We start from the raw sequence: 56,716 nt of genomic DNA, 5'->3' as shown, positions 1-56,716 counted from the left end.
CCACAGTGCTGGCCCCAATAAATAAATAATGAAAAGCAAATGCTTAAAAAAAAAAATAAAACTCCATATCACCGTTATCACACTTGGATGTTCTAAAGCCTATACCTGTATTGCCAATTTGGTTTTTGTCATCCACTTTGCACCCTTTGGAATGTAGATCCACAGCCCAGTGTAGAGGTCAGTAGTGAGTGAATGAAGAAATGGCTGTGGGACACCACAGCCAGCAAGCCAGCCTTTTACCGTCTGCCTGTCCATCCTATTCTCAGCCAATGTGCCTGAACTTGCTCCAGGCAGCCCTGTTCTGCTCTGTTCTGTCACTGACTGACCTCATGTCACTGGCCCTGATCCCCACCTGGGAGGCTGTGGCAGTGGAACTGCCCAGGTCTACATTGGCAGGCATTCCTGTTGAAGGACACTGCCCTTCTGGGAGGCTGCGGTGTGGCTGGGTGGTAGAACTGCCAGTGACCCCCATTGACAGGCACTCCTGTTTGAGGATGTCACCGCCCTGGGTGAAGAGGGGCTGCACTGCGGAGCACAGGTGACATGGCTCCTTTGCAGCTGGAGAGCTGTGGCAGCAGGTGGTGCGGCGCCCCAGCAGTGTGGTACAACAGCAGCTCCTGGAGGGCACACGCTTCCCTTGTCTGCTTCAACGGGCCTTGGGAGTGGAGGCCGTCATCTCCATGTGTCAACTCAGGTCCAAGCCCCCTGGAGGCGTGGAGAAGCTCAGCACAAAACCCTGCCTGTTAACCTTGCAGCATGGAGCTTTGCTTTGCTTTTTTTTTTAAAGATTTATTTTATTTTTATTACAAAGTCAGATATACTGAGAGGAGGAGAGATAGAGAGGAAGTGGAGCTCCAGGGATTAGAACCAGCGGCCATATGGGAACAAGGCGAGGACCTTAGCCACTAGGCCACACTGCCAAGCCCACAGCATGGAGCTTTTCAAACAGAAGAATGTGTCAGCGCAATGAAACCTGTGCACCCATCACCACCATTACCAACAAATGGCCTATCTATTTTCATGTTCTTGTACCACTTCTTCTGGGCACTTTTTAAAGGCTTATTTCTTTGAAAGGCAGAGTTACAGAGAGAAGGGGAAACAATCTTTCATCTGTTGGTTCACTCCTCCAATGACTAACAGCTGGAATTGTACCAGGTTTTAGCTAGAAGTCAGGAATTCCTTCCAGGTCTCCCACGTGGGTGCAGGAGCCTAAGGACTTGAGCCATCCTCTACTGCTTTCCCAGGTCCTTAATGGAGCTGGATCAGAAGTAGAGCAGCCAGAAGTTGAACCAACACCTATATGAATGCTGGTGCTGCAGACGGAGGATTAGCATGTTATGCCATCGTTCTGCCGCTTATAAATTACTTTTGCCTTTGGATTTTCTGTGTTTGCACATTGCAGGATTGCATCTTGTTGAAATGTTCCTTATTCTGAAATGATTTCACCTCCCACATTCCCCCATCTCCCCCGGTACCATGTAGTTTTTGTTTGGTTTTGATCCCCTTCCCACTGCCATTTACTTTTTGAAGAGAACCAGCCACTTGTCGCATAGAGTTCTAGTGAATTTCATATGAACAGCCGTATGCAAACGTGCTGTTGCTGCTGGTTTGACTGAATGGATATGCTACATTTTACCCATAAAGAACACTCCGCGAGTAAAGCTCCGATGCTGGAGGGCCACACAGCTGGCCGAAGTCCACTTCCCTCCGCGTCAGAGAGTCCCACCCCCGGCTGCTTTAAGCCAGGGGTCCCCACAGTCCACAGCTCCTGGCTAAGCTGTTGCTAACAGCTTTGACAGCCAAGAACCAAGCGATCCATGCTCTCCAGACTCTGAGCTGGCTTCGCCCCTTTCACGAAGTTCTTGAAAACAAACCGAACAAGTGCCCAGCGGGGGGGGGGGGGGTCCAGGAGAACTGGGCAATTCCTTCAGCATTAGCTCTAGGTATAATCATATAGGAAAGCTCCTTTGACGCCCAAGATGACGCATTGCCTTCGCGTTATTTAGATTGTCCCTTTCAGCACGCCGTCCCTTTCACGGCACGCCCAGCACTCCTCCTCCAATCAAAGGGATTTCCGGCAGACCTAGGAAGTGGCCTGTGTCGGGCGGGAGGCGGAGCGGTGTCCGCTGGCCGGGGCTCCTTCGCCCGGGAGGGACTTGGTGTGCGGCGGCTGCGGGTCCCACACAGGCACCCCGCGCTGCAGGTCCGGGCGCAGCCACCCGCGTCTCGCCGGGGCCGCCGCCATGGCCTTCCCGCATCGACCGGACGCCCCTGAGCTGCCGGACTTCTCCATGCTAAAGAGGCTTGCCCGCGACCAGCTCATCTACCTCCTGGAGCAGGTGTGTGTGCCCCCGGCCCGGGACGCACGCCCTCCGAGGCTGCTCTGGGCTCCTGATGGCATGCCCGGGGCCGATGGGGCGCTGGGCAGGGAAGCCAGAGTCCCGTATTGGAGAATGGCGAGAGGGGACGCCACATCTCCACTTCCCGTCCCTTGGGGGGAGCTACGTGCAGAACCCCCCTCAGAAGGTAGGGAGTGGGCACTAGGCAGCCGCTGCAGAAACACCCTGGTCCGTCTTGCTGAAGCTAGGAGCCAGGATCTCCACCCAGGTGGGCAGGGGTCCAAGGACTGTTGTCTTCAGCCACTGCCTTCCCGGGTACCCTAGCAGGAAGCCGGATCTGAAGTGTGGTAGCCGGGAGTTGGACCGTGGTGTGGAAGGATGGTGCTGCCAGCCGCAGTTTGCCCTGTTGTGCCCCCAAGCCGCCCCCTCGATGATGATTTTAATAGGGATGTGTGAGGTGGGGCAAGAGGGCAGCAAGGAGGCTAGTGAGGGCTGTAATTCTGGCTGCAGTTAATGTCCTGCATGAAATTGGTGGCAGAGGGAATGCAGCGAAGTGGTGGATTTTGAGTTTTAGTAAAAGATTTGTTGGTTGGTGATAAAAGTTGAAACAGGACGTAACCTAAGGACCTGGAGTGATGGCTCAATTGGTTAAATCTTCACCTTGCAAGCACCAGGATCCCATATGGGTGCTGATTTGCGTCCTGGCTGCTCCACTTCCCATCCAGTTCCCTGCTTGTGGCCTGGGAGTGCAGTGGAGGACGACTCAAAGCTTTGGAACCCTGCACCCACAGGAAACTCAGAAAAAGCTCCTGGCTCCTGGCTTCAGATCAGCTCAGCTCTGGCTGTTGCGGCTACTTTTGGAGTGAACCGGTGGATGGAGGGTGTTTCTGTCTCTCCCTTTCTCTGTAAATCTACCTTTCCATTAAAAATAAATATATTTTTAAAAGCCAACTCAAATGTAAGATTTTTTTTCTAAAAGATTTATTTATTTGGAAGTTAAGAGGGAAATAGAAATCTTCCATCTGCTAGGTCACTCCCTAACTGGCCGCAATGTCCAATGCTGAACCAGGCTGAAGCCAGGAGCTGAGAGCTTCTTCTAGGTCTCTTGCGTGGGTGCAGCTGCTGAAGCGATTGGCCTGTCTTCCGCTGCTTTCCCAGGTGTGGTAGCAGGGAGCTAGATTGGTCAGTAGAGAGGCTGGGACTTGAACTGACAACCTTATGGGAGTCTGGCATTGTGGGTGGTTAGCTTTACCCGCTATGCCACAACACTACCCTTAAAACCTTCAACATCAGTTGTTAGGGAAACAATGCTATTACTGTGATTGTTAATATATAGATTACATGTTTAATTATTTAGATCTTTGCTTCATTTCGTGTCTCCCATTAGACAGGTAAGTCCTCAAAGACAGGGATCTTTTTTTATTTTAAAGATTTATTTAATTTTTATTGCAAAGGCAGATATATAGAGAGGAGAGACAGAATAACTTCTGCCCAATGAACCACTCCCTAAGTGACCACAACGGCCGGAGCCAGGAGCCAGGAACTTGTTCCAGGTCTCCCACATGGGTGCAAGGTCCCAAGGCTTTGGTCTGTCCTCAACTGCTTTCCCAAGCCACAAGCAAGGAGCTGGATGGGAAGCGGAGCCGCCAGGATTAGAACTGGCGCCCATATGGGATCCCGGTGCATTCAAGGTGAGGACTTTACCTCTAGGCCACCGCGCCGGGCCCAAAGACAGGGATCTTTCTTTTGTTCAGCACTGTAAGCCCAGGGAGCCCCTCATGGTGCATTTGTGGGTGAACATTGAATGACATGACAAGAAGAACAGGTTTGGTGGCAGAAGCTGATTCACTTGGGTTTGGCTGCAGTGAAGGTCAGATGCTAGTGGCAAGTGGAGCTCATGACACCTAGCAGGTGGAAGCACAGGGTGACCGTTCCCTCTCGGGGCTGCGGTGGAGGTGGAGATATGGGAGGACATCACAGAACCTCAGAGGATCTGGCACCATGCTTTATCTTTCTTTGATATGCTGTATATCTGTTCTCTTACGCATGTGCTCCCCCTACCCCATGTGTATGGTGCCAGCACAATGGGTTGCACATTAAGGACTCTTAGCAGAGCTCTGAGGAGTTGAAAAGAGATCTGATTTCATTAAGCCCCCCCACCTGGGGTGAGAGCTATATGAACAGGAGTGGAGAAGCCAGAGAACAGGCTGGCGAGTTGGAGTGCAGGTGATGGGTCACCTTCTTGGGGGTGCCTCAGCATGGCCAGGGGTTTCTGTGCAATGACGCCCCCTGCACACTCGTCCTGCCATGATTCTTGTTGGTCAGTCCTGCTGTGCCAGCTGGAAACACCAGCAAAGTGTGGGCAGTTAGCCTGGCAGTGGGGACGCTGGCTTACACCCTGCATCACCCTGGGAGGCAGCAGGTGGCAATCAAGTACTTGGGTCTCTGGTACCCTTGCAGGAGACTCCAGTTGATTTTCTAGTTGCTGTCTGCAACCTGTCCCAGCCCTGCCTATTGTGGTCATTTCTCAGCAGAGGGAAAAAACTGACTCTTTTTGTCTTTGAAAAAAAAAAAAAAAGAAAAAAAGAAAAGGGGGTGGGAGTGAGAGGAGACGTGATGTCCCAATTGGAGTTTATTCGTCAAATTTTTTTTTAGATGCTATTTTTAAAGATTTTATTTTTTATTGGAAAGATTTTTTTTTTTTTTAACGGAGAGGAGAGAGAGAGAGAGAGAGAGAGAGAGAGAGAGAGAGAAAGGTATGAAAGTATTCCACACCCCAGTTCACTCCCCAAATGGCTGCAACAGTTGTAGCTGATCTGAAGCCAGGATCCCAGGAGCTTCTTCTGGGTTTCCCACATGGGTGCAGGGTCCCAAGGCTTTGGGCCATCCTCTACTGCTTTCCCAGTCCACAAGCAGGGAGCTGGATGGGAAGCAGAGCAGCCAAGATATGAGCTGGTGTCCATATGGGAAGCCAGTAGTGGAGGGTGGAGGAGTAGCTTGCTGTGCCCACTGCTCTGCCTCCCACGTCAGTTTCTGACCCCAGTACCTACTCCAGTCCCCACCCCAGTTCTGGCTTCCCCAGGAGGCTGCAGTGAGGGCTTTAATCACTGAGTTCCTGCCACGCAAATAGGAAACCAGAGTCCTGGCTAGCTGCTGTCAACGGTTGGGAATGAAGCATTGGAAGGGGGCTCTCTCTCCTGTCTCTGAATTAAACAGTAGTATCTCTTGTGTTTCATTTCCACCCACCTGGTTGCTGAGCTTTATAGACACTTGTATGTGCTAGAAAATATAGATGGAAATTTATAATATGTGTAGAAATAAATGTAGAAACTCTAAGGAAAAAAAAATCCCAGTACTCTTACTGTCAGTTACAAGTCCTGTGAACACTTTGGATTTCTCTCAAGTGTTTAAAAACATTTAGTTCCATAGGTATTCCATATTTTACTTACCTCTTCTCCTGTTTCCAGTCATACCACCACACCTAAATTGGGTCCTCATTCATTGTCACCTGATAGGGTTGCCTGGACTGTCGCCCCAATCCCCAAATTCCTGACAGATTGTTTCAGCCTAAGTCAGGGTTTCTCAGCCTTGGCACTGTTGACATTTTGGTCGGATAATTCTTTCTTTGGGGACCCTGCCCTGTACCCTGCAGGGTGTCAGCAGTATTCCTGGGCTGTACCCTCGAGAGGCCACAACACCCCAAAATGTACCTAGATGGTGTCCAAATGTTCCTTGGGAGCAGAATCATTCGAATTGCAAACCAGTGCCCTCATGTGTCTTGGGCTACAGTCCAGCTGCCACACTGGGTCCACCCTGGCTGCTCGGCTTGCGTTCTGTCCCAGCTGCTGTTGTGTGGCTCTTAGAGTGAAAGGTTTTTGACAAATCCTGGCAACTTAGTGTTATGAAAAACCTGTGCAAGACTTTCAAGCAAACCTTTTGTGCCAAAATTGATGTGTCTTTGGTTTCCATGTCCTGTGAGCTTGTTGAAGCTCCCTGTATGTCTCCATCAACACTGTCCATTTGTCAAGACCTGCTTGGGAGGAAACTTCCAGCAGCATCCCTCCTCCTGCTACCAGCTGTGGCATCTCCTGTCCCTGAGCACTGGAGAGGAGGGTGCCATCAGAAGGGATGATACAGGAAACAGAACATAGAGATGGATCAGGTTAGTCCTATCTGGGTTTTCTCCAAGTTTTCTGCAGTGAACATATCATTTTTATAATGAGAAAAATCTTGCTGTTTGGAAAGTTGTTTGGCAGATAGGTGAGAGGGTTACAGAATGCCAGGGGGCTTTGTTATTTGCCCTTGTTCAGCAGGAGACGGGGATTTTCTGGAAGCCTAGATGAGAAGGAGGCTGTGGGGAAGAGGAACCAAGATGCAGATCAAGGTCAGCAGCAGGAGGAGGGTCCAATGACAAGAAGTTAATCTGACACAGTGGAATGTCTTCCCTCTGGTGCAGGAAACAAGAAGGTAGACCCAGCACAATGGACTAATTTGTCAGTCCTCCCCGTTCAAGTGCTGAGATCCCTTATGGGCTCTGGTTTGTGTCTTGGCTGCTCCATTTTCCATCCAGCTCCCTGCTTGTGGCCTGGGAAAGCAGTCGAGGATGGCTCAAAGCCTTGGAATCCTGCACACACGGGAGACCTGGAAGAAGCTCTTGGCTCCTGGCTTCGGATTGGCTTAGCTCTGGCCATTATGGCCACTTGGGGAGTGAACCAGTGGATGGAAGATCTTTTTGTTTCTCCTCTGCAAATCTGATTTTCCAATAAAAATAAATAAATCTAAAAAGTAAGAAAATGAGTAGGCAAAACACAGAAACATGTTGTTTGTTAATACAGGTGACATCTGAGGCTCTGGTCCCTGTGAAGGTGGGCACCCTTCCAGTCAAGGGAGGCTGGGTGACCTATGACCTGTGAGTGACCCAGCTCTCTTGTCTTTCCAGCTTCCTGGGAAAAAAGATTTGTTCATCGAGGCAGATCTCATGAGCCCTCTGGATCGGATCGCCAACGTCTCCATCCTGAAGGTATCAATTCCTTCCCCGGCGGAGGGGCAGGGTGCAGGGCTCTGACCCCTGTCCCTCCTGATCTAACAGCACACATTTCTAATGAGGGCTCAGCCTATGGGGCAGATAAGGGGGAGCGCAGCTGGGTAGGAGATGGGAGAGAGGGTCAGTAGGAGAGAGGTTTGTGGGTGTTGTTGGTTTGGGGGTGGCTTGGCTGCTGAGCTGGCCTACCTGGGACGTTCCAGGCTCCTGGCTTCATATTACACTCTTGTGCATTGCAAGCACTTATGTGCATTGTCCTATTGGGTACCCTGCAGCAACATGAAGTGGACAAACTGTACAAGGTGGAGAACAAGCCGGTTGTCAGTTCCAGCGAGCAGTGAGTATGGAGTGTATGTGTGTGTCTGTTAATGTGAGTTTCTGTGCTCTGTCTTGGTGCTGCTGCGCACGTGATGTGGCACACATCTCGGGCCCTCTTTCAGTGTCATGCCTGGAATGTTGCTTCAGCCTCCTAAAGGGGCCGCCTGCCTGTAGTTTTCTCCCTTCACTGATTCTTGTCCATGAAACTAGATGGGAGCTAGATGGGAAGTGGAACAGTCAGGACATGAACCTGCACCCATATGGGATGCTGACACTGCAAGGTAGAGGACTAGCCTATTGAGCTAGTTTGTTATACTATATTTATATTTCTTCAGAAACTTGAGTGTTTATGTACTGCATGCATAGAGGCATCTTCTTTTGCCCACTGGATTGCAAATTATTTGAGAACAGGAATTCCTGGCTGCACCGTAGAACCAGTGTGCCCAGCATGGCGTGGTGCACCTGTGGTTGTGAGACAAGTCTTTGTGCTCGATGAGTGGCAGGCCATGGTAAGAGGCTGACTCTGGCTGGGTGAGCGCTGCAGGCCCCGTCAGTGACGCAAACGGGAAGTCAGCTGATAGTGTCTCAGTTTCTTCTGAGCTGCCGTTATCCCTTTGTGACTTTTCCTCACTGTTTTTTTTTCTTTCCTGTAGATTGTGCTTCCTGGTCCGACCTCGCATCAAGAATATGCGTTACATTGCTAGTGAGTGTGACAGACCTGGGTGAAGAAGGGCAGGATCTGAGGGCCTTGGCCATCACGCCCTTTCATTAGAAAAGGGTTTGAAAGGGGTCACTAGTGTTGGCTATTTAGCCATAGCACTTTCAGAGGAGGGTGCTGGTTCACACCCCGAGTGCCTTGCTTGACATCTAACACGTGGCCTGTGGGACCCTTTCCCTGCTCTCTGCAGATCTTGTCAACGCTGACAAACTGGCTGGCCGAACTCGAAAATACAAAGTTATCTTTAGTCCTCAGAAGGTGAGTTTAGGGCCTGGCGCCATAGCCTAGTGGCTAAAGTCCTCACCTTGCACGCACCAGGATCCCATATGGGCACTGATTCTAATCCTGGCGGCCCCGCTTCACATTCAGCTTCCTGCTTGTGGCCTGGGAAAGCAGTCGAGGACGGCCCAAAGCCTTGGGACCCTGCACCCATGTGGGAGGGCTGGAAGAGGCTCTGGGCCCCTAGCTTCAGATTAGCTCAGCTCCGGCCATTGGGGCCACATGTCTGTCTCTCCTCCTCTCTGTGTATCTACCTTTGCAATAAAAATTAAATAAATCTTAAAAAAATAAAAAGGTGAGTTTAGAGCCCAGTGAGACTGGCGCATCAGGGAGGACAGGCCTGGCTGCTGGGCACAGGGGAGAGGCCAGCAGCGCCAACTTCCTCAAAGCAGATTATGAACCAAGAGCCTGCCTTTGGCTGCACGTTTTTCCCCCAAAGATAGATTGATTTTAAATGTAGAGTTATAGAGATTGCCTATCTGCTGTTTTCTTTTCAAATGTTTGGAGCAGCCAGATCTGGGCCAGATTAAATCTAGGAGTCCAAAGCTTCAACCAGGTCTCCCTTGTGGATGGCGAGAACTGAAGTGCTTGGGCCATCCTTGGCGACCTCACAGGTGATTTAGCAGGTTGCTGGGTAGGAAACAGTCTGAGACTCAAATTAGTACTCTGATGTGGGATGCCAGTGTATGGGATAGAAGTATTGAAGGGAGTAGTTGAACCTTCTGGGCCAGAGCACCTACGCCTATCTTTTCATTACATTATCTGTGATTGTTTAGCAGGAAATATGTCATCAAACTGCCCCAAATTACAAGCAGTGGAAGTGTCCCAGGTTGCCTTTATGTAGATTTCTGTGAATGCAAAGCTTCCCACTTGGGGAATGGAGCCTGCTGTGCATCCCTGTTAATGCAAGTCCCAGTCAGGTTGGTGGCCAGTGGAACAGCTGGTCTGTGACTTCTGTCTGTACTCCCTCAATAATAAATGCAACCAGTTAACTCACCCTCACTCCCATGTGATCCTCCAGAGGAGCGGCTGGACTGGGAGAGGGCTCCTAGTGCCAAGCCACCACACACTGGACAAGCCCTTTTTGTTTTTAAAAACTGTAGATTGGTATGTAATGATTATGCTTATTTATGGAGAGAGGCCTTGAGAGCAGAAGTTTGTACCCCACCACCAAGCACCTGACGGGACTGACACTCATGCTCGCACAGAGATTTGGCTCGGACAGGCCAGACTTCCTCTATCCCAGGATGCAGTTAGTGTTTGGAGATCTTCAATTTAATTTAAAGGTTAACCTGTACCGTATCACCGACTCCTTACTTTATGATTGCTTAACAAAAACAGTTTGTTTATTTATTTGAAAGGCAGAGTTGCAGAGAGACACAGAAAGATCCCCTCTTTGTTGATTCCCTCACCAAATGTCTGCAAAGGCTGGGGCGGGCCAGGCTGAAGCCAGAAGCCTAGAACTGCCTCCAGGTGCATTAGCAGGAAGCTGGCTAAGAAGCAGCTTAGGCTTCTGGGCACTCTGGTGACTCAACCAGCTGTGCCTACAGCAGCCTCTATTTTATGTATTTGAAAGGCAGAGAGGAAGCTTTCTTATCTGCTTGTTTACTCACTAAATGTCCTCAATAGCTGGGGCTCAGCCAGGCTTGAAAGCAGGCGCCTGGAAGTCAAGCTGGGTCTTTTGTAGATGGCTCGGTTCCAGTTTCAGGAGTCATCAATTACCACAGGGGTAGGGAAACTTTTATTTCTGCTAAGAACCATTTGGATGTTTATAACTGAAGGAAATAAATCCTCCTGAAATCCACCAAACAATGGACTCAGAAACATGAAGGAAGCAGAAAGTGAGGCATTTATTGTCTCCAGAGCAGTGACTAGCAGGTGGAAGCAGACACTGCCCTGGGTAGTTCCACGCCTCTTATCCCTGGCACACACCCCCACCCCCATCTTTCACTGGTTGAAAAACTTGGGAGGGGTGATCTCTCCCAGGGCAAGGTGAGGGCAGGGTCGGGGTGGATGTTTCTGGGTAGATCTATGGCAGCATAAGGGGAGAGCGTCCAGGCTTCCGGCACTGAGTCCGGAGAGCATTGTGTAACAGGCGCCTAGTGAGTTCAGGTTAGAGTTGCTGAAGCGTACAGAGATAACCATGGTGCACAACTTGCAAAGCAAGCTCAGGACTTGATCTACTTTGGGAGTTTTTGCAACTCTTTCCTGTGTGCTCCTGAGGCCAACTTACCATGGCTGCACTAAGGCTAAGTCTTATGAAAACAGCACCGTAGTGTTTCTCACAAGTCATCTTTCACAAGCCATACAAAATTGTCAACGTAAAAATTAGCCCCCTGACCTGGCACGGTAGCCTAGTGGCTAAATTCCTCACTTTGCATGTTCCGTTTCCCATTCAGCTCCCTGCTTGTGTCCTGGGAAAGCAGTCAAGGACAGTCCAACGCCTTGGAACCCTGCACCCGCAGGGAGACCGGAAGAGGCTCCAGGCTCCTGGCTTTGGATTGGCTCAGCTCTGGCCATTGCGGCCACTTGGGGAGTGAATCATCTGATGGAAGTGAACCAACCTGTCTCTCCTCCTCTCTGTGTATCTGACTTTCCAGTAAAAATTAAAATTATCCCCCTGTAGGTTTGTTGAATTTCAAGTCCCACCTGCAGTTGCCTTGACAGAACTAGATCACATGACACCATGAGCCGTACCTGCCCTGAGGTGCAGACATTCCCAGCTTCTAACTGCTTCCCAGGGTGCATGTTAGCAGGAAGCTGGTATGGAGAGTAGAACTCGGTTTGAGTCCAGGAACCCTGATGTGAATTGTTTGTAGGTCAAAAATCTGTCCCATCTCCATTCCTGGACTCCATTAAGCTCCCTGCACCTCCACAGTAGCCAGGTGCACCATGGGGGGCCCTCAGAGAATTGATGGTCCAATCCTTTTTGTCCCAGCTGTGGGCCTGTACGTGTATGCCACACTTAGAGCAGCTGTTTATTCCTTTTCAACTTTTCTAAACAAATTCTTGAGAAAGGAACTGAGGGTGAATAGGGTGAAGACTCTTAAGCCGGGCTACTAGGGTGTAACTCTGCTTGAATCCTTTTTTTTTTTTCTTTTTTTTTTTGGAAAGTCAGATATACAGAGAGGAGGAAAGAAAGAGAGGAAGATCTTCCATCTGATGATTCACTCCCCAAGTGACCACAACAGTTCGAGCTGCACCAATTCGAAGCCAAAAGCCAGGAACTCTTTCATGTCTCTCACACTCCCCAAGGCTTTGGGCCGTCCTCAACTGCTTTCCCAGACCATAAGTAGGGAGCTGGTTGGGAAGCGGGACTGCCAGGATTTGAACGAGCACCCATATGGGATCCCGGCTCGTTCAAGGCAAGGACTTCAGTCACTAGGCCACCACGCCGGGCTCTGGAGGGTCTTTCTTTCTCTGTCTATCCTTTCTGTAACTCTACTTTCCAAGTCAAAATGAATAAATATTAAAATGACCTTCTGCAGCAGTAGCTGTGGGGAACTGCAGGGAAACCAGAAGGGTGAAGAAGCCAGGAGCCGCTCATCAGCATCCTTTTCTCTTTCAGTTTTATGCGTGTGAGATGGTGTTGGAAGAAGAGGGCATCTATGGAGGTGAGAGCAGAGACGTGAGTGGGAAGGAAGGGAGCGGGTGCCTTGCAGGAACAGAAACCTCCGTGTCCGCCTCAACTTCCTTTTCTGATGGGAGGAGGAGCCCATGGAGAGGAGCAGTGGGAGGAACTGAAAAAGAGGCTCAGCCTCTGGACCCGCCAGCTGTGCCTTTCTTACCCCCTGGGGCTCCCACTGAAAATGGTTACACCTAACTTGCATTTTGTTTTATTATTTATCAAAACACTGAGAGAGAGTCTGCTGGTTTGCTCCTCAAATGCATGTAGCAGTTAGGGGATAAACCTGGCTGAAGTCAGAAGCCTGCGACTCAACCCAGATTGTCCTCGTTAGGGGCAGGACCCACCTGCTGCCTGCTCGGGTGGGTGTTCACAGGACGCTGAGGTTGGGAGCAGAGCTGGGTCTCAAACCCTGGCATGCTCGTATGGGAGGCAGCATCCCAAGTGGGCTCATACTTCCTGTGCCAGGTGCAGCCTCCATCCTAGTGTTTTCTGTGTATGTTTCCCTGCTCTGCTCTCCAGGCCACACCAACCCATCAGGACATTTACTGACAGGACCCTGCAATGGCACAGTGGTCCAACAGAGAGCCCAGCCTCCTGTAACCAGTACACTTGGGCCCCTCCTGTCATGTCCATAGCCTCCCTGGGGCAGCGCCTTTCCCCTGGCACTCTGGCCTCTAATCATTGGCACTTTGCACATGGTTTAATGGCTGCCTGGAACGCCCTCCACCGACAGCTTTTTTTTTTTTAAAGATTTATTTGTTTTTATTGGAAAGTCAGATTTACAGAGAGAGAGAGAGATCTTGCATTCACTGGTTAATTCCCCAGTTGGCCACTATAACCAGAGCTGAGCTGATTCAGAGCCAGGAGCTTCTTCCAGGTCTCCCACACATGGGTGCAGGGTCCCAATGCTTTGGGCCATCCTTGACTGCCTTCTCAGGCCATAAAGGAGGGAGCTTAATGGAAAGTGGAGACACAAATGCCCACATGGGATCCTGATGCTTGAAAGGAGAGGATCAGCCAGTTGAGCCACAGTGCTGGGCCTTCCACCCACAGCTTTTTGCCTCACCCAAATGTGCCTCAGATTCTAAGCTTATTGTCGTTTCTTGGCGAGCTCTTTCCTGTACGCCTAAATGTGGATAGGTTCCTCTCATACATGGGTCCTGTTTTACTTTCTTGGGTCACATTTGTGATCACGTAGTTTCGTCATTTGTCCAGTGCCTTTGTCCTTCACCTGTAAGCTCTACAAGACCGGGATCATGTGCACTTGGCCTAACTCCTGGGTTCCCAGCATGCGTGGCCCTTCATGTAGGTGGGCTCTCAGGAAGCACTCGCTGAGTAGCAAGTGATTCACCGTGGGTTGGCGTGGTAGTAGAATGCCCACAGACCGCCGGCTGCTGTGTGCATGTCTGGCTTCACTACAGGCAGTGTGCAGGGACAGTGCTTTGCCTGCCTTTGGTCTCCCGAGCTCAGTGCACCAGCTGGTGGTGGCGGGCTCCCAAGTGCTGGTCACCTGCTGACTCCAGAGGCCTTGCCCGTCCGTGGACAGGGAGCACAGAACCTTCCTCAGGTTGGCTAAGGCTCCCTGTCCCCCCAGATGTGAGCTGTGATGAATGGGCCTTCTCTCTGCTGCCTCTTGATGTGGACCTGTTAAGCATGGAGCTGCCTGAGTTCTTTAGGGACTACTTCCTGGTGAGTTGGGGGCCCTCATTTCGGTGTCAGCAGTTCAGGAAAAACCTGGGGTCGGCCAGGCTAGAAGTACCAATTTATCTTCGTGCACATGATCCCTGTACAGTATCGTGCAATTTATCATGTGCACATGATCCCTGTACAGTATCAAAGATGGTAGTGATTTGGGGCTTGAAGGGTACAGGTTCATTTACAGGGAGCTGCTTCGGGGCCAGAGTGGACTGGGTTGGGTATCCTCATTTTCTGTAGTGCTCCCCCGGGGTCTTGAGGGCTGGCCCCACCCCAGCACAGGCCCCTGCACTGATCCCTGTCTCTGTGGCCTGCCTGGCCCCTGCAGGAGGGAGATCAGCGCTGGATCAACACTGTGGCTCAGGCGCTGCACCTTCTCAGCACCCTCTACGGGCCCTTTTCCAATTGCTATGGCATTGGCAGGTGTGCCAAGGTGAGTGCTTGCAGCACCGATGCCCAAGAACCCGTTCCTCTGCTTCACACCACCCTTGGATTTCCAGGGGTACCTGTGGTACTATACTCATTCTTCAGCTCCCTTTTGTTGTTCCAGAAGTGTTGCTCAGGGAAGAGCACTTGGTGGCTCCCAAGAGGGCAAGAGCCAGGGACTGCTGGGCCACATTCCCTGGTCCCTTTGAGTCTTGGTGTCGAGGGATGGAGACAGGTGTGGGGCCCAGTAGACTGGGAATGATGGTACTTGACCTTCAAACACGGTCATATCATTCACAGTTGGCCCCCTCCCAGGGGTGAAAGATGTCAACTTGGGAACAATTGGCTTCTATAGGGCTGGGGCCACAGCGGGGACCTGCACACAAGCCTTAGGATGTCTTGGGCCTTGACAGATGTCCTATGAACTGTGGAGGAAACTGGAAGAGGAGGAAGATAGTGAGACCAAGGGCCGAAGGCCGGAGATTGGGCATATATTCCTCCTGGACAGAGGTAAAGCAGGCTGGCCTTCCCCTCACCTGTTCCCCAGCAGGCTCCGGAATGTGGATGGGGTGGTAGCCAAGTTAGTCTCCTCAGCTCTGGGATGTGAGTTAGTGTGAGTGCGTGCTGGTTAGGAGTAAGACTGGGCCATTTGGAGCTCATCTTGAGCAGACGGGCTTGATGGCCAGTAGGGGCTGCCTTCACAGTCTGCGATGTTGGCTTCAGATGTGGACTTCGTGACAGCACTTTGCTCCCAAGTGGTTTATGAGGGCTTGGTGGACGACACCTTCCGAATCAAATGTGGTAAGTGCCATGGGCAAGGTGCAAGGGGTCAGTAGAGTGTAGCGCTTGCTCTGGTGGGGCTGGGCTTGTGGGGGTGCTCAGGTGCTTGCAAGTGCTTGGGGAGATATATGCTGGCAGTTCAGGACAGGGTAGGAAAAGGCCTCTTTGGGAACCCTAATGCCCTCCCCCGATTCTCAAAGGGAGTGTGGACTTTGGCCCCGAAGTCACATCCTCTGACAAGAGCCTGAAGGTGCTGCTGAATGCTGAGGACAAGGTGTGGAGTGGGCACCAGCAGCGGGCTGTGGGATGAGGTGTGGAGTGGGCATGGGCAGCAGGCTGCAGGCCTGACTCTGGGAGGGTGGGGAGACTCCACTGGTCACAGAGTGGGTCCTTGGCACTGACCAGTTCATCCCTGGCTGTCCTCCTCAGTAGGCCTGCTTGCTAAGCTGAGCCGTGGGCCTGTGCCTTGGCCACATGGGTGAGATCATTGCAGTTCTGATCTAGGGAGGGGGCCTGTCTGCTTCCCTCCCAGGTGTTCAGCGAGATCCGTAATGAGCACTTCTCTAATGTCTTTGGCTTCCTGAGCCAGAAGGCCCGGAACCTGCAGGCCCAGTATGACGTGAGCCCACAAGCCCCGGTCCCTGCTTCGTCTCCTCCATGGCTCCCCTTCCAACCCCTGCTGCTGAGGGAGGTGTGGAGTGGCTGTTCGGGCTCAAGGCCCCAGGGTTGACCAGGAGTCCGTTCCCCACAGCGCCGGCGTGGCATGGACATTAAGCAGATGAAGAACTTCGTGTCCCGGGAGCTCAAGGGGCTGAAGCAGGAGCACCGCCTATTGAGTCTCCGTAGGTTCCTGCTCAGGCAGGGGACTGGAGGGGAACTCGCTGACCCCGCAGCCTCTTCCTGCCATTCGGCTCCAGGGGAGGGAATGGTGGCCTGGAGTCTGCCCGTCAGGATGCTGAGTCAGTGCCCTTGTGGTCTTACCCACAGACATCGGGGCGTGTGAATCGATCATGAAGAAGAAGACCAAGCAGGACTTCCAGGAGCTAATCAAGACTGAGCACGGTACCCACACCTGCCTCCTGGCCGCCTGGAGGTCACAGGCTGGCACTCCTACAGACACTGTCTGTATGCAGTGCTGCATGCTGTGGGCAGTCCCAGAGCAGCTACCCCACCCCAAGGCGGGAATGTGGGGAGATGGGGGCCTGGGAGTCCAAATGGCAACAGACTCTGCTGTGCCGACTTACAGCACTGCTCGAGGGCTTCAACATCCGGGAGGGCACCAGCTACATCGAGGAGCACATAGACCGGCAGGTGAACAACGGGGCCGGGCCAGGCCACACGGGGATGGTGCGTGGCCTGGGCGGAAGCTCAGTGCTCGACCCTTCCTTCCTCTGCAGGTGTCACCCATAGAAAGTCTGCGCCTCATGTGCCTCTTGTCCATCACTGAGAATGGTGAGCCCCAAAGAGCACAGCCATGATGACAGCTTGAGGGCAGGCAGAAATTCTGAAGGATGAATGTTAGCGAACAGGAGTGTCATTTAGAAACTTCCTGCTGCTTATCAAACGTGACTGTACTCTATGCTGCCATTTTGCTGGGAAATCAGAAACTTCCTCCTGTCAAGTCAAACAGCTTTTCTTGAATCCCCACCAAGCTACAGGTCCTCACCTGCAACAGTAGAGGACAACCCAGTGTGCCAGCTGTGCTAGGCCCCTGGTAGCCAGTCACCTTCAGCAGGACCATGTTGAGGCCACGCCAGCATGCCTGTCCCATCTTCAGGCTGTAAAGGCATGCAACTGAGTGGCATTTCCCACTCACCCCATCTCAACACATGTCTTCAACAAGGTTTCACAATGAGGATATGTTCTAGGAGAGAGGGCTGGCTAACTCATCTCATACTCGTTTCCAAAAGCCCAGATGTGGCAGTGCGTTAGAACAGTTTGCTTGCTGTTAAGGTCTTCCAGGTGGCTTTTTTCTTTTTCCTTTTCTGGGGGAAAGATTTAAAAAATTTTTTTTATTTTAGATTGTGAATTTTATGGTACAGTTCTGTATAGTCTGGGATTCCCCTCCCCTCAATTTGGGAAAAGATTTGTTTACTTATTTGAAAGGCAGAGTTACATAGATCTTCCATCTACTGGTTCACCCCCCTAGTGGCTGCAGCAGGTGGAGCTGGGCTGATCTGAAGCCAAGATGTTCATCCAGGTTTCCCATGTCAGTGTAGGCGCCCAAACTCCACTTGCACCGTCCTCTGCTGCTTTTGCAGGCACATTAGCAGGGAGCTGGATCAGAAGTGGAGGAGCCAGGAATTGAACTCTCACACATATGGGATGCTGGTATCATAGCTGGAGGTTTTACCTACTTTACCATGGCACCGCCACAGTGAATATTCTTTAAGGCTGTGTTTGTCCCTGAGAAATACACAGTGTAGGTTTTCTTTGTTATTGTTGGAAATTCAGTTCTTATCGCCTGTGGAAGAAAACACTGGGAGCTCAGCCTAATGCTCTCTGCTCCGCTGTGGCTGTGAAGTGTCCAGGAGAATTGCCCCTTGGCCACATGGAAACGCATAGGAAGTCCACACAGCTAGCACATGACCCCTTTGCCCAGTTCAGTTCATAGTTCTTCCTCAGAGCTGTATCTCATGCATGGTTCACTATGTCTACTGATTGAGGGGCTGGATTTTTTTTTTCCTGTGTCACATTTTCCAGGTCCTCATTCAGCGGGACTCTTCCTCACACACTTGTCTTGTTGTCCTCACCCTCAGGTTTGATTCCCAAGGATTACCGGTCTCTGAAAACTCAGTATCTGCAGGTAAGATCCAGAACTTGATTCCTGAGGGTGGTGAGTGAAGGGTGGTCACTGGGTGGTTTTGAAAAAGGTCAAAGAAGTGATATCCCTCTCGCTGTCCAGCTGTGTTCCAGCCGCCCTCTTAGCGGTGCCCATGTGCCATGGCCCTTGCCCCAGCTCCACTCTTGGTGGGCAGCCAGTGTAGGGAGAACCCCAACAGATTGCTGTTGAGCCCAGGAATGAGTGTTTCCTCCGAGGTCCCCTCCTAGTGCTGTCCAAGGAAGCATTCATTCGCGTTCCTTCTGGGTCCCTCTCGCGTCTGCCTTCCTCCACTCATGCAGCCATGACATCACGAATTCTCTCCATTTCTGGCTGCTTTTCAGCCTTCCGTGCCTCGTTACCTACAGGTTATCTCTGATCTGAAACTCCCCCATTCCCCAGTTCATGTGTCTGTCCTCACCTCCGTGCCAGGCATGCTAGACCCCTGGTGGCCAGTCAGTAAATGGTTGAACCACATTTCCTTTAGAGTTACGGTCCTGAGCACCTGCTAACCTTCTCCAATCTGCGGCGAGCTGGGCTGCTGACAGAGCAGGCTCCGGGGGACACACTCACAGCTGTGGAGAGTAAAGTGAGCAAGCTTGTGACTGACAAGGCTGCAGGTGAGCGGGGGCACAGGTGACTCTACACCCCACTTGTCCCCTCTGCCAGCAGACACCTGCTCTGGGAAGGAGCTGAATGGGCCAGGGCAGGACCGCTGAGTCCTCTGTACTGCCTCCGCTTCCTGACCACTGGTAGCCAGGACAATTCCCATAACTGGACACCCGGATGTACTTAGCCTGTTCTTTATTTGCAGCTTCACATTGAATTCTAAAAAGGCACTGTGAGGCAAATTTTCTTATTCCCATTTTATAGATGAGGAAACCCAGGCAGAGTTGTTGTGTTTTTTGTTTTTTTGGTTTTTTTTTAAGATTTGTTTATTTTTATTGCAAAGTCAGATGTTCAGAGAGGAGGAGAGACAGAAAGGAAGATCTTCCGTCCATTGATTCACTCCCCAAGTGACCACAATGGCCAGTGCTGCGCCGATCTGAAGCCAGGAGCCTGGAGCCTCTTCTAGGTCTCCTGTGCGGGTACAGGATCCCAAGGCTTTGGGCTGTCCTTGACTGCTTTCCCACGTCACAAACAGGGAGCTGAATGGGAAGTGGGATTGCCAGGATTAGAACCACCACCCATATGGGATCCTAGTGCGTTCAAAGTGAGGACTTTAGCCACTAGGCCATGGCACCAGGCCCAAGATTTTTAAAACTGTATTTGAAAGGCAGAATGGTGGGTGTCGGGGGGAGAGAAAATCTTCCATCCACGGGTTACTTTCCAAAGGGCCACAATAGCTGGAGTTGGGCCAAGCTGCAGTCAGGAGCCTGGACCTCCGTCTGGGTCTCCCAAGTGAGTGTCAAGGGCCTGAGGACATTAACAAGGAGCTAGATTGAAAGCACAAGAAGCTGAACTCCAGCCAGCTCCAACCGTCAACCCCATCCTGGGTGCTGGTGTCCAAAGCCACAGCTTATCCTGCTGCACCACAGTGCTTCCCCTAGGCTTAGGGAAATCAAGTGACTTGTTTCTCATTTAGGGGTTTGACTCCAAAGTCCATGCTTGTGCAGTTAACTAGGGTCAGCTTACAGGCTGCATCTAGTAGATTCCTGGGCTCTGGACAGGGAAGACTGGGAATATTTGATCGGCTGCAGCAGTCTTAGGTGATCGGCTTCCGGGGGCGGGGAGGGGGATGTGACTGATGCCGTAAAGGCAGAATGTGGCCATCAATGTGGCCACCTGTGGCAGAGTCCTACCTCCACAGACCCTAGGTGGAAGCTCGCACGGATTTCTTGTCCTAGGGAAGATCACTGATGCCTTCAGTTCCCTGGCCAAGAGGAGCAATTTCCGTGCCATCAGCAAAAAGCTGAATTTGGTAAGTGGAATGGGGCTGGCTAGCTGGGCGTGTTCGTTCCTTTCTACTACACGTTGACTCCAGGAGACCTTTTGTCTTCTCAGGTTTTCTTTTTTCTTTTTTTTAAAGATGTGTTTATTTGAAAGGCAGAATGACAGAGATCTCCCATCTGATGAGTGACTCCATAAATGGGCTAAGTGAAGACAAAGCCAGCAGCCAGAAACACAATTTGAGTCTCCCATGTGGTAGTTCACAAATTGGAGTGATGGTCAGCTGCCTTCCCAGTGCCTACGCAGTGGCCTAGCAGCTAAAACTCCTCGCCTTGAATGCGTCAGGATCCCATATGGATGCCGGTTCTAATCCCGGCAGCTCCACTTCCCATCCAGCTCCCTGCTTGTGGCCTGGGAAAGCAGTCGAGGACGGCCCAAAGCCGTGGGAGATCTGGAATAAGTTCCTGGCTACTGGCTTCAGATCGGCACAGCACCAACTGTTGCGGTCACTTGGGGAATGAATCATCAGATGGGAAGATCTTCCTCTCTGTCCTCCTCTCTGTATATCTAACTTTGCAATATAAATAAATAAATCTTTTTTTTAAAAAAAGCCCATGATGACCAGGACTCTAAGCAGGTGTTCTGATGTGGGATGTGGGCTTCTCAAGCAGCGGCTTAACTTGCTGTGCCACAAGTGCTCCCACCTCATATCATTTTTTAATGAAGGTCTTTTTATTTGGTAACATAAGCTTTAATAATTTAGTAATGAAGCAAGTGCAAAGTTCCATTGATATAACAAACACACAGTAAACACCTGCCAATGCCAGGGGATCCTCCTGGGTACAGCTTCCTGGACAGCCATGTCATGTGTCCCTGCAGGGCCAGCCAGAGGGAGCATGGAGACTCATTCCAGAGACTGGCTGGGTCCTGGCTGGCAGCTGTCATGATTAGTTAGGACCCCTTTTTTATAGGGCTGTTGGTAGTACTCCCTGGAGTTGGAGCAAGAGTGCTCTTTGGGATACACCATTTGTATTGAACTCTTCAGGGTCAGAGGTGAGTCGTGACTTCCTAACATGCCTTGGCCTCCAGATCCCGCGGGTGGATGGCGAGTACGACCTGAAAGTGCCTCGAGACATGGCGTATGTCTTCAGTGGCGCTTATGTGCCCCTGAGCTGCCGGATCATGGAGCTGGTAAGCACAAGCCGCCCGTGGCCATCTGTGGTCACCCTCTGGGACCCCTTGTGGTCCCTGGCCTGTCCCAGCCAACTCGGTGCTGGTCACCCTCGGCCCCCAAGCATAAGGCGGACTGTGCCCGTGACTCCAGTGCTTGGGCCTCCACAGGTGCTGGAGCGACGAAGTTGGCAGGGTCTTGACGAGGTGGTGCGGCTGCTCAACTGCAGTGAGTGTGTGTTTACAGGTGGGTGGCCCTAAGAAGCATGGTGATGCGGGGTGGCCACTGGGACTCCTGATGGGTGCTGGCCCAGGCTGAGTGGGCTGCTTCTTGCAGACACGGCCAAGGAGGACAAGCAATCCAGTGAGTCCCTGCGCCTCATCTTGGTGGTGTTCTTAGGGGGCTGCACGTTCTCCGAGATCTCCGCCCTCCGCTTCCTGGGCAGAGAGAAAGGTAAGGGGGCAGGAATGGGAGAACAAGCCCGCCTAGAGTCTGGGGGATGCGGAGCCCTGGCCGATCGGCTTTGTTGCTGGCCTCAGGGTACTGCTTGTCGTAACCTGCCCGCTGAGGGCTGCTGCAGCAGGGAGCCCTGTCCCATAGGCTGGGCAGAGTGTGGTACTGAGCGGGGTACTGATGTCTGATTGCACTGGCGCCCTTCTCCAGCAAGGACCCTGGCAGCTGAGGGACTCTGGCCAGGGCTGAGATCAGGCCCAAGGCACTTCCACTGCTGCCCTTGACCTCTCAGGCTACAGGTTCATTTTCCTGACTACGGCAGTCACAAACAGTGCACGCCTTATGGAAGCCATGAGTGAGGTGAGAGCCTGAAGTCTCTCCTTGGGCACACACACCAGCCACTGATGGAGTGTCCGGTGACCACCCCGTTCGGAACTGGGGAGCCAGGACTTGGTGAGGACTCAAAAGGAGAGCTGCCTTCCCGCCCCAGGGACCTTCCTCTTTTTTGTTAATGGTGTACAGCGTGTGCTGCTGTGCTCCAGGCCAACTGAGCCTTTGCTGGTTCCTATGTGAGTATCACTGTAAATAAAGCCTCTGCTGTTAAGTGTAGTGCCCCTGTGTTCTGGACACCTTTATCAGTGGAGGTGCAATGGGCTGCTGGCAGGTACCTTTTGTGCATCATAGCGTGGACCCCATGGTCCCGCTGGGCTGGCCGGGCCCCACCCTTGAAGACATACCAAGCTGTGTAGGCTTCCTCAGCTATCAAATGTAGGAAATGGATTAGTTCACTAGCAGGCCTCCTTCCTGTTCCAAATGGCTGTGACATATTAACTTTACAGAAAGCAGTTTGTATTTGTGCTTTTAACTTATGTAAATGCTGTAATAAACTTTTGGCTTCTTCTTTTTTTAAGCATTATTTTTATTGGAAAAGCAGATTTACAGAGAAAAGGAGAGCGAGAAAGATCTTCTATCCACTGGTTTACTCCCCAAGTGGTTCTAATGACCTAAGCTGAGCTGATACAAAACCAGGAAGGAGTCAGGAGCCTCTTCCAGATCTCCCAATGAGTATGGGTCCCAAGGTTTTGGGCCGTTCTCTACTGTTTTCCTAGGCCACAAGCAGAGAACTGGATGGGAAGTAGAACAGCTAGGACATGAACCAATGCCCATATGGAATGCTGGCAATTACAAGGCGAACATTAGACAATTGAGCCATTGTGTTGGGCCCTTGCTTTTAATTTTCCTTTTGTTTGAAAGGCAGACGGTTACAGAGAGAAAGATGGAAATCTTTCATCTGCTGGTTTGCCTGACAGATGTCTGCAACAGTTAGGACTGGACCAGGCTGAAGCCAAGAACCTGGAACTCCACCTGGAACTTCCATCCATTGGTTCACTCCGCAAGCAGTCGCAGCAGCAGAGCTGAGCCAATCTAAAGACAGGAGCCAGGAACTTTCTCCGGCTCTCAAACGCGGTGCGGGGTCCCAAGGCTTTGAGCCATCCTCTACTACTTTCCCAGGCCACAAGCAGGGAGCTGAATGGGAAGTGGAGCAGTTAGGATATGAATAGGCACCTGTATGGGATCCTGGGTATGCAAGGCGAGGGTTTAGCCATTAGGCTATCCCTCCAGGCCCAAATAAAATATTTCTAAATCATGAAATGCTACTGTGAATGTCAGTAATCTCTCTCCTGGCCTCTCTTTCTGTGATCTTATTGAGACCGCTTAGTCGTGGTAGGCTCTTGTGAGATCCTCTCTGTTCCTATAACCTCTCTGGCTGCACTGCTCCACTGCCCTCTTTCTACCCCCCCCCCCATTACCAGGACTCCTCTTTGTCATGCCTTATTGTCATCCACTTATGTTAGTGTTTCCTACCTAAGCCTGCTGGAAAATCTGCCCATCTGTTTGAAAAAAGGAGTTCCAGAGGGAGAAAGAAATCTTCTGTCCTTTGGTTTATTCCCTAATTCCTGTGACAGCAAGGGCTGGACCAGGCTGAAGCCAAGAGCTAAGAATGTCATCCCGGGGTTCCCACATGGGTGCATGAGCTCGAAACTTTGGGCCATTTTACCCTGATTTTCCAGGTACATTATAAGGAGCTGGATTGGAAACAGAACAGCTGAGACGCGAGCTGTTGCACATGTGGGATGCACGTATCATGGGTGGCAGCTTGACACACCACACCTCAGTGCTGGCCCTGAATTTTTCATTTGCCTAGATTTTGTTTTTACAAGAAATTGCATCACTTGCCCTCTGGTATTTTCTTCCTGGTTCTTTTTTTTTTTTAAGATTTGTTTATTTTTATTGGAAAGCTAGAAGTATACCCAGAGGAGAAAAAACAGAGAGGAAGACCTTCCGTCTGCTGATTCACTCCCCAAGCGGCTGCAACTGCTCGAGCTGCGCCAATCTAAAGCCAGGAGCCAGGCGCTTCTTCCAGGTCTCCCTTGCGGGTGCAGTGTCCCAAGGCTTTGGGCTGTCTTCTACTGCTTTCCCAGACCAGAGGCAAGGAGCTGGCTGGGAAGCAGGGCCACTGAGATTAGAACCGACACCAATGTGGAATCGCACATGTTCAAGGCGAGGACTTTAGCTGCTATGCTATCATGCTGGGCCCTCTTCCTGGTTCTTGTTGCCTCTTGCCATTGGCTATTCCTGGCCCACCCCCTCTCTGGCAGAGATCCTCAGTGCTGCTTGCTTGGATTTCACAAGGCCGTCCCTCCACCTACTGTGTTCCAGTCACCCCTGTCCCTGCCTCCTGGTGACATCATCTACCTGAGTTACTGGCTTAGCAATAGTAGTCTGTCTGTCTTTCCCTTTTTTTTTTATTTTTCATGGTATGATTCCATAGGCTCAGGGATTTTTCCTTCCACTCATTCCTACCCTCTCCTCTCCACTGACGTCCCCTATATTATTACAATAGTATAGTCCTTCAGCAACAGTCACAAGCTCATCATTCTGCTACTTAAGTGTACCCTGAGATTGTAGGTAATGACAGTGGTAGAAAGTCCAGCATCCTATTGTCAAGTTTCATTGGGAATTCAGCTTTTATTCAGTAATGGAGATGTCTACTGCAATGTATCTTTACTTGCCTGCCTTATATAATTCAGTAGCAGTCTCTTTGTAGAAGAATGGTGACGCCATGGCAGGGCACATTCCAAGGACAAAGCACCTGTCGGAGACCTCGCTAGGCTTTTGATGACACTGAATCAAGCCAGTGCTTAAGGTCGCTGACACTGCTGCTCTTGGTGTCCCAGAAACCTGTGGCCACATGAATAAGCAGTGGCCAAGCACTTGCTCATGTATTAGAACAGCTTCATCTGGGGTGCAGACACACAGTAGGGCCTCATGTGGTGACCACACGCTCAGCTCAACCTGTAGGTCCTTTCTGTGGCCCTATCCAGGCCTTTGTCAGCTTCAGAACTAGTGTGAAGGGCACGATTGCAAAACAGCCTTATCTCTGAATACTCCATCACACCGGCCCTGGGACTGTGGTGACGATAAGCCTTTGAAGCTGAACGACATCTTCAAGACAGCCATCAGAGTGTGCCAGTAATTGGAAAGAGTGGTGCCCGCAGCCCTGCTGTGCCGTAAGGAATGTTGGGCAGCCACTGGCAAGATGCAGGCCAGTGGCTGCTCTGATGAGATGCAGGGCTCCAAAGCTGAAGCAAACAAGCATCCTTTTACCTTCCAGAAAAGACCAACAAAGAGAATTCATACGGATTACAGTTGGCAGGGGTTTGGCACAGTAGTCTAGTGGCTAAATCCTCCCCTTGCGTGCACTGGGATCCCAAATGGGTACCAGTTTGTATCTCAGCTGCTCCATTTCCCATCCACCTCCTTGCTTGTGGCTGGGAAAGTAGCAGAGGACAGCCCAAAGTCTTGGGACCCTGAACCCATATGGGAGGTTTGGAGGAAGCTCCTGGCTCCTGGCTTCGGATTGGCTCAGCTCTGGCTGTTGCGACCACTTGGGGAGTGAACCAGTGGATGGAAGATCTGTTTCCTTCTTTCTGCAAATCTACATTTCCAATAACTATAAATAAATCTTAAGAGGTTCCAGGTTCCCGGCTTCGGATCGGCGTTGCCGTCACTTGGGGAGTGAATCATCGGACAGAAGATCTTCCTCTCTGTCTCTCCTCCTCCTCTGTATATCTGACTTTGTAATAAAAATAAATAAATCTTTAAAAAAAAATCTAAAAAAAAATTCATTTATTTGAAAGGCAGAGAGAGGAAGAATCTTCTGGTTCACTTCCCAAATGGCTGAAATAGCTGAGGCTGGAACTCTATCTGGGTCTCCTACCTCCATGGCAGAGGCCCAAGTTCTTGGAGCATCTTTGCTGATTTTCCAGGCCATTAACAGCTGGGTCAGGGTGGAGCACTTGGGACCTGGACCAGCGTTCATGTGGGATGACAGTTGCAGGTAGCAACATAACTCCCTGCATCACAGTGCTGGCACTGATAATTTTTGTTATAAAAAACTATTTTTAAAGGCAGAGTTATAGGGAAAAAAGATCTTTGATCTGTTGGTTCACTCCCCAAATACCTGTGACAGCTGGGGCTGGGCAAAGCTGAAGCCAGGAACTGGGAATTCCATCTGGGCCTCTTATACGAGTGGCAGGGATTCAAGTGTTTAAACCATCATTTGCTATCTCCCAGGGTGTACATTAACAGGAAGCTGGATGGGAAGCAGGTGAGACTGGACCAGGCACTCCTGTGTGGGAAGCAGACATCCCAAGTTGCACTTCAGCCTGCTGTGCCACATCACTTGCCCTGAAATGCCTTTTCTGCCCATAGAAGGAGTAAACGACTTTAAAAATATGGTAGGATCTAACAGTGCTGAGAGTGATAGGAAGGTTCTGCTGTGGTAGAGGCTGTAAGGGGAAAAGGAGGCTATTCCATGAATACACACCTAGGAAATGAGTTAGAAAACAAAGCAAGAGACAAAAGATTTATGTATGGAGATATGCATCCTAACATGACCACAGGAATCTGTAATGGTGCCTTACAGCATAGTGTGGTGAGATGCTGCTTGCCACACCCAGTGTCAGAGTGCAGGTTTGTGTCGTGGTTTCTCTGCTTCTGCCTCAGTCTCCCACTGCTGCGCCTGGGAAGGTAGCAGAAGGTGGCCCGTCCTTGGGTTCTTGCTAGGCCTCTCGCCCAGTCCCAGGTGTTGTGGGCATTCAGAAAGTGAGCCAGTGGATGGAATATCCCTCCCTCCCTCTCTACCTCTGCCTTCCAAATACAACTGAAAACTAAGCTGCGGAAATGAATTAGGATCTAAATGTCAGTGGTGCAGTAGTTGGATAATGAAACAGCCGCCGGCCAGGATATTATGCAACCATGAATCTTGCATGGTTTGATGTACAGGCATTAGGAGATGGAGGGTATAGATGTACCATGATGCTGACTTAATTTTTAGTGGAAGCGTCCAAAACTTTGTGGAAAGTGAAGTTAAGTTTATTTCAGTGCAGAATGTTGTCCAACTATGCATGTATTTTTTTTTCATGATACACATCTGCAAAACTTCATTCAAATCTTTTGCACCCAAATAAAATTACCTATCTTGAAAGGCCAAAACAAAAAAGCCTCACATTTCACTGTTTCTCTCCCAAATGCCACAACAGCTAGCGCTGGGCCAGACTAAATCCTGAAAGCTGGAATCCTGTCCAGGGCTCACGGCTGGGTGTGGCAGGAGGCATATTACTGGAGTCCTTGGGCGGGCTGCCTTGCAGGGTGCGCCTTAGCAGCGGCCCTGGGGCTGGAGCTCAGTAACTGCCACTGGTTGGCCTTCTAGCTGCACTTTCCTCAAACTTCACATAGTACCCTCACCAAAATGAATCCGTGACCTGCAGCCACTATAAGGCCGGAAAAAAAGCAAATATATATAATAAGCTAAGAGGGGCGCTGAAATCTGACGTTCCCATACACCCCAGGAATCAGCCAGCAAAATGCTACCACGTTTTTAGGAGCTCTCGTAAGAAAGCAGAAAGGTCAGGCTCGCTGTTATAAACTGGAGAACCTCCAGTAGAACACAGTGGGCATTTTTGAATTGGGAGCGTCAGAAGGCAATCGGGTAACGGGGGCGGTCCGATGCAGGCAGACACGCCCCGGCCTTCTGCAAATGGTGCGCCAGTCGTGGGGCGTGAGCCGGTCACTCAGGCATTGAGTGTCCTCTGTCCAGCAGGGACGTTCGGAGGGGTCACCTGGAGAGAAGGCGACCAGCGCCTTCCCGAGGACGCTGCAAGCTCTCCGCGGACAACAGGTCCCAGGGGCTGGGGGAGCAGCAAGGTCCGGGGCGGCCTCTGATGACGCAGGCGCGTCGCCAGGCGCAGGCGCAGCGACCTCGGCCCGCGCCCGGAGCTCAGCGCGATTGCTCGCTCGCGTCTCCAGGCGGGAGGAGGCGGGGCATCGCGAGGGTCCACCAATCGCCGCGTCGCCCCGCCTCCCGGCTGGGTTTGAAATTCCGCGGGGCCAACGGCTCGCAGAGGCGACCGAGAGCTAGGTGCGGCTGGTTACTGCGGCCGGACTCTGGCGGAGTGGCCCGGGGTTTCGACGACCTGCTGCGGGGAGCGTCCGTCATGAGTGGAAGGTGCGGGCCTCCGGGAGGCGCGGGAGGGAGGGACGGACGCCTTCAGCCTCGGACCGGGTCCCTCGAGTCGGGGCCGAGCGCAGGTGCGGGGCGCCGAGGGCGGGTCTCGGCCCGCGGCCTCTCCCTGCAAACTCCGCCGGGACGTTTGTAAATGCGTCGTTTGCTTTGCCTGTGCCGGGCGGTGGGCGCGTTTGCCAAGTGGAGGAGGGGACACTCTCCTGCTGGGGCCGGCTGGGAGGGTGTGGCCGCTTGGAAATCAGCGGCCGGCTTGTGAGCTTTGGAACCGGGATGGACCCCCGTTAGCTCTCGTACTTCTAAAACAGTAGTTACCAGTGCAAGGGATGTTGTGAGAAGGGGGTCCCGACGTTGGTTGTCGCTTCTGGACATAACGGAAGGTTGAATTCAATATTAGTAATCTGCGGTGATGAGTCAAGCCGAGTGCTTAAGGCTTTGCATGATTCGTCAGTTTATGAAAACTGAGTGATCCGCGTTTTCCAAACCTTTGCTCTGGGGAGAGTGGAACTGAGTGACAATTAGTAGTACTGTTGGAAAAGGAATCGCATTGAAAGCTTGCGGATTACAAATACCGAGGTGTCTAAAGGACAGCTTGTGGAGTGGGCTGTGGTTGGCTTCTGCAGACTGCCAGGGTCTCCAGGGATGTCACAGGAAACGCTGATTCCAAGTCAGTGACAGTTGTTCTGGGCGGTGAATGCAGCGGTAGGGAGAGTCACCCCTTAATTCTGAGATGAGGGATGTACTTAGCCGGAGTTAAAAACCAAGCAGATTTGGGGGTACAGCTGGATCACAGGTATTCGCATATGCACCTCTTTATTTGAAAGGCAGAGAGCAAGTGCCGTGCACCTGCAGTCACATCACAGCCAGGGCTGGGAACCCGGGCCAGGTCCCTCCTGAGGAGCGGGAGATGACACTGTGGGCCATTCAGGGTCTTCATTAGCAGGAGGGGGGTTGGGGGCAGATGTAGCTCTCACCCTCACGTTGCTTGAAAGACAATGAGAGAGGAGAAGACAGAGGTCTTGTGTCCTCTGGCTCACTTGCCCAGTTCCTGCAACAGCTGGCCCAGAAACCTGGGAACCCAGTTGGGGTCTCCCGTGTGGGTGACAGGAACCCAGGACTTGAGCTCTCAGCTGCTGCCTTTGCAGGGTGCACAGCAGCAGGAAGCTGGCCCGGGGACCTTGATGGGGGATGCAGCTGAGCTGCCAGGCCTATGCCTGCCCTAGGTAGTCCCAGCTAGAAAGGACTGGGAGCAGAGTGGTCATGGACTGGTCACTGAGTAAACTGTGGTTTCCCTTCCTGGCCAGCCTGGATGGGATGGAGGGTTGGCCAGGAGAGAGCAGGACCGTGGGGCAGGGTGGGCTGCCTGATAGTGGCACATCGTTGAGGTTATCGGGGGCTTTCCCAGCCCTGTGATTCCTGTTCCGGAGACTGGAGAATGAGCTCCTGGTCAGCTCCTCAGTGGCCTTGGGTGGTATGCTTGCCTGCGTGTTCGAAGAAAAACCTATCAGGTTTGCTCCTTCCAGAGGTCATTGCCTGAAAGCACTCAGCAGGTCTTCATACAACTGAGCCACAAGGACAGCTCACAGTGATTGTTCCGAGGTGTCAGCCTCAGTGAACTTGAAATGGTCAAGTTCATTATTCAGCACTATTTCATAAATGTTATGTGGCACTGAACAAAGCAGACAGCAAGAGAAGGTGCTAGACAGGAAAGGGCATGAACCCTAAACAGTGCTGTGTGCAATGGGCACAAGCCCGCTGAGGTTTGGAAGGGGCCCGAGGTGAGGAGGGCTCAGAAAAGGAAGAGAGGCGGTGAGAAGGTGATCTGAGACACGGGAAATGAGGTCACACAGCAGGTACAGGGCCAGCAGCCCCTAGGGCTCGGGGAACTAGTGCCTGGTGTGGCCCACCGTACCTGGGTAGAATGAGAACCGAAGTCACACATGTCAGATGACATCAGGTGGCTTTTTCTCTTGTGTAATGGAAGTCTCCGACTGAAGGTGTGCAGTAACAGGAAGGAGCAGGGCCCAGGACAGGAGCTTGAGGCTGCCCAAGATGTGGGGAGAGGTACAAAATGGTAGTTCTGATTCTTCGAAAACTCGTATGTCATGCTAACTGTATCTAATATCTGGTGATTTCTGATGCCCACGTCCAACAGCCAAGTGAAATCAGGTGTTGTAAGCTCTGGGGGACACTCAGCTGTGCTTTGTCAGGGCTGGGGCATGCACCGCTGCTGGCTGCCGAACCGCCTGCTGGGGGTGCACAGAGCATTGCCGTCCAGGTGTGTCTTGGTTTTCATTGGGTTTGAAAGCTACAGATTAATGTCCCAAAGTTTTGTCACTTAGAGTAACCTGACTAAACTAGGAAACATTTTCAAGTGCTTCGAGTAACACAGAAATTAAAAATTTCAGATTATGTGTGAGAATTTTTTGTTTTTGTTTTTAAGATTTATTTATTTATATTGCAAAGTCAGATATACAGAGAGGAGGAGAGAGAGAGGAAGATCTTCCATCCGATGATTCACTCCCCAAGCAGCCGCAATGGCTGGAGCTGAGCCAGTCGAAGCCAGGAGTTCTTCCGGGTCTCCCACGCGGGTGCAGGGTCCCAAGGAAAGGCTTTGGCCTGTCCCTGACTGCTTTCCCAGGCCAAAAGCAGGGAGCTTGATGGGAAGTGGGGCTGCCAGGATTAGAACCAGCGCCCATATGGGATCTCGTCGTGTTCAAGGCGAGGACTTTAGCCACTAGGCCGCAAGCCTGCCAACGGTTTTCTAAGTGATTGTTACCAGTTTACACAACATAGCAGCAATGTATGAACCAGTTTAATATTTTTATTGGCAATTGCTGTTTGTGTTTTTTCCCTTTATTTTGCCTTGTTTATTTGAGAGGCACAGCCTCAGCTAGAGAGCGATCTTCCATCTGCTGGCCCACTCCCAAATAGTTTGCAAGGCCAGGGCTGGGCTAGAGCAGAGCTGGAGTCAGGAGCGTCTCTGCTGCTTTCCCAGGTGCATTAGCAGGGAGCTGGATTGGAAGTAGAGCAGATGGGACTCAAACCAGCATTCATATGGGATGCACTGGCATTGCAGCAGGAGCTTTATCTGCTATGTCATAACACTGACCATACCTCCTCTCTCTCTTTTTTTTAATGAATTGGCTTATGGGGTTGTAGGGTAAGGCAAATTTCAGATCTCTAATACAGATTGGGAGGTCAGAAACTCTGGGAGAGGTTGAGTCCTCGGTCTCTCTTTTTTTTTTTCTTTAAAGGTTTATTGATTTTTTATTTATTTATTCATTTAGTTTTTATTGGAAAAGGTAGATTTACAAAGAGGAAAGACAAAAAAGATCCTCCATTCCCAAGTGTCCGCAATGGCCACAGCTGAGTCAATCCAAAGCCAGGAACCAGGAACTTCCTTTGGGTCTCCCATGTGAGTGCAGGATCCCAAGGCTTTGGACTGTTCTTGACTGCTTTCCCAGGCCACAAACAGGGAACTGAATGGGAAATGGAGCAGCCAGAGCATGAACTGGTGCCCATATGGAATGCCATGCTTGGAGGTGGAAGATTAGCCAGTTAGTTGAGTCACTGTGCTGGGCCCAAAGATTTACAGATTTATTGACATTTACTTATTTGGGGTTTTTTTGTATTGTTTGTTTGAAAGAGAGTAAAGCAGAGAGCAATGTCTTCCGTCCACTTGTTTACTCCTCAGATGGCTACAGTGGCCAGGACTGGGCCAGGTGGAAGCCGAGAGCCAGGACATTTTTCCAGCTAACCCATGTGGGTGGCTGGGGCCCAAACACTTAAGTCATCTTGTGCTTTCCCAGGTCATTTGCAGGGAGCTGAATGGGAAGTGGAGCAGCTAGGACTTAAACCAACACCCATCTGGTATGCCAGTGAAAAAAGTAGCAAATTTACTAATTATGCCAGGAAATCAGTCCGACATTTATATGAAAAAGAGAGAGATCTGCCACTTACAAGTTCACTCCCCCAAATGGCTGCCCAGGCTGGGCTGAATCAAAATCAGGAGCCAGAAACTCTATGCAGGTCTCCCACATGGGTAGCAGGCTTGAGCCACCTGCTGCTGCTTTCCCAGGTGCACAAGTAGGGAGCTGTGATACAGATGGTCTGTGTCTCATTGCTGGCCCTTTTCTGTTTGTCAGTGGTGGCCATTCTTTGGGTTACTAGTTGTAATTTAAGAATAAAAACAAACAAAAAGGGCCCAGTGTGATAGCCCAGGTTAAAATCCTAACCTTGTACACTCTGGGATCCCATATGGGTTCCAGTTTGAGTCTCAGCTGTCCCATTTGCCATCCAGCTTCTGGATTGTGGCCTGAGAAAACAGTAAAGGAGGCCCAAAGCCTTGGGACTGTGCACCCACATGGGAGATCTGGAAGAGACTCCTGGCTCCTGGCTTCAGATTGGCTCAGCTCCAGCCATTGCAGCCACTTGGGCAGTGAATCAGCAGACAGAAGATCTTTCTGTCTCTCCTTCTCTCTGCAAATTTGACTTTCCAATAAAAATAAATAAATAGATTTAAAAATAAACAATTGTAAGGAATTGCCAGCTTACTGGTGGAGCATCCTAACTGGCAGGATACTGTTACTCTACTGGCATTTTGGTTAGGTTTTCTTGAGTGCAAGCACTTCATGTAGTCCTGGGTTTTACTGCTGTAAGAAGAACCCTCCAGTGGCAGTCCAGATTCTGGGTGTTATCGGAAGGCCGACTGACCGTGTACTGTGGAAGCACGGGTGCCGTGCTCACGTGGTGATTCTAGGAGGAGAAAGGGCATGGTCAAAGCTGAATGAAGCTGAATGCTTTTTTTCAGATTGTTTTAGCCTTAAGCCCACCAAGAAATGAGTCTTCTAGTTCCATAAACTTTTGCATTCAATCTTAAGGCAGTAAGTAATGTAACAGGTCTCATTTTTTGCTTCTCAGTGAGGTGTTGGTGGAGGAGTCCATAACATGTTTCCAGAAAGCCCTGAATTACCTTTGGGAAATCTGGGAATCAATTGGGATTCCAGAGGATCAGAAACTGCAGAGAACTGAAGTTGTAAAGAAGCATGTCAAGGTGAGTTTTGTTGGGCGTGCTGCATGAAACTGGGTGAACGTATGGCGTCCCGATCCCAGCCAGGGAGCGAGCAGCAGCTGGGCGCCGGAGCAGCACAGCTCTCCTGTTGGTCTCTGTCCTCATGGGATTGTTGGGAGTGATGAGGGTGTGGGTGTCGGTGCCGTGGGTTTTCCTGCTGGACCTCTGTGTGTCTCGTAGGAGCTGCTGGACATGATGATTGCTGAGGAGGAGAGCCTGAAGGAGCGGCTCGTCAAGAGCATCGCCAACTGTCAGAAGGAGCTGAACACCCTGTGCAGCGAGTTACGCGTGGAGCCCTTTCAGGTGTGCAGCCGCCCTGGGTTTTGGGGCTCCTGCTCCCCGCGGGGGTGCTGCCAACTGTGAGATAGGGCACTGCATGCTGCCTGCTCGCTCATGAACCACAGGGGAGGAGGCTGGCATCTGCAGAGAGCTGCCTGGGAAGAGGTGCAGCAGCTGGTGGGTACTCCCTGCCATGCCACCTGGGCCAAGGTCATTGCTTACTCCTGCGGAGGAAGAGGGGGTATTTGGGGGCGCTGCGCTCTTCTCTGAAAGTGGAAGGGAGGGAGGAAGCGGTGCCTGGGAGGCAGGAGTAACTAGCTATCCCCAGGAGCGTCCCCAGCCCTGTCCCTGCATGCCCAGAGCTGCAGACCATTGAGTGCACGAGGGCTGCTTTGAACTAAAGGCTCCAGAGCTGGAGTATCGGGGCCATGGTCCAGCAAGACACCGCAAGGATGGGATGAGTGCGGGTCTGTCTGCCGAGACCCACAGCAAATCAGTGTGAGGGTCTGCAAAGTCAGCAGCGGGGGAGCTGGGAAGGGGCCAAGGAACCAGCGTGCCTCTCGGCTGCCCTCCCTGTCCTGGGGAAGCTGGCTGTGTCTCCGCAGCCTTGGGGGACAGCCCTGGACAGCAGGAGGACCTGCTGACAGAGCAGGATATTGGGGGGCTTTTTATGGAGTCCATATCAACAACAAACAGAATTTGTTTTGGATGAGTCATTTTATTTAGGTTTCAGCGTACAATTAGGTGAGAAGTTAGATGTGCAGTGGTGGTCTTTCATAGAGTATGTAACAGTTCTATGTCACCAATGTTAACTGATAATGGGGACCTCTCTGGGACCTATGACTGCCCATGTTTGTCATTAGGAACAAAGCAGGAGCTTCTAAGTTAATCTTTATTGCTAGAGTGATGTTGATAGTATTATTAGGATGAATATTTAAATTTTTAACAAATGTATCCATTTGAGAGCCAGGCTGTGGTTGAGCTTTCCTCTGGTTCAGTCTCCAAATGCTGACAGTGGTTAGAGGACAAAAGCCAGAGGTGGGAAGCTCAACCTGGACTTCGCCCTGGGTGCGGGGGCAGGAACCAGAGAGAGAACGTTACTGTGTGACCCAGGCTCTGCAGCAGCTGGGCGCAGGAGTGGGAGCCAGAGGCCACACTGAACCCTGGCACCCTGACACGGGACCTAGCCCCAGACTTTATCTATCCTGCACGAATCGTCACAGTTGTGCTGCACAACCCACCCTGCAACAAACTCGGCGTCTTTTCTAACCAAGACGCCTCTTGGAGACAGAAAGTGAAATGATGTTGGCTGGGATAGGGACATGATGTGCTACTGAGTATGTAGTTCGGTTGTAGGTAGTTGGTGGCAGTGACTGCACAGCAGTTCACCCTAGCTAATCCCACTGAACTCTGCTGAGCCTGGTGAGGGGCGGGTGTTTAACATGGAGCCTTGGCTCCTGACTCCGGCTTCCAGCTACTGCAGATCCTGGGCAAGTAGTGGGCTGCTGCCAAAAACGTGCACAAACTAGATTGAATTCCTGGCCCAGCCTAGCCCAGCCTTTACATTTGGGAGTGAGCTGATGCATAGGGGCTCTCTTCCCAAATAGATAAACTTTTTTTTTTTTTTAAAGATTTATTCATTTTATTACAGCCAGATATACAAAGAGGAGGGAGGAGAGACAGAGAGGAAGATCTTCCGTCCGATGATTCACTCCCCAAGTGAGCCTCAACGGGCCAATGTGAGCCGATCCAAAGCCGGGAACCTGGAACCTCTTCCGGGTCTCCCACACGGGTGCAGGGTCCCAATGCATTGGGCCGTCCTCGACTGCTTTCCCAGGCCACAAGCAGGGAGCTGGATGGGAAGTGGAGCTGCCGGGATTAGAACCGGCGCCCATATGGGATCCCGGAGCTTTCAAGGCGAGAACTTTAGCTGCTAGGCCACGCCGCCGGGCCCATAGATAAACTTTTTAAAGAAAACATTTTGTAAGGGTTAAGATGTTAAGTTGTATGTCCTGTGTGTTTTAGCACAGAAGAATTAGAGAAAGAGCAGTTGTTGAATGGGTTCACCTCTCCTTGTTAGTGGCCTTTCTCAGCGGACTCCACTGGCCACGAGTTTCCTTGTTTTCACGTTGTCGCTGACGTGCTCTCGTCTGCGGCTCCTCAGCCATCCCTGCCTCTTATGGGGCCTGGGGATCTGCCTGACAGATGCTCCCTGTCCCCCAGGAAGAGGGCGAGACCACCATCCTGCAGCTGGAGAAGGACCTGCGCACTCAGGTGGAGCTGATGCGGAAGCAGAAGAAGGACAGGAAGCAGGAGCTAAAGCTGCTGCGGGAGCAGGACCAGGAGCTCTGCGAGATCCTCTGCATGCCACCCCACGAGATGGACGGCACCACCGTGCCCAGCCTGGAGGAGCTGAACCAGCTCCGGCAGCGCGTGGCCACCCTGAGGGAAACAAAGGTAGCCCGCCCACCTGTGCGTGTGCCTGCTGCACAGCCAGTGAGCCTCCCTGGGCTGCGGGTCACTGTCTCATTCATTGTCTAGGCATCCAGGCGGGAGGAGTTTGTCAGCCTGAAGAGGCAGATCATAGCATGCATGGAGGAGCTGGAACATGCCCCGGACACGAGCTTCGAGAGGGACGTGGTGTGTGAGGATGAAGATGCCTTCTGCTTGTCTCTGGAGAATATTGCCACCCTGCAGAAGCTGCTGTGGCAGGTACTTCCTTAGGGCTGTGCTGTTGCCACCACAGTGCACATTATAGAACAGCACAGCAAGGCCACCTCAGTTTGCTTTCCGTCTTCACTGCCCATTGAGAAACGGAAGCAGGGGAGAAGTGGTGACTGACAAACGTGTGTGTCACTCTGAGAACATAAGATTGAAGTCTTTGGATTAAAGTAGGCTAGGATGTAATTGAAAAAACCTTCACATCAGAAGCCTGATTCTTGAGGGCTGAGATCCACTAAGGGTGCAGCCTTGGGTCAGAAATGGGGATGAGCCTCGGGACCTGTCGTGAACATCCTTGTCCTTGTGGGCCTGAGTGCCTCTGGCCGAGGGCTTTCTGGTGCTGCCACCCAGTTGGGGATGACCATGGCTTTCTTCGCCACAGCTGGAAATGCGGAAGTCACAGAATGAAGCGGCGTGTGAGAACCTGAGGGCCCAGATCCGAGAGCTGTGGGACAGGTTGGAAATACCTGCTGAAGAGAGAGAAGCTGTGGCCACGGTCATGACGGGGTCGAAGGCCAAAGTCAGGAAAGCGGTAAGAACTCCAACAGGTGCCTGGCCTGCAGTCTTTTTTTTTTTTAAGATTTATTTATTTTTTTTTACTGGAAAGTCAGATTTACAGAGAGAAGGAGAAACAGAGAGAAATATCTTCCATCTGCTGGTTCACTCCCCAAGTGGCCACAACGGCCAGAGCTGAGCTGATCCAAAACCAGGAGCCAGGAGCTACTGGGTCTCCCACGTGGGTGCAGGGTCCCAAGGCTTTGGACCATCCTCTACTGCTTTTCCAGGCCACAAGCAGGGAGCTGGATGGGAAGCGGAGCAGCTGGGATACAAACCAGCGCCCATGTGGGATCCTGGCACATGCGAGGCAAGGACTTTAGTCACGAGGCTACTGCAGCTGGGCCCAAGGCCTGCAGTCTTTTGTGACCCTCTCTGCATACAGCCTAGTATCCTCACCAGCTTGTGCCTCAGGCCAGCCTATTAAGCATCAGGAAAAGGTGGTAGTGGTGTACCTGTTTTTTTTTTTTGTCTGTTTTTGAAAAGATTTATTTAGTTGTTTGAAAAATAGAGTTGCTAGTTCACTCCCCAGGTGGCCACAGTGGGTGAGGCTGGGTCAGGCCAAAGCCAGGAGCTAGGAGATTCATTTAGGTTTTCCATGTAGGTACAGTGGTCCAAGCACTTGGATCACCTTCTGCTATTTACATCAGCAGGAAGCTGGATAGGAGATACAACAGACAAGAACCCGTAAGGGATGCTAACTTTCAGGCAGACTTATCCCACGATACCACAACACTGGTCCCCATCTCCATCTTTGTGTCTAGTACTGGGATATCCCTTATGTATCATTGTTATGAAGAGTATTGACTTAGTTCTGTGGCTTTCTGTTCTACTAAAGGAGGGAAACTTTGCAACCATGAGTATGACAACAACTTCAATGGGTCTTCCCTTTCAGCTACAATTAGAAGTGGATCGGTTAGAAGAGCTGAAAATGCAAAATATGAAGAAAATGATTGAGGCCACGCGAGTGGAGCTGGCTCGGTACTGGGAGCAGTGTTTTTACAGCCAGGAGCAGAGAGAAGCCTTCACCCCGTACTATGCCGGTGAGTGCTGGGGCCCTGATCCTCCTGGACCATTTCTTGTCTTCCCCAGGCCTGGTCACTTGCCATCTGAGTCACTGCAGCCGCCCATCTAGGCCACACAGTATGTGGCTGCCGTTCCCATGTACTCAGCACTGGGAGATGCTTTCTGGTCTTTGGACTCACGGCTGTGGAGCCCTGATCTGGTGCTTCCTCGCCGCAGGTGCAGTGTCAGACCCTTAGCAGTTAGTTCATGTAATCCTGTCCAGAGATGAGGGCCCAGAAAGGTTGAGCAACTCGGCCCAGAAGCAGAGGGCAGCAGGTGCCCAGAGGGGTGTGACCTCTGATCCATTGGGATTCTAGCGTGAGCGATGAGGCTGTCCTAACTCGTATAACATGTGTTTGGGGCTTTCTCTGTGTCCCAGTCCTTCACTGGCTGGACAAGGTGAAGGGGAGAAGATGAGAAGGCTCTAAGGCAAGGAGAGCTCCACAGTTTTGAGAACGTTAATCATTGTGTCTACACCTAGTCACCTGGTCCCTGTTCCAGGCTGACTGTGACAAGCCTGGATTTCATTAGCTGCCACCCTTCTCCACCCGCCCCACACTCATCTTGTATCCTTTTATGAGGAAAAACAGTCTGAGTCCAATTTTCGGAAAGTGGGGTTAGTACATGGGGACACTAAACACTGCAGAAATTTCCCAAGCCTCCTGGGCCCATCTGTTGCAGAAGACTACACAGAAAGTCTGCTCCAGCTCCACGATGCAGAGATTGTGCGGTTACGAAACTACTACGAGGTTCACAAGGAACTCTTCGAAGGGGTCCAGAAGTGGAAGGAGAGCTGGGAGCTGTTCTTAGAGTTCGAGGTACTGCGCTAGCATGTGTGCTTTTTCCCTTGGGTGGAACGGAGTATAAGAAGGCACTCAAGCCGACCAGAGGCCTGTCTCCCTGGTTCTCAGCCAGGCTCCTGCCAGCCTGTCTGAATCGCATGATTGCTCGTCATTATGGGAACCTCTCCATGTCTGTCTTAAATTAGAAAAATTAACTTTAATGTTAAAAAAAAAGATTGATTTATGTATTTGACAGTTAGAGACGAGGGGAGAATCAGAAATCTGCTTGTGGTTCGCCCTCCAAATGGTTGCAATGGCCAGGGCTAAACCAAGTGCTTCACCTCGGCCTCACGTGTGGGTACCGGGCCCAGACATGGCAGGCGGGTGTCCTGGTTCTCCGGCAGTCCTTACTTCAGAACATCTGAAAATCAGTCACTACCCCTTCTAATGTGATCTGTAGGCTGTCCCCAGGGGCAGTCTGGCAGGAAGTAGTTTGTGTGTTTGACTTTCAAACAGTGAAGGACGTTTTATCAACTTGTATTTTGGGTATGGACACCTAAGAGGTAGAAGCACAAACCACACCCTTGTACTGCAGCTCCAAGTAAGGCTGAGGGGTTCACGTGTTGTTCGTGAAGGACCTTGTGTTGTGCACATCACAGCTGCGCTGTCCCCACAGGCCAGATGTGAGTGGAAGGAGGTGCTGCCCCTGGCCCTCTCATGCCTGTGGTTCCCTGGTGCTCCACAGGCCTTGTAGCACACAGTGGAGTGAGGGAGGAGAGCTGGTGATGGGATGCGTGGACAGAGCCTCTCTCAGTTGAAAAGAGAAGCCAGGTGACCTTGTCCCAGCTGGTGCATAGGGCTGCTCCTTGGTTTAGAGTTCCCTATTCCTCCTTGCTGAAAATGGCCCGGTAGGACCCAGAGCCCTCAGGGGCCATTGTTAGCACATCACAGGAAGGTCTTAGCCTTAGCCAAAGGCATTGGTTCACTCTATTAGAAGTTTCTCCAATGAAACTGTATCTTCGCAGAGGAAAGCTTCAGATCCAAGTCGATTCACAAACCGGGGAGGAAATCTGCTGAAGGAGGAAAAGCAGCGAGTCAAGCTCCAGAAGACACTCCCAAAGGTGATGCTGCACCGGAGATCTTGGTGCTGGGCCACAAAATAGTTCACGTGCTACATAGCCTTGGTTTTGTATTACTTTGCCCCAGACTGTCCTCCTGTGGGCACATTATGTGTTGACCGCAGTGGCGGCAGCTGTGTACAGGCTGCGTCCTTGGCCCCTAGCCCCCTACTGCCTCAAAGTCCTGGGGCTTGAGCCCAGATGCAGACACTGAGGGCCGTCTCCTCGTGGGCTTCCCCTCTGGGAGCCTCTGTCCTCATCAGCTCCAGTCCACACACATAGGGAAGGGCCTGCCTAACTGCCCGTGTAAAGACCCAATTTCCGAACATAGTCACATTCATAGGTGGTAGGGGAAGGACCTGAGCCCCCAGACTGAGAGTGGGTTTGGCCCTGTGAGAAGCCAGTGCTGGGGGCTGTGCTGTGGTCCCCGGCTGTCCCCATCTCCTACTGAGGGTGGGGGGCCCTCTTGCCGAGCTTGCCTTATCTCACAGGCCTGCCTCCCTGGATGCATGGTGTGATTTGTTCTCACTTTGCCCAGGAGCAAACCAAGGCCCAGGAAGTGACCTGTCCATTTTCACACAGCCAGCCAGAGGGTGGAGATCCCCCAGGGAAGCCCAGGGTCGCCCAGTCTTGCCCTCGGGCACACAGCCTGACTCTCAGGGCCACCTCCAACTTGAGGACTTGGGGGCCCAACTGGAGTGTCGCCATCTCCCACCTCCTCCAGGATTGTGAATGAGTGTCCCTTGGCTGTGGGCCAGACCCAACTCCCTGCAGTCAGGCCGCTGAGGCTCGGGTGGGAGTGGGCATTCTGCAGGAGTCATTCCACTAGGCTTCACCCAGGAGGTTTACAAACATGTCCTTGTTTCTGAGCTCAGCTGGAAGAGGATCTGAAGGCCCGGATTGAAATGTGGGAACAGGAGCATTCAATGGCATTTATGGTGAATGGGCAGAAATTCGTGGAGTATATGGCAGAGCAGCAGGAGATGTACCGCCTGGCCAAGGAGCGAGCCAAACAGGAGCGGGTAAGTGAGCAGCAGTGGGGGGAGAGGATGCCAGGGATTCTAGCAGGCGGGCCAGTGGCTGTGCCAGGCCAGCACTGGCTGTGGGCAGGTGCCCTGCCTGGCCCTGTCCTGGACATAGATTAATAACACTTCTGACTTTGAGCAGCAACTGAAGAACAAGCAGACAGACAGGCTCCTGTGCGGTACTCCCCGCACTCCCAGCAAGCGGCAAGGACTGGCACCCACCACGCCAAGCAAAGTACGCAAGGTACCGTGGAGCTTCCCTTCTGTTTTTGTTTTTTACTTCATTTATTTAAAATACATATCTTCTATCGGCTGTGTTACTGCCCATGCACCCACGGCAGCCAGAGCAGGGACCTCAATCCAGCTCAACTTCCTGCCGCCACCCAAGGTGTGTGTTAGCGGGAAGTGGGTTTTGGAAGCAAGGCCTGGATTCGAACCCAGGCATTCTGATCTTGGATGTGGTGCACAAGCTGCTATTTCACCAATGCTCCAAGCCTGCCCCTAAACTTTTAATTCGATTTTCCACACACTCTTTGAAACACATTGTGAAACACCAGCAGAATTGAGCTGAAGAACACAGCCACAGCCCTAGCTTTCTGACTGCTGCTTTGTTTTGCCTCTGCCTCCCACCTGCCAGCCCCGGCAACCAGGGATTACTCTGTGGCTACAGATTACTCTGCTCGTGCAATATGAGGGGACTTCAAAATCCTCATGGAGAGGTGGGCATTTGGTTGAGTAGATACTGAGGTGGCACATGGCACATGATGATCAAGCACTTGGCGACCTGCCACCACACGGGACACCTGGCTGGAGCCCTGACCTCCAGCTTTGGCCCTTCCCAACCACAGCCAAGTGGGTACTCATGGGACTCACTTGCTGTCTGTCTCCTAGATAATGTCTTTAGAAACTCAGGCACAGTAGCCTGGTGGCTAAAGTCCTAGTCTTGCACATGCTGGGATCCCATATGGGTGCTGATTTGTGTCCCGGTAGCTCCGCTTCCCATCCAGCTCAGAGCTTGTTGCTTTGGGACCCTGCACCCGTGCTGGAAACCCAGAAGAGGCTCCTGGTTCCTGGCTTCAGATTGGTCAGCTCCAGCCATTGTGGCCACTTGGGTAGTGAATCAGCAGACGGAAGATCTTCTTGTCTGTGTCGCATCCTCTCTGTAAATCTGACTTTCCAATAAATAAAAATATTTAAAAAGAAAAAAAACACTGCCAATCAAACTCATAGTATTTTCTAAGACAAACAAACACAAAAACCTCATGAAAATGGAATTAACAGCTAAGGTTATCTTGGTGCAGAAAATTTTCAATTAAGTTTTTGTTTTGTAATATGCATTTTGCATGACTTTTTGGAAATTTATTTTTTTTGGTTTCTTTGATTAGCATAGCAACTTAATTATTTGAAAGGCAGAGTAACATCTTCCATGTGCTGGCTCACTTTCCAAATGGCCAGAGGGCCGGGCTCCAGGCAGGTCTTCCATGTTGGCAGCAGGAGGTCAAGTGCCTGGGCCATCTGTGCTGCCTTCCCAGCTGATCCAAGAAGTGGACGAAAAGCAGAGCGGACAGGGCTTGAACCAGGCACCCTGATGTGGGATGTTTAGCCTGCTGTGCTCAGCACATGATTTCTTGAGAGTCACTGTGTTGACATGTATCAAGGGCTTCATCCCAGAGATCAGTAAATCTCAGTGCTTTTGTTGTTGGGCAGTTTCCCCTTGGATGTGTGTAGTGTAACTGGCTTATCTGGTCTCCTGTGGACAGGCATTTTGGTTGTTTGCAATGTTGGCTATTACAGCTCAGACAGTTGAGTATGAGGGTGTAAGTCTTGGGTTGCATGCACCCAGTTTCCTGTGGAATGGAGTGTTTGGGTAGAAGTCAGCACGTAATCGTGTAGTTCTGTCTGCTGGCTATGTGTGCCACGAGAACTTCCTGGGTTCCCCGTCAGAGCTGTGCGGTAGACCTTGCAGCTCTGTCATGGGAGCCTGCCTTTCCTGCCCGGCTCTTGTGTTGTCTGTCCACAGGCTGGAGGTGGCCAGTGGTCCGGTGGCTGTCTCAATCAGTAATCTGTCCGCTCTTCTCCTCAGCTGAACCCTGCCTCCAATGCCAGCACCATAAGCAGCAGTAACGGTCGACCTGTCTTTGGGGCAACCATTTGCCGCTCCCCCGTGACGCGACTTCCTCCTTCTGGCAGCAAGGTGAGTGTGGGCTGTGTGTGGGCAGGAATATCCCTACACTCCGGGCAGCCCATTTGCCCTGAGTTCCTGCCTTGTCATGGTTCCACACATGGAGTCAGGTGTCAGTGACATGCTGCAAGGAAGCAGATGTGCACAAGCTAATCATTAGTTAAGGGATGGAAAGATAACGAAGGGGAGGAACAGTTGTACAGGCCGCCAGTGCCTTGGAAAGCACCAGTGTGCATCTGGGAATGGACTTGTCTCTGTGGGTTCTATCTAATGCCTCACCTTGCCCTGGTCCTGAGCAAGGTCCCCCTGCGTTGGACTCCAGCTGCATCGTTGGGCATAGTCATGTACCCAGAAGAGGAAAGGTGACGAGTGTAGTGTGTGCTCAAATGTGTCAGGGAGCTGGTGTGGTGGCATAACCGGCTAATCCTCCATCCTGTGGTACCAGGATCCCATTTGTCAGTTCATGTCCTGGCTGCCCCACTTCCCATTCAGCTCCCTCCCTGCTTGCGGCCTGGGAAGGCAAAAGAGGGTGGCCCAAGTCTGGGTCCCTGCACCCACATGAGACCTGGAAGAAGTTCCTGGCTCCCAGCTTCAGATCAGCTCAGCTCTAGCTATTGTGGCCATTTAGGGGATGAACCAGTGCATGGATGATTTCTTTCACTCTGTCCTCTAAAAAAACTTACCTTTTGAATTAAAAAAAAGGCCAAGCAAAACCTTAAAATATGCCATGTCTTTCACCTACTGCAGTCTAAGTTTAAGTCTTGAAGAATTCATAAACCCAAAGAGTAAATTTATAAATACATAGTAATAATCTAAAAATGCTATCAGCCTTTGGTCATACAAGAATTGTGTATGTGTGTGTTTGTGGTTGTTTTAGGTTTATTTACTTTGAAAGAGAGATCTTCCGTTCTTTGCTTCACTCCCCAAAAGGGCACAGCCTGGGAGCTGGTACAGTGGCTCTGCTATCTAATTCATCTCCAGTGTGGGCACTGGTTCATGTCCTGGCTTCTCCACTTCCCATCCAGCTCCCTGCTTGTGGCCTGGGAAAGCAGTTGAGGATGGCCCAGGTTCTTTGTATCCACATGGAAGATCCAGAAGAAGCTCCTGGCTCCTGGCTTCAGATCAGCTCAGCTCTGGCCATTGTGGCCACTTGGGGAATGAACCATTAGGCTGAAGATCTCTGTGTGTCCTCTATGTAACTCTGCCTTTCCAATAAAATTAAGTCTTAAAAAATAAACAAATAGGTGCAGCCTCCAGGGCTGCGTCAGGGCAGAGCCAGGAGCTTTATCTTGATCATCTACACGGGTGCAGGGGCCCAAGGACTTGGGCCATGCAACACTATTTTCCCAGGCCATAAGTAGAGAGCTGGATCAGAAGTGGAGCAGCTGGAACTCAAATCAGTGCCCCTGTGGGATGCTGCTGGCTTCAAGGCACCTCACCTGGGACTCCATTGTGCCTGCCCCATGTGTGTATTCTTCTCTGACCTAGATCTGTTTCCTTCCTCTGCAGCCAGTCCTCACTTCCTCCTGTTCAGGGAAGAAGACGCCCCACGCCAGCCGGCTGGCAGCCAACAAGGAGAACCTAGAGGTCAATGAGAGCATCCTGAGTGGTGGGTACCCCAGCTCGGCCCCCCTGCAGTGCAACTTCAGCATTAACTCTGTTGCCAGCACCTATTCTCAGTTTGCGGTAATTCACATTTTCTGATATCTACCAGTCTCTGGGGAGCACACAGTTGGGGCAGGGTGGACATCCTCCCAGGGCACCCCAGCAGTTAGAAGGCTGAGAATCCCTTTCCTGCCTTGACCAGGGTGGGTGGCGCTGGACAGGACATGTCGGTGGCAGCCATGGTGTTGCTGCCTGGCTTTTGCTTGAGAGCAGCCCTTCCCTGGCTGCAGGCAGCCCCCCAGCCCTGGCCCCGCTGCTCTCGTGGTGGAGTTCTTGGTGACTGTCTCAATTCTCTGTTCTCAGAAGAATCCGACCCTGTCTGACAGCTCCACTGTCGGGCTTCAGGTCTGTATGGCAACCTCCGCATGTCCCATGTCCCTTTCCAAGCTGGTCTATCACCTGCTGGCTTCCTTTCCTCTGGGCACAGGGCCGCGCTAACCAGTCATCTCCGCCGTATTGCTGTGGAGCCTTTCTTACTAAGCAAGCAGGGACTCCAGTCCTCGACTTGGGAAACACAAATCTCACTAAGGCTGCTGCTCAGAAGAAAACCTGTGCAGACTTGAATCGGATTCTCAGCCCCATCTAAAAATCAGGCAAAGGTTTGAATCTGTTGCTTCCCAGCAGGCAACCTCATCGTGTTGATGATGGTGATGACATTGGAGGCCCCATCCTGGGCTGGGGAGGGTGCCCCAGCTGTGTGCTGCCTGCAGTGAGGCTCTTGGCCTGGGTGCTGATGACTTCCTGGAGTAAATGCTTTACTAACCAGCTGCACTGCCAGCCAGTGCTCATCTCTTCGCTTGCCTGCCTGCTGAGCTGCCCAAGCCTGGCCTGGGGAGAAAATCACTTTCCCAGAGTGCTCCTCCTTCCATGTCCTGCTCTGTATTTGCTGTCACTTAACTGCAGGGCCTTTTTCTTAATCTGCTAAGAGGTTCTTCCCTTGCTAAGAGCGAGGGTGGAGAGAGGCAGGGCCGCCTCCTCCCTCGACACTTGCCTGGGTGAGGAGGGACAGAGCCTAAGGCTTGGGTAGCTCTCAGCAGAGACCACCTGCACATTCTACACTTTGCAAATCATGGGGATTCGGGCCTGCCTGTGGGAGTGGGGTGATCCTGTGGCACCAGTGACTGCACAGATGGTCTAGCTTTCTCTCTTGCTTGTTCAGCCAGAGCCACTGCACCTGCTGGGGCTTCGTTCTGCCTGCCTGTGCCAATGGTGCAGCTTCGACAGCCCCTAAGGATGCTGAGCTTTACTAACACCTGTGTTCTTTGGGGGATTCCCACTTTCTCTTACGATTCTCTACCATGTGCTCCAGCATGAGATCAAATCACCAGCAGCCCAGGGATTGGTAGATACATGGGCTAGCCCGTGCTTTCCAAATGGCTGGGGCTCTGGAAGTAGCTGTGTCAGGACCTGGTCTCTCCTCAGTGATGCCCTGACAGCCAAATGGCTGAGCAAAAGGCTTGGGCACGGGTCAGGTGCTTAGTCCAGAGTGCAGCTGAGCCTCCCACTAGCTGCTGATGCCGGCAAGGCCCTGCCTACAGGGCACCTTTGCTAAGAAGGGCAGGGCCTGCAGGAGGGGAAGGAGCTACCACTAACACTGATCGTTTCTCCACAGCGAGAACTCTCAAAGGCTTCCATATCTGATGCTACTGCACGAGTCCTCAATTCCACCAACATCCAGCCCTGAGAAGGTGGTGGCTTCCTGTGCCAAGGCCGAACCTCAGCGTAGGGGCTTCGCTTTCCCTGCAGCTTAGGACTTTCCCCGGGGCCTCCCTCCCGGGCCCTGGCTAGGTGGAACCAAGGAAGTCCATCTAGGCGTAGTGTCATCCCTAGAGACTTGGTTTTGTTTTTATCTCAGAACTACATTAAAGCGTTGTTTATAGCTGTAAGTGCAAATGCTACCACAGGGACCCGATTTCTCTACCCTGTCTGGTCAAGGTTTAGTGGAAGGAAATGGTTAACTCTGTCCTGCCATAGTGTGGATGTCAAGTAACTTAGCAGTGACCGCCTTTGCTTAGGGATGCTGGAGTAGAGCTGCAGCTGTGACAGTCTTGCACACGGGGTGAAGGGACCATGCGTCTGCAGTGGAGACGGCCTGGCCTACAGGCAGGGGAGGCTGATTGCTCCCTTGCCGACTGCGTACAGTGCAATGCCCTCTGTGGGAGCGTGTGTGAGAGCGAGCACACACAGGTCTCTGTCCTCTAGAGCCTGGTTCCCTTCCCCCGTCTTGTGCCTGCTGTGTCTCAGTCCCACTGTCCCCGTGGCTGTCAGCCAGGAGGGAGGCTGGCTGGCTAGCCTGGGCTACAGCTGGCGCTGAAATTTTGCACGTCACTACTGAGGGGTCACTCCTGCTCCAGGACCAGGCTCCTCTGCCTCCCATGTCCATCACTACTGCTCCTGCTAAAGCACTAGTATTTATTTCCACCTGCCTGCACAGGGTGCTGGGGTGCTGCGGGTAAATTCGGAGGCTCCCCAGTGTCAGCCACGCTGTCTAGTCCTATGTATATGTGTACTGTTTATTAAGTATAAATCTGTTCTAAAGTATAAATCTGTTCTAAAGAACTGTGTGTCCTTTCATTTTCAAGAGCTGCACTAGATCAAGAGTTTGGCCTAGTGGTTAAGATGCTAATACAGACCCCTGGGAGGTGCTGGTGAAGGTGGTTGGGTCTCTGCTGCCCACGGGGAGGTGAATCCCGTTCCTGACCTCAGCACAGCCCAGTTGTGGGCATTTGGAAAGGAACCAGTGGATTGAGTTTTCTGTTAAATAAATCTTCATTTTAAAGTTTTTGTAGTGTTTTCATTTTTTTTTCTCAATTTCTGGTTAATTTGTCCTATAGGAAGCAGAGAAGACCAAAAGGACATAATGAATCATTTTTAATAAAGAATATGACTTTTGTATTCTTTTGTGCATTCTAAATTTTAGGTTATCTCCTGATGTAAAAAGGAGCTGAGGAAATTTTAAAGATTTATTTTTATTGCAAAGACAGATATACAGAGAGGAGGAGGGACACAGAGGAAGATCTTCCACCCGATGATTCACTCCCCAAGTGACTGCAATGGCCGGTGTTGGCGCCGATCCGAAGCCAGGAGCCAGGAAGTTCCTCTAGATCTCCCAAGCGGGTACAGGGTCTCAAAGCTTTGGGCCATCCTCGACTGCTTTCTCAGGCCACAGGCAGGGAGCTGGATGGGAAGCAGGACTGTTGGGATTAGAACCGGCGACCATATGGGATCCTGGCACATTCAAGGTGAGGACTTTAACCACTAGGCCACTGTGCTGGGCCCTGAGGAAATGTTAAAAAGCTTCTAGATTCATTACCATTTGTTACCTGACAAGTGGATGCCTGCAGTATGCTGGCTGGCTGTCTTGTGGCTGAGGTGACGAGCGGTGTGTTCTCCAAGTGTCCATGCTGGTGAGCCCTGACCCTCTGCGGGGAGGATGCTGAACTAGTCCATCTCCCAGGTGCCTGCACTCCTCCTGCCACCCCCTGGCAGTCACTGTTGACAAGTTTGCATTCTTGAGTGGTCAAAATTAGCAGACTGGGACACACACAGATTAGGCTTTGTGCTGGTTCTTGCCATAACGTTGTTTTTCAACCCATCCGCGTCTTACCTATAGTTATGGCATGCAGCTCCAGGTTAATTTCCCAAAAGGCTCGTTCACAGTGCTTGTTTCCAGACTTTAGTCAGAAAGGCAGCGGAGCTGCAGTGCCTAGTCACACAAACCTTGGCGTGCCTGCAGGTTTTCTGTATTCCTCAGTGTAGTGCTAGTTTCTATCTGGAGAACTGACACGCCTTTCTAAGGTGGTCCTCACCATCTTGCCATTCCTGCCAGGAGTGGGTGAAGCTCAGCACTCGTTCAGTCTGTAGCCGCTCACTGGGAGGAGGTGGCACCTAGTGTGTCTTCAGTAACCATTCATGATGCCTTCCATGTGCTTGCTGGCTACAAAACCTCTGCCTAAGTCTATTTCAGAGACAAAGTGAGGTTTTCCATCCCCCGGTGCACTCCTCAAACACCTGTAAGCAGCTGGAGCTGGGCAGGCAGAAGCCAGGAGCCATGAATGCCAACGGTGCTCGCATGTGGGTGGCAGGCATCTGAGCCCGTACCTGTTGTGTCCCAGAGGCCCTACCAAGAAGCAGAGTTGGCTGCGGAGGTGGGACTTGATCCTGGCATGCTGCAGTATAGCAGCTGACTCATCAATTTACACAGCAATGTAACCTGGCCAGCCATAGCAGCAAAACAAATTGAAGAGATGAAAACAATAGGGGAATTAATGAAACCAAAAAGCTGTTTATTTTTTAAAATAAATAAAATCAGTAAACCACTATGGATCAGTGATTTCACTATGGATAAAATAAACATGAAAAGAGGGGTGAGCACTATGACACTGGCGACGCATGAGTGCTGGTTTGAGTCCCAGCTGTTCCACTTCAGTTTCAGGCTCCTGGCTTCAGCCTAGCCCAGTTCTGGCCGTTGGTTATTTAGACAGTTAAAACCAGTAGAAGGGAGATCTCTGTCTAAATATTAGTGCCTAGGTTTTAGTCCTAGCTCTGCTTCCAATTCAAACAAAAATGCTTTCTATTAGTGGACTATGTCTGATACAGCCATAAGAAGGCATGAACTAGCGATATACGTCACAACATAAGTGAACCCAGAAGGCCAAGGATGTTTAACTCAAAGGTTAGTGGTGGCCAGGGGCTGGTGGGAAATGGGCATTATTACTAATTGATAAGTGTCAGATTGTCCTGGAATTAGATGATGATGATGTTTAGCCATTGTGAGCATATTAAAAGCCACTGAAATGTATGCTTTACCAGGACAGACTTTACACTCTGAGCTACCTCTTCCGTCCGAGTTCCCAGCTCCGGCTTCGGCCTTGCCCAGTCCCAGTCTGGCCATTGCAGGCATCTGGCAAATGAATCAGCAGATGGGAGCTCGTGCTTTGTATATCTCTCTCTGAGAACCCTTTTCTCCTAGAAAATTGTAAACATTTTGAAATCCAATCACAAATAGTCTTCAAGAGACCCATTTTCACTTTACATTGCTGATGCTGTGGTTGTAGCATGTAAAACCAGTGCAATGGCTCAACTGGTTAATTCTATGCCTACACGCTCTGGTATCCATATGGATACAGATTCATGTCCTGGCTATTCCACTTCCCATCCAGCTTCCTGCCCGTGGCCTGGGAAAGCAGCAGAGGATGTTCCAAGGCCTAGGGACCCGGTATCCACTCCCTTTGGGGAGTGATCCAGGGGATGGAAGATCTCTCTCAACTCTTTCAAGTAAAATAATCTTAAAACCATTTAGGAGGAACCACAGTTCCTGACTTTAAAACATTTGAAAATCCCCATGAAAACAACCAGACACCAAAGCCTGAAGGTGCCATTAAACTAGAGAAAAATGTCCAAATTCAAGATGGCGCAGACTGTAATTGCTGGGGGATGTTTACACACCAGTGTGGTCTCGGGCAGACACGGCACGGTGACTCCTCCTATGCAGGCAGTAGTCAGGTCTGCAGCCGAACCAAATGCACTTGGACTTGCTCATCAAGAACATTCCAGGTCATTAGATAAGATGCATTCCAGAGTGAGGCTAAACCCAGCAGATTATTTTTTAACTTTCTTTTTTTAAGAACTATTTCAATCTTATTGGAAAGACATATTAGATATGGACAGACACAGGGTTGCGTTCAAAACCTTGAAGGCATCATGCCAAAAGACTGAACCCAAATACTGTGGAATCCACTTACATGACTACTGTAAGTGGCATGGTGGCTTTAGGCACTGGGGCAAGAGTAGGGAGCTGAGGGCGTCATGGGGGCATTTCAGGATGGAATGGTGCAGGCCTCTTGGGAGACACTGTGGCAATGGTTGCCTAGCAACAGTTACATAATTAATACACTGCAGTACAAATGGTTAAAATGGTTTGCTTTGGAAGCAGTCACAATAAACAGGTGAGCTGGTTCCAGGCACTCAGTATACCTCCCATGCACTCCGGCCCCAGGTCCTGATGTTCTAGAGCACACCAGGAAGCAGCCCCACCTATGACCCTCGGAATGCTCCTGAAGCCAAGGAAACCTAGAGCAATGCCTTGGAAAATGCTAGAAGCTCTGAAATACAGACTGCCAGGTTCTTGAGGAAGAAAAGTTCCTCAAGGTTTCTTTAGGTTTATTTCAACAGTAAGTTTGAAACTTGCCCTTGGGCACTGCGGCGTGGCCTAGTGGCTAAAGTCCTCACCTTGAACGTGCCGGGATCCCATATCGGTGCCAGTTCTAATCCCGGCAGCTCCACTTCCCATCCAGCTCCCTGCTTGTGGCCTGGGAAAGCAGTTGACCCTGCACTCGTGTGGGAGACCTGGAAGAGGTTCCCAGTTCCCGGCTTCGGATCGGCACAGCACCAAGCCGTTGCACTCACTTGGGGAGTGAATCACTGGACAGAAGATCTTCCTCTGTCTCTCTTCCTCTCTGTATATCTGACTTTGTAATAAAAATAAATAAATCTTTAAAAAAAAAGAAACTTGCCCTAGGCAAGGGTGCTACAGTAACCCTGTCACCAGCACTAACCCTAACCCATCACCAGCACTAACCCTTTCACCAGCACTCCCTAACCCATCACCAGCACTAATCCTAACCTGTCACCAGCACTCCCTAGTCCTGGCTGAGTGACTAGCAGCCCAAGGCGCCGGGCTCTTCAGGAGCAGAGCAGACTTAGGTGCTAGCTTTGTGACTACACTAACCTGGACCGCATCCGGCCGTCAGGCGGCCACATCATTGGATGTACTTGTCTGCAACGCAGGCCTTACCTGGTTGGTCATCTCCTTTACATGGACGCAGGGTGAGAGGTCGACAGCTCTGTGGAAACAACACCGGACCTTCAGTCAGGGGTGTTATCGTAACAGATGAGTGACGGGGACACCCCTTGGCCAAGAACGAAAAGCAGCCCTGTGTTAATCACTAAGGATCACTTGCTGGGACTCCCTTCACCAGCCCTGCCAAGTGGCATGATCTCTGCACTCTGAACTTCAGGATTCAAACAAGTCTTGTAGAATAGATTAAGAGGGTCTGGCAACAGTAGCCTAGTGGCTAAAGTCCTCGCCTAGCACGTGCTGGGATCCCATATAGGTGCCGATCCTCGTTACTCCGCTTCCCTTCCAGCTCCCTGCTTGTGGCCTGGAAAAGTAGTGAAAGACAGCCCAAAGCCTTGGGATCCTGTACCAACATTGGAGACCCAGAAGAAGCTCCTGGCTCCTGGCTTTGGATCAGCTTAGTTGAGGTCACTTGGATGCAAGATCTTTCTTTCTGTCTCTCCTTCTCTCTATAACTCCGACTTTCCAATTAAAAAACACAAAGAAATCTTAAAAAAAAAAAAAAGATTTAAGGGGCCACTGCTCTTCCGAGGAGGAAGGCTAAACTCCTGATAGCCGTGAGTCATCAGGTGACCAAATATCTACTAGAAGGTCAATAATCCCAAACTTAGACTTGTCCGGAGCAAACGGAAGGTGCATCCTCTCCAGAGGACACACCGAGCCCTCCTGTGCTTAGGGGCATCTGACCTGGCTTCTACACCGCATTAGGGGGGCTGATTAACAAGCGCAATCACTGACAGATGGACAGACAGCTTCAATGTGCCAAAACCACACTCCACAGAGACGATGCCTGCCCACAGCATGGGAGCTCAAACAGGAAGATGGGATGTCACCTGCTCAGGTGACGCCAGTTTCCCACCACCCTACACTTGTCACCAAGGACTGGACTTTAGGGCTACACATAAACTTTAGCAACTAGGGAAATTCACAGATACAGACCTCCCAAATGGCAAGAATAAACAGGCTGTGGAAAAACCGATTTTACCAAAATACACACCATTCCTCTATTTTTATTAACTCATTACACAGCAAGGGCCTGGTGTGGTGGCTTAGTGGCTAAAGTCCTTGTCTTGAACGTGCTGGGATTCCACTTGGGTATTGGTTCTAATGCCAGCAGCCCCGCTTCCCGTATGTCTCTCTGCTTGTGGCCTGGGAAAGCAGTTGAGGACGGCCCAAAGCCTTGGGATCCTGCACCACATGGGAGACCCAGAAGAACTCCTGGCTTTGGATCAGCGTAGCACCGGCCATTGCGGTCAGCTGGTGTGACTCATCAGATAGAAGATCTTCCTGTCTCTCCTCCTCTCTGTATATCTGACTTTGCAATAAAAATAAATAAATCTTAAAAAAAAAGATCAAGTAGCAAGTGCAAAAAGTAGCATCACTTCCAAACTGTGATGAACAGAACCAATATCCCGAGAAAATGCTATCACAAGCTCTGTGATTACACGCCTACGAAAATTAGCTGCTCAAGCTGGGGTTTCTTCAAGCTGTGGTCTGCCGCTCATGAAAACACTGGATTTAGGTTACATGTTGAGAAAATCCAAGGATGCTGTTTTTCTCCTCCTCCTAGAAAACTGGTGCCCCTACTTCTACCTCAGGAATAGCTGAAGAGGGCACCCTGAGTCTGATTACTTTTTTTGTTGTTTATTAAGATTTGTTTATATTGAAAAGGCAGATTTTACAGAGAGGAGAAAGAGAGGAAGATTTTCCTTTCGCTGGTTCACTCCCCAAATGGAGCTGAGCCAATCTGAAGCCAGGAGCCAGGAACCTCCAGGTCTCCCACACGGGTGCAGGATCCCAAGGCCTTGGGTCCCCCTTGACTGCTTTCCCAGGCCACAAGCAGGGAGCTGGATGGGAAACAGGGTTACCAGGATACAAACTAGCACATGTTTGAGGTCCCAGTGTGTGCAAAGCAAGGATTTAGCCACTGAGCCATCATGCTGGGGCCCTGTTTACCTGTTTTTAACATGCAAACCAAAAAAGGTGCAATGCTTTCCAGAAACAACAGGAAATCCAAATCACTTCTAATTCTCCTTCCCTCTGCTGATCTCAGCCCCTCTGGTAGTACTGAATGAATGTTCTGCCCAGGACAGGAAGGAGCCCAGGCCCAGGTGCTGACCCCTCCTCCACCAAGGAAAGCACAGGCCAGTCCATGTGGGCCTCACAATCAGCAATGGAGAGGACATGAACACACACAAATGAGAAGGGCTTGCAGAACACCAATCCCCAAGGAACCGCCACTGCCTTCCAAGTACTTGGCCGCCCCACTTCCTATCCAGTTTCCTGCTGATGCCCCTGGGAAAACAGTGGAATATGGCCCAAAGTCTTGGACCATGCACCCAAGTGAGAGGCCTGGAGGAAGCTCCTGGCGTCAGCCCGGCTTAGCTCTGGTTGATGTGGCCATAAGAGGAGGGAACCAGCAGAGCGAAGAGTTCTGTCTCTCCCTTTCTCTAACTCTGCCTTTCAAATAACTAAGTAAATCTTAAGAGGATAAAAAGCCTCATATAGAGGGAGTGTACATTTGGGGATGTATTAGGAGTCAAGTCATTTTGTAAATCCTTCTCACAGATGAGCTCACTGAAGTACCTATTTATTTTTATTGGAAAGGCAGATTTACAGAGAGAAGCAGAGACAGAAAGATCTTCATCCACTGATTCACTCCCGAAAAAGCCCCTACAGCTGGAGCTGAGCCGATCTGAAGCCAGGAGTTTCTTCTTCCGGGTCTCCCATGCGGGTCAGGGTCCCAAAGCTTTGAGCCGTCCCCCACTGTTTTCCCAGGCCACAAGCAGGGAGCTGGATGGGAAGTGAAGCAGCCTGGACCCGAACTGGCACCCACATGGGATCCTGGCACTTGCAGGCAGATTAGCCAGTTGAGCTATTACTCCAGACCCAGCACCTGCTGTTCTTGAATCTGCCTGGTAGAGAAAGTGAGACTGGGGCCCGGCATGATAGCGTAATGGTTAAGGTCCTCATCCTGAACACGCCGGGATCCCATATGCGCACCGGTTCTAATCCCAGCTGCTCCACTTCCCATCCAGCTCCCTGCTTGTGGCCTGGGAAAGCAGTCAAGGATGGCCCAAAGCCTTGGGACCCTGTACCCACATGGGAGACCTGGAAAGAATTTCTTGGCTCCTGGCTTCGTATCTTGGGGAGTGAATCAGCGGACGGATGATCTTCCTTTCTGTCTCTCCTCCTCTCTGTACATCTGCCTTTCCAACAAAATAAATCTTTTTTTAAAAAATGTTTTTTTTTTTAAAAAAAAAAGAGTTTGGCTGGCGAAGCCTTGCTGGTCTGACACCGGGAGGTGCACACAGCTGCAGTGTCAAGCTATGTCACTCTTTAGCTCTCACCCCCTAACAGGGAACTGCAGAGCTGAGACCCTCCCGCCACTGGACTCTTGCCACTCCATCTCTTTAGGAACCATCTCCCTAAATTTTCTCAGGCAGAACTCATTGTTCACGCGCTCCCCCCAACTCCAAAACAGTCCACGTGCTGTAAACTAACAGCACAAAGCATCAGGCCAAGCGAAGCGAGCGTGGCCCCTACTCGTGCACAAGCTGGGCTAAGACAAGCTCTCCATCAGGGAGCCCCATCTCGGGGCTGCGAGCGGAGGCGACAGACGCTCCGCCAGCCCCCTACGCCCAGTGCCCCGAGGCAGCCAGCCCCTCCAGCCTCGCGGCCTGCTCGGAGGCAGCCCCGAGTCCACCCTGCCTCACCCACCCTGCGGCCCGGACCCTCAGCGACCCCACAACCGTCCCTGAGAACCGCCAAGCAGACCAGCCACTCACCGCCGCGCTGACGCCAGGGAGACGCGACCGCGACGCGCAGCGATGTGCTCACGAGGGGGCGGGGCGCCGGCGAGGCGGAGGGAGGGCGGGGAGATGCTGGAAGCCCCGCCCCGTGACGTCGGCCGAGCAGGGCGGGGCCTGGGAGTGCAGTTGTCAGCGTCTGGCCAGGGCGGGTGGGACCTGGACCTTCCCACACAGAAATTGACCCTGCCAGAGCCGCGACCATGGTTCCTGAAGAGCAGAAACCCTTTCACGTCAACTCCTCAAGTTGTCTGACGTGGGATGTCAGTGTCCCAGCCGATGGCCCGCTTTCTGTTAGCTGTGGAATACAAAGAAACTTCTTGGAAAGACACCCGCTTAAAAACAACGAAAACTTGGCTGTCCAAAGTGCTCCCAACTACGTGATTGAGTTTTCGTGTGTGAGATTTGGGTGTATGCAGGTTTTTTTTTCTTTTCTCTGTTACCTGTAGAATGCCATCTCCACATTATTTTAAAAGCACACTGGTCATTTTTATTCTTTTGCATTTGCTCTGTGATTCCCAGACTAAGGCACTGGCATGTCTATTTACTCACTCCCAAGAATTATTTATACTGCAGGGCACGGCGGCGTGGCCTAGCAGCTAAAGTCCCCGCCTTGAACACGCCCCGGGATCCCATATGGGCACTGGTTCTAATCCCAGCAGCTCCACTTCCCATCCAGCTCCCTGCTTGTGGCCTGGGAAAGCAGTCGAGGACGGCCCAAAGCTTTGGGACACTGCTCCCGCATGGGAGACCCGGAAGAGGTTCCTGGTTTCCGACATCGGATCAACACAGCACGGGCCGTTGTGCTCACTTGGGGAGTGAATCATTGGACGGAAGATCTTCCTCTCTGTCTCTCCTCCTCTTTGTATATCTGACTTTGTTAAAAAAAAAAAAAAAAAAGAATTATTTATACTGCAACAATGTGGAGGAATCCAACATGGGGGAAGGGTGGGGAAATCCAAGTGCCGATAAAACTGTGTCATAAATTTTAAAAAATTATTTAAGAATTATGATAAACCCAGCAGTAGGCAACTGCTTATTGCCAGAGTCCAGCTCTAGCTGAGTTCAGAACTCGCGAAGGGTGCGTGGAATAGGCATAGAGAAAATAGATGGACCACTACAATCTCAAGATCATAATGGACAATGTGAGAAAGCTGTCCACTCTAATTATACAGAAGCAGTCCAAAGCTCTGGCACAGACATTTTACATCACAGTCAAGTGGGTGTTTCTAAGGACAATTCTGCCGTTTCTTTCACCTTGAGGCAGAATGTTATTCATCCTGACCCTATGGTCAGGAAGTTCTCAATAGACAGAACATATCAATCAGTAACACATTCAAAATCACTTAAGCAGTCAAAATCACTTAAGCTGTACCCTTAGAACATGCTCTACATCGGGAATCTGAGGATGACATCATCCTTGGGTACTGATATGGT

General features: G+C 51.2%; 2 protein-coding genes across 4 annotated transcripts; both read left to right on the top strand.

The window, feature by feature from the left end:
• Window positions 1-2,086: 2,086 nt before the first annotated feature.
• VPS33B (VPS33B late endosome and lysosome associated) lies at window positions 2,087-22,168 on the top strand. Of its 2 annotated transcripts, XM_004577921.4 has the most exons (23): window positions 2,088-2,339; window positions 7,279-7,359; window positions 7,656-7,717; window positions 8,352-8,401; window positions 8,607-8,674; window positions 12,264-12,309; window positions 13,918-14,012; window positions 14,347-14,451; window positions 14,858-14,954; window positions 15,168-15,245; window positions 15,425-15,498; window positions 15,757-15,843; window positions 15,976-16,066; window positions 16,212-16,286; window positions 16,471-16,535; window positions 16,622-16,676; window positions 17,984-18,030; window positions 18,533-18,665; window positions 19,893-19,966; window positions 21,025-21,126; window positions 21,277-21,352; window positions 21,443-21,559; window positions 21,852-22,168. In XM_004577921.4, the coding sequence occupies exons 1-23, from the start codon at window positions 2,244-2,246 to the stop codon at window positions 21,929-21,931; spliced, it is 1,854 nt and encodes a 617-aa protein (XP_004577978.1). In that variant the 5' UTR covers window positions 2,088-2,243; the 3' UTR covers window positions 21,932-22,168. The 2 variants fall into 2 exon arrangements, with proteins under 2 accessions (XP_058521560.1, XP_004577978.1); XM_058665577.1 differs by lacking the exons at window positions 19,893-19,966; window positions 21,852-22,168 and having other exon boundaries at window positions 2,087-2,339.
• Window positions 22,169-27,964: 5,796 nt separating this feature from the next.
• PRC1 (protein regulator of cytokinesis 1) lies at window positions 27,965-46,531 on the top strand. Of its 2 annotated transcripts, none has more exons than XM_058665575.1 (14): window positions 27,965-28,130; window positions 33,069-33,201; window positions 33,400-33,522; window positions 35,722-35,955; window positions 36,040-36,210; window positions 36,602-36,751; window positions 37,670-37,817; window positions 38,521-38,657; window positions 39,647-39,742; window positions 40,615-40,761; window positions 40,907-41,008; window positions 42,848-42,958; window positions 44,456-44,632; window positions 46,224-46,531. In XM_058665575.1, the coding sequence occupies exons 1-14, from the start codon at window positions 28,120-28,122 to the stop codon at window positions 46,293-46,295; spliced, it is 1,812 nt and encodes a 603-aa protein (XP_058521558.1). In that variant the 5' UTR covers window positions 27,965-28,119; the 3' UTR covers window positions 46,296-46,531. The 2 variants fall into 2 exon arrangements, with proteins under 2 accessions (XP_058521558.1, XP_058521559.1); XM_058665576.1 differs by having other exon boundaries at window positions 27,967-28,130; window positions 44,456-44,555.
• Window positions 46,532-56,716: the final 10,185 nt, after the last annotated feature.

The sequence above is a fragment of the Ochotona princeps genome, chromosome 6, assembly GCF_030435755.1.
Source record: "Ochotona princeps isolate mOchPri1 chromosome 6, mOchPri1.hap1, whole genome shotgun sequence".
Classification (NCBI taxonomy): Eukaryota; Metazoa; Chordata; class Mammalia; order Lagomorpha; family Ochotonidae; genus Ochotona; species Ochotona princeps.
Note: the sequence above shows the minus strand (reverse complement) of the source record. Positions and strands in the feature narration are given on the sequence as shown.

Coding starts and splice junctions, on each gene's coding strand:
- VPS33B (XM_004577921.4), top strand. CDS start 2,244: ATGGCCTTCCCGCATCGACCGGACGCCCCTGAGCTGCCGGACTTCTCC. Junction 14,452..14,857: donor GCATTGGCAGGTGTGCCAAG/GTGAGTGCTTGC, acceptor GGGCCTTGACAG/ATGTCCTATGAACTGTGGAG. Junction 19,967..21,024: donor TCAGCAAAAAGCTGAATTTG/GTAAGTGGAATG, acceptor CTTGGCCTCCAG/ATCCCGCGGGTGGATGGCGA.
- PRC1 (XM_058665575.1), top strand. Junction 33,523..35,721: donor TACGCGTGGAGCCCTTTCAG/GTGTGCAGCCGC, acceptor CCTGTCCCCCAG/GAAGAGGGCGAGACCACCAT. Junction 40,762..40,906: donor AGCGAGCCAAACAGGAGCGG/GTAAGTGAGCAG, acceptor GACTTTGAGCAG/CAACTGAAGAACAAGCAGAC.